The 70,512-nt window shown below is 46.7% G+C and overlaps 2 protein-coding genes across 16 annotated transcripts; both read right to left on the bottom strand.

Annotated features, from left to right (window-relative positions):
* Positions 1-10,022: 10,022 nt before the first annotated feature.
* Positions 10,023-41,106, bottom strand: KIF23 (kinesin family member 23). Of its 8 annotated transcripts, none has more exons than XM_035131233.3 (24): positions 40,855-41,106; positions 30,965-31,034; positions 29,689-29,817; positions 28,771-28,876; positions 27,887-28,023; positions 26,529-26,638; positions 26,242-26,415; positions 25,540-25,581; positions 25,106-25,218; positions 24,188-24,309; positions 23,840-23,942; positions 21,991-22,070; positions 21,766-21,885; positions 21,263-21,422; positions 20,562-20,726; positions 18,775-18,932; positions 17,916-18,089; positions 16,793-16,972; positions 16,142-16,471; positions 13,735-13,965; positions 12,922-13,004; positions 12,049-12,130; positions 11,485-11,555; positions 10,023-10,606 (listed from the first exon to the last, which is right to left on the bottom strand). In XM_035131233.3, exons 1-24 carry the CDS (start codon positions 40,965-40,967, stop codon positions 10,591-10,593), a joined length of 3,069 nt encoding a protein of 1,022 aa, XP_034987124.3. In that variant the 5' UTR covers positions 40,968-41,106; the 3' UTR covers positions 10,023-10,590. The 8 variants fall into 8 exon arrangements, with proteins under 8 accessions (XP_034987124.3, XP_060138552.2, XP_034987127.3 ...); XM_060282569.2 differs by having other exon boundaries at positions 26,242-26,412; XM_035131236.3 differs by lacking the exon at positions 16,142-16,471.
* A 1,510-nt stretch (positions 41,107-42,616) lies between these two features.
* On the bottom strand, positions 42,617-69,524 carry PAQR5 (progestin and adipoQ receptor family member 5). 8 transcript variants are annotated; one of them, XM_035130653.3, is made up of 10 exons: positions 69,035-69,518; positions 62,784-62,980; positions 56,390-56,564; positions 51,090-51,217; positions 49,566-49,771; positions 48,760-48,886; positions 47,313-47,357; positions 45,879-45,975; positions 44,543-44,684; positions 42,617-43,531 (listed from the first exon to the last, which is right to left on the bottom strand). In XM_035130653.3, the coding sequence occupies exons 3-10, from the start codon at positions 56,447-56,449 to the stop codon at positions 43,296-43,298; spliced, it is 1,041 nt and encodes a 346-aa protein (XP_034986544.1). In that variant the 5' UTR covers positions 56,450-56,564; positions 62,784-62,980; positions 69,035-69,518; the 3' UTR covers positions 42,617-43,295. The 8 variants fall into 8 exon arrangements, with proteins under 8 accessions (XP_034986544.1, XP_034986547.1, XP_034986548.1 ...); XM_035130656.3 differs by lacking the exon at positions 62,784-62,980 and having other exon boundaries at positions 69,035-69,524; XM_035130657.3 differs by lacking the exons at positions 62,784-62,980; positions 69,035-69,518 and adding an exon at positions 61,135-61,273.
* Between the last annotated feature and the right edge of the window lie 988 nt (positions 69,525-70,512).

Below are 70,512 nucleotides of genomic sequence, written 5' to 3'. Positions count from 1 at the left end.
CCAGCTTGTTCTCTTGACAGAACTCTATTAGCCTTTGCCCTGCTTCGTTTTGAACTCCAAGGCCAAACTTGCCAGTTGTTCCTTTTATCTCTTGATTCCCTACTTTAGCATTCCAATCCCCTGTAATGAGAAGAACATCCTTCTTTGGTGTCATTTCTAGAAGGTGTTGTAGGTCTTCATAGAATTGGTCAATTTCACTTTCTTCAGCACCGGTAGTTGGTGCATAAACTTGGATTACTGTGATGTTAAAAGGTCTGCCTTGGATTCGTATCGAGATCATTCTGTCATTTTTGAGATTGCATCCCATTACAGCTTTTGCCACTCTTTTGTTGACTATGAGGGCCACTCCATTTCTTCTACAGGATTCTTGCCCACAGTAGTAGATATGATAGTCACCCGAACTGAATTCACCCATTCCCTTCCATTTTAGTTCACTGATGCCCAGGATGTCGATATTTATTCTTGTCATCTCATTTTTGACCACATCCAGCTTACCTCTATTCATGGTTCTTACATTCCAGGTTCCTATGCAATATTTTTCTTTACAGCATCGGACTTTCCTTTCGCTTCCAGGCATATCCGCAACTGAGCGTCCTTTCGGCTTTGGCCCAGCCGCTTCATCAGCTCTGAATCTACTTGTACTTGTCCTCCGCTCTTCCTCAGTAGCATGTTGGACGCCTTCCGACCTGAGGGGCTCATCTTCCAGCGTCATAACTTTTATATGCCTGTTGTCTTTGTCCATGGAGTTTTCTTGGCAGGGATACTGGAGTGGCTTGCCAGTTCCTTCTCCAGGGGAGGACTTGACCAAGTGACAAAGAAGGAGATTCCAACTAAACAAGAGGAAAAACCAGGCACAGGACCTTATCAGTAGTGGTGCCCACCCTGTGCAACGCCCTCCCATCAGATGTTAAGGAGATGAGTAATTATATAACATTTAGGAAACATCTGAAGGCACCCATGTATAGGGAAGCTCTTTAAGGTTTAATGTTTTACAATGCTTTTATATATGCTGGAAGTTGCCCAGAGTGGCTGGGGCAACCCAGTCAGATGGGCAGGGTACTAATTAATTAATTAATTAATTAATATTATTACAACATAATGCATTGGAGGTTCCCACATTACCTAGACAATGTGAGTATGTTTTTGCTTCTGTAAGAAAGGTGTTAATGGATTTTAAATGGCATCTTAAACAACACAAAATAATATTTATAATTTTTTGGAGTTTGTATGTTGCTATTTAGTCGTTTAGTTGTGTCCAACTCTTCATGACCCCGTGGACCAGAGCACGCCAGGCACTCCTGTCTTCCACTGCCTCTCGCAGTTTGGTCAAACTCATGTTCGTAGCTTCGAGAACACTGTCCAACCATCTCATCTTCTGTTGTCCCCTTCTCCTTGTGCCCTCAATCTTTCCCAACATCAGGGTCTTTTCCAGGGAGTCTTCTCTTCTCATGAGGTGCCAAAGTATTGGAGCCTCAGCGTCACGATCTGCCCTCCACGATCTGTTTGTATAGAAAGGGACTATCTATGACAACATGTTATTGGATACTTCTTTGCAACATATGTTTATGCAATGTCTAACGCTTATGAAGCTTTGGGAGAAAGTACTAGATTGTATACAGTGGAACCTCGGTTTATGCCTACCTCCATTTATGAAAACCTCCGAATGACGCGGACCCAAAAGTGTTTACATCCGGGTTCCACGGCGTCTGATGCACAGACACGATCTGCACAGCTTGCGCACACAAAGAAGCATGCCTTCGGCGAGCGAATACCTCAGCGAGCGAACGCCTCCGCGGAACGGATTGCATTCGCAAACTGAGGTACCACTGTAAATATTACTTTGGGGGGAAGCTAATATTGTCAGAGGATAATATTATTTTAAATTATCTACCTACAACATGGCATTTGACAACTGGTAAGCATAAATGTATTATTTGCGTCCTCACTACAGCTAAAAGACTGGTATTGATCCACTGGAAAGATAAATATATGGCCCCCTTTAATCAATGGATAGAAGACATGGCAACTCTAGCAATTTATGAATGGATAGCTTATAGACTGCGTATGGACAAATATATTTGGAAAACATTTATAAAATGCACTGTAAACTATAAATAATTGCATATGTATTAGAACAATAATTTCATTTATATACCATTGTATTAGATATGTATAGAATTACAGTTGTTTGTTTGTTTCCAATGCACTTTTTGCTCCTTTTTAACTGTTTTTCACTTTATTTTGTGTAACTGAAATATTTTAAATAAAACATTATCAATAAAAAAGGAATAACTTTCTGACAGTAAGAGCAGTAGAACAGACTTTCTTAGAAGGTGGTAGACTCTCCACTGGAAGTCTTGAAACAGTGGTTGGATGGCCTTCTGTCTGGGATTCTTTAACATTGCAGGGGGTTGGACCAGATGATCCTCTGGTTTAACAATTCTATAATTCCAAAATTCTATGAGCTGCAGGTTCCAGAGGACCCCACTTCCAAGGAGTCCTGGTCCGGAGCCATGACAAATTACTCGCAATAATTTAACCAGGAGTGAATTTGCCCCCCAAAACAACACCGGTGCAGAAAGAGCCTTGGAAGACAGGCGAGGAAGGCAAAGAAGGCTTTTAACAGGAAATGTGGTGTTCCAATCTCCGTGACTTGCTACCACTTCCTCCCTTGCAAGAACCTAATAAATTCCAAGGCAGCCAACAAACACACCCCTGGCTGGGCAAACATGAAGGACAAAGTGGAGGAGAGTTACTCTGTTATTGGAGAGTGTTTGATTTCAGGCCTTGTCCAATTCTCCCTGCCGCCTCCCCGAAACATGCAATCTTTGTTTTCAAAGCACTTAGCTGCTGTCTGCATGAACAAGAGAACAAAACGGAGGTGTTAGCAAAGTCAATATTTTCACAGGCAGGGACAAAGGTCCAGGGAGCTCTGGTGAATGTAAAGCCTCTTCAAGCATCAGTTTACAGAGCTTAGGCCAAGTTTAGAGTTTTATTCTGGGAAATGACACCCAGCTTTTTGGGTGCAGGGGGTGGCCTCCATTAATTTATATCCTGCCCTTCCTCCCAAAGGGGCGAACGCAGCATGTTGCTCGACTCCCAACTGCAGCCAGCTGGTGCAGCCAGCATGGCCAATGGTCTGTGGCAATGGGAGCTGCAGAGGTTCCCTTTCCTTGAAAGAGGACCGTGATGATGACTTCCAGCAATGGCCTTAGTGAAGACACCCTCATCACTTAAGGAGATGATGCTTGGTTTGAGCCCTTCACCCACCAACAAAAGCAAAATTGATTGGAAAGCTCAACTCTCACCACAATGCTCTTGGAAAGCCTTTCTTGGCTGAGCAAGTTATAAGGGGAGGGGATACCAGGTTGTGTGTAATGGTGTTCTAACTTAAAGTCACTTAGCGGTACCCATCTTCCACTGGTGAAAGGTTTTGCACAAGCAGGGTGTTGTTGCACAAGAGAATGCACAAGCAGGTTGCTGGTAAGTTTGTAGTGTGATAGATGGCTCAATCATTTGTGCAAGGAGCTTCCACTAGCGTGGTTGTTGCACTAGATTCCTTTCTTGCACAACATTCAATCTCACTCAACCGCTAACACAAGAACCCTTACCAGTGTGATGTAGTGATTAGAGTGGCATACTAGGGCGTGGGAGACCAGGGTTCAAATTCTCACTTGGCCCTGAAGCTCACTGGGTGATCTTGGTCCACTCACTTCCTAATCTACCTCACAGGGTTGCTGTGAGGATTATGGTAAATAAGGAGGGGAAGAACCATGAAAGTCAAGTTGAGCTCCATGGAGAAAAGGGTGGGATATTCTTCTTCTTTCTTCTTCTTTGGCAATCACTCGTAGCCGAGTAAGATTGTCTTCCATGAACACAGTTTTAACAATCAGTCCGTAAGTGATTGTGGAGGCCAATTCTGGATCCACACGTCTTTCCACAGTGGGGACATTGGTTTCCAGACGAGAGTTGATCACAGTGTGGATTTGCCAAGCGTGCCTTCCTCTTAGCATGTTTCTCCCTTGCGTCCTGAGTTCAAGCGTCTTCAAAGCCCATGATACCTTTGGTAAAGGCTGTTCTCCAACTGCAGTGCTCGCAGGCCAATGCTTCCCAGTTGTCTGTGTTTATACTACATTTTTAAAAATTTGCCTTGAGACAGTCTTTAAACCTCTTTTGTTGACCACCAGCATTACGCTTTCCATTTTTAATTTTGGAATAGAGTACAGTGGTACCTTGGTTTACAAACACAATTGGTTCCAGAAGGCTGTACTTAACCTGAAGCATACTTAAACTGAAGCGAACTTTCCCATTGAAAGTAATGGAAAGTGGATTAATCCATTCCAGACGGTCCGTGGAGTACTTAACCTGAAGCGAACTTTCCCATTGAAAGTGGATTAATCCGTTCCAGATGGGTCCACGGAGTACTCAACCTGAAACGTACTTAACCCGAAGTATGAGTGTAATTGGTTCTGGAAGTCCATACTTAACCTGAAGCGTACTTAACCTGAAACGAACTTTCCCATTGAAAGTAATGGAAAGTGGATCGATCCATTCCAGATGGGTCCGCGGAGTACTTAAACTGAAAGTACTCAAACCGAAGCATTCTTAAACCGAGGTATGACTGTAGTTGCTTTGGAAGATAAATGCAATGGAAAAATGGGTGGGGGGGGGGATAGAAACAGTCCATGATTTCCAGAAGGGTTTGTCCATTGTAGCAAAAAACAACAAAGTCTTGCACCATCTTGAGGACTAAAGGCTTCAGTATACAAAAGAAGGTTCTGGAGACTTGAGGGATCCACTTTGGAATAGATGCTCATCGTACTGTAAATAAGGCCTTTAAAAAATTGCAGGACACAAGCCTCAAATGCAAAAAGCAAAAAGAAAAGAAAAGATGGTCTTGGTACATAAGCAGAGTGTCCTTCCTATTCCACTATAATATAAAATAGTACCGGTAGTAGTAGTAGTAGTAGTAGTAGTAGTAGTAGTAGTAGTAGTACCCCACATACCTGGTTGCCCTTCTGGGCAGCTTCCAACATATATAAAACATCAAACATTAAAAACTTCCCTGTACTGTAAAGGGCTGCCTTTATATGTCTTTTAAAGGTTGTAGTTACTTATCTCCTTGACATCTGACAGGAGGGCCACTACCGAGAAGGCCCTCTGCCTGGGTTCCCTGTAGCTTCACTTCTCGCAGTGAGGGAGCCACCGGAAGGCCCTCAATCCTGGACCTCAGTGTCTGGGCTGAACGATGGGAGTGGAGAAGCTATGTCAGGTATACAGGGCCAAGGCCATTTAGGGCTTTAACGGCCAGCACCAACACTTTGAATTGTGCTCGGAAATGTACCGCATGCAGAAACTTCCAGGTTCAATCCCCTGAAGTCATTGCTGGTGGCTGCCAAACTCCCTCCTCAGGGACCACACAAATATTAATTATGTTGTCTCTCTCTCTCCCCACCCCCCACCCCCACAGACAGGCAGGGGAATCCCCAACTGAGGCTGTTAGACAGAAAAAGCATCCCAACATGCAAAAATGAATGAGATCCATCAGATCAGCAGCATCAAAAAAAAATTGACACCCTGAAGAAATCTGCTCACCAGGAGAACTCTGCAAGGCACCAGGTAAGTCGCACTTGCTGCCTGATCCTTCCCATAAAGCAGACAGTCTCCTTCTGCCCCGGCCCCGCCTGCCTCTTGTCTCCAGCCCTCCATTTATGTAAATAGCAACTCCGCCATGTTGGCAGAGCCAGTGTTGACATTGTGTTATAAACAGCCATGTCAACAAGATAAAGTTAATTACTTATATTATTTGGGATCCCGTTTGCTTTGGAGGTTGAAATGATTAATAAGCAGAGATTGCCTCGCCTTCAATGGCGTGTTGGGGTTTTAAAAGCAGCTTTTTAACTGCCGTGTGTGTGTGTGTGTGTGCGTGTGTGTACGGAATATTATGCAAAAAAAAAAATCAATACAGCAAGGTCCATGTACTTGTAGCTTTAAGGGGTTTAGGGCGGGGTGGTCCTCTCTGCAGCCCCATATGGAAGACACCCAGAGCAATGACTTCCGTGGTGGGAAAGTATCATGCGTGACTCCGCAGTCTGGGTACCTCTTGGAGAGAGATCACACCGCCACCTTGAAACAGCTTGTTGTGCTTTGACCACATGGACAAAACAATGAATAGTACCTCCTACACAGCTGCTTTTGGCCATTTATGCTCTCAACTATTAATAAGAAGACCCCCCCCCCTCTGCTTTTCCATTGGTTACAAGAATACCCAAGGAGTTCCCAAACTCTGCAGCCTGCCCAGGTGTCCACTTTCCAATTGGGGGGGGGGGCATAATGCAGTAGTTCAGATCAGGACCAGGAAGTGCCAGCAGGCAGGGATGTTAAAGCAATGTAATCGAAGGGAGTGTGGTGAGCCCATGGGGGTTTGGCAAAGGATTTTTGCTGTTGCTTCTGGTATAATTTGGTCAGGCATTGAACCCAAACCCTGATCTGGCCCTTCTGTCACTAGATGCCTTCCCTTACACATAAGGACCCACCTGACAGGCTGCTTATCACTTAGAGACTGTCTCCCATTGAAAAGGCCCACCTGGCTCTTCTGGGCATCTAATGCAACACAGAAGGATTGTTAGAGATCAGGCTGAATCGCCATCATTTCGAGAAGGTCTGGTTCCCATATATCAGCTACTGCAAATACAGGTGGTATCAGCAAAATTATTTAAAAGACATTCTTAAGGTCCCTGAGAATCAGACAGGAAAACTGGAAGCCTCTTTTGCAAAGGAAGCAAATTATGGAAAATTGCAAATTTCCACGCAGCTCCCCTCTAGCCAAGGGAGGTCAGGACATGCAGCCACTTAGCACCATCCCTGCAATACACTACATGCAGAAAACACACACACACACACACTTCATATTCCCCACCCTCCAATGTCAGCAGAAACAACAACAAACAGCTATCCCCATAACCAATGTGCAACATTGTTAGCAGAGTAAATTGTGGGTCTTAATAGGAATCTTTGTTGGGTAAACACTTTTGCTGCTGCTGTTTGCAAGGATGAACAAGACAAAGGAGCAGGCGCCCAGGAGGCTGCTGTGTGATGCAACCAATAGGGGCAGAGGCTGCACTCTGGCCTTCCCAGGTAGGAAGCAGAGAGAATGGCTCTTACTTTATTTGCTGTTTTCTAATTGAGTGGAAGGCACCCTGGCCGGCATTCCTCAAAAAGAAAGAAGAGGAAGGCAGGACAGGTTGAGAGTGGGGGCAGGAGGGTTGCTAAGTACTGACAAGGGTACAGGGAGGTCCATGACAAATGAGAAGGAACCTATTGGATCACGCCAATGACCCATCCAGTCCAGCATCCTGTTCTCAGAGACCACCCAGGTGCCTGTGGGAAACCTTCAAGGAGGACTTGAGCACAAGAGCCCTCTCCTTTCCTGTGGTTCCTAGCAACTGATATTCAGAAGCGCTGGAGGCAGAGCATAGCCACCATTGCTAGTAGCCATCAATAGCACCCCTCCATAAATTTGCCTGATCCATTTTTTAAGCCATCCAAGTTGGTGGTCATCAATGCCTCCTGTGGGAGTGAGTTCCACAGTTTTATGTGTTACATGGAACACTTTCGTTTATTTGGCCTGAATCATTCAAGCTTCACTGGATGTGCTTTTTCCGGGGGGGGGGGGGACGATGCAAGAGTACACATACCCCTAAACATTTTGTGAATCTAAGGTTGGCCTCATTAAGGGGCAGTATTTCAATGAGTAGGGAAATGAAGTACCTCTAAACATTTTTTAAGAAAAAAAGTTAAGTTCTAGTGTTAGGAAAGAGGTAAAAACACCTTTCTCAATCCATTTTCTCCATGCCATGCCTTATTTTATAAACTTCTATCATGTTGCCTCTTACTCATCTTTTTGCTAAACTAACAAGCCCAAAACACTGCAACCTTTCTTCAAAGGGGACTTGATCCCTCCTCTTAATCATCTTGGTTGCCCTTTTCTGAAACTCCGCAGGATCTTTTTTCAGGTGAGGAAACAGACACCAGTCTGCATATGCCAATTCAGCCTTCACCAACTGGCACCCTCCAGATGTTTTGGAGTATACACTTTCCATCAACCCAAGCCAGCTTATTTGAGCTAATGGGAGGTGTAGTCCAAAACGTCTGGAGGGTGCCAGGTTGGTGAAGTCTGTGTGAAGAGTAACAGAGAGCCTTTAGATGCCGAGACCTGAACAGCACCTTGCCTAAACATACATGCGACATACACCACCCAAAGCAGGAAACCAACCTAGCTTTGTTCAATTCATTTTTAGGTGGATGCTGTCCTCTAGTGGAATCTACTAGGCAAGCTCATACGGCCTCTTCTGCTCAATTCATTAGGCGGCATCTCCAACCTACTTTAGGATATTATTATTCAGATGGCAGCAGAGGAACCTAAACTAGGCATGAAGTGAAATATGTTTTTACAATTGCAATAAAAAAATATGCAAATAGCATCAGCAAGGGTTGAGAGGTTAGAGGAAGCAGGAAAGGAAAAACTCATCATTTTTTCCCCTGCCTTGGTCATGGGGTAAATCCCAAGAGCAGCTCTTGCTGGATCCAACAAAAGCCCAGCATCCTGATGCCCCTGGGAAGCCCAAAAGCTGGACCTGAGCACAACAGCACTCTCTTGCATATATTCAGCTTACTGTCACAACACTGATAGTCTTATGCTCCGTGAATTTAATGCCCTTTTAAAGCCATCAGGGTTAGTGACTAGCACCGTATTTTATGGTAGCAAATTCATTTTACGCAAGTGGCAGGAATGCCTGGTTAGTGCCGACTTATGACAGGGCCTTTTCAGTGGTGGCTGGCTTACAACAGCTTCCCAGTTGTGGAATGCCCTCCCCAGTGAGGTGCCCCTGTCTCCATCATTATTCACTTTCAGGAGGAATTTGGAAGCATTCCTGTTCACCTAGGATTTGGGTGGCTGAAGAAGACTACTCCTGGCAAACCCAAGATCACTGAGTGGAAGAATGTTTTTAACTGTAACTGCTTTTAGAATGTCATAACTGTTTTTATTCTCCTTTTCAAACTGTGTATTTGTTTGCTGCCATGGGCTCCTTTCCAGAGGAAGAGTGGGATATGAATTCAATGAGCAAATACAGCACAGTTGCATCTTATGCACAATTGAAAACCAAATGGATAAAATTTTGTAAATTAAATGCATGGAAGGCAGAGAGCTTAAAAGCTCTTTTTGTGTTGGGTTCCCCCTATGTGGAAAGCACTTTTAAGCTGTCTGCCTTGCTTACCGGGCAAGTCCTGCTCGGCACACGGGCTCTAGGATGCTCGCACAAGATCTTGCAGGAACTTGGGTGGCCTCAAGAGCATCCCAGAGGCCACGCATTGAGCAGGACTTACCCAGGAAGCAAGGTAGTGTTTAACAGTCTTACCTGGGGAGGCCAGAACCACTCGGTGCACTAGCCCCAGGAGCATGCTGGTACGGTGGCAGTTATACACCATACCTGGAACAGAACTCCAGCACAAGATGAAATTGTAATGCAATACATAATGTGTGAAGGAAGGGCTACCTTGTGTCTGTCCCCAGTCTCCCGACATTCAGCTTCGCTGGATGAGCCCATTGGGAGTCCAAGCATTATGAAAAATGGAGAACAAAATCTATCTGCTCCACCACCAGTAATTTTTATACACTTCTAGCTTGTACTCGCCTTTTTAAACTAAAACACCCCAGATATTTTAATTATTCCTCATCAGGGAATGTTCATCCCCTTGATTGTATTGGTTGTCCTTTTCTGAACCTTTTCCAGTCCAGCTTTACAAGTTCCTCTGGCAGCTGTGGCCAATCCAGGATATGTCATAGGGAGAACAAAGTCATGCCACATCAAATGCCCCTTCATTTTATCAACACACAGACAAACTTCACCCCAGATGACGGGCTGTGGCCATTTCCCTCTCGATGATGTCAACGGGAGGGGAGAAAGCTTTTTTAAAAGTACTGCCAGATATGTCAGACGTAGACGAGGAAGACCACAGAATGCAAGATGCTGTGAAAATTTATTGGAAAATCCAGCCCTTTAAAATAAACATTCACACACGTGGATATAGTCTCCTTCCTACACAGATGTCTCCTCATTCTGCCCCGTTACAATCATGCATAGCAAACAAAACAAAGAGAGAAGGTAGCCAGCGCCGAGAGCCCCATCCTTCCCACTGCTCAGAATACATTGGCAGAAGGAGGCCTTCTCTGCCGGTTTGCAGGGGCAGGACTGCCATTCTAAACAGGCGTCAAGATCATTCTAAAGTGCATCAGGACAGCTAAATAAATAGCAGCACATTTTTAATACAGTCTCATAAAAATACCCATAAGAAGACAAAAAAGGTGGCAAGGAGCACAGCTGACTGAGCCCTATGCAAGGGAGTCTTATATCCAGTCAAGAGGTAACAGAACAAAACAAGGTTGTCTTCTTCAATGCCACAACAGAAGAGAGCCAAAGGAAAAAAAATGTACTTTTATTATATATTTGGCTCTTTTCTTGCCTAGCATGTGTAGGCCTGCAAATAATCCCTTTGCCAAAGAAGTCCTAGGAGGAATCTCCAACAGGTTCATGGTTTTCTGCGCCTGCAAAGGAAAGAAAGGTTTGTGATCATCCCTCTCACACACCAAAGTTGGAAGGTCATGATCGATGTAGAATTATCAGTGTACAAGCAGAGCCTCTTGCGGTGAGGCAGCCCCCCAAACCTCCTGGTGCCCCGCAGTGACTCCTGCAAGAGGATATTTCCGGCCCTTTGGCTCCCAGGAGCTGCCTTCAGCCCCCAACATCTCCCCCACCCCATCCGACAAAACCTTCAAGAAAAGCTTTCTGCAGTTGAGCCAATTGGTCAGAAGGGGTTGACGCAAGGAACAGCAACTGCCCAAGGCAGGGCAGGATTTGGCACCCCACAGAGGACAAAAAAGGATTCTAGCCTGGGCGGCTGTTAAATATATGTGAGCAACACCCAGCAAGAAAATCCAGAAGCCACTGAGGGTAGGGTGTGCAGAGTATGAGCAGGCCTTGTCCTATGGCCTTCTCTGTAATGCAAACACAGCGCTACCTTACAGGTTTCTCCAGATCCTGATGATAGCTTTTCCCCCCGCTCGGAACTTTCAGTAACTTTTTCTTTCTTTCTTTTTTACCTCTGATGCCCTCTTTCCTGCCTGTTAACATGTCTTGTAAAACTGCCATGTTTTCGTCCCTGAGCTGAAGAGATCACTTCCACAGCTTGGTCGGCACCTATCTGCAAGAGGCCAAACCTCAATAACAAACTCTGCCACCCCTGCCCCCCCCCCAAGCCAGCATCACCCAAGCACAGCTCCTGTTCATCTTCAGGCCCTAAGCAGAAAGCCTGGCTCTGGTTCCAAACCCAGCTTTCTCAAGAACACAAAGCTACAAGCTTAGGGAAGCAGAAAGCCTTGTTCAGTATTTAGGAGTGACGGGTGAGGAGGAGAGAGAAACATACTTGGGCTGAGCGTGGTGCTGGTATCCAGGCCCCAGCTGAGAGCCTGCCTTCATCTCCACTGCGACAGAACACTGGACAGAGAAACACAGAGAGAGACCACATGGGATCAAGAGGCAACTCAGCAGCAGTCTTTGCTGCTGACCCCCACCCTGGGTTATACAAGGCCTAATAATAATAATAATAATAATAATAATAATAATAACAACAACAACAACAACAACACCAACAATCTCTCTCTCACACACACACACACAAAATTGTATATCACTCTATACCTGTAGATCTCAGGGCAGTTCACAACATAAAATCACAAAATACAGGCATAATCCACCCTTCCACAGCACATTTTAAAAGGGCACCAGATGGCAATCAGCCAAAGACCTGGTTAAAGAGGAAATTTTTCGCCTGGCACCTAAAGGTGTATAATGAAGGTGCCAGCCGAACCTCCCCGGGGAGAGCATTCCACAAACAGGGAGCCATTGCAGAAAAGGCCCGTTCTTGCATTGCCACACTCCGGATCTCTCGTGGAGGAGGCACACAAAGAAGGGCCTCCCTGGAACTTACTCTTGTTTCTACATCTGTCCACTCAGACTCTGTACCCTCCTCTGCAGGTGAACGGCTGGAGGGAGACGATCTTCGCTTGCGGCTGGAAGAAGCAAAGGAACATCAGTTGAGGGGAAGCTGAGTCCAGCTGAGCAAGCCACAATAGGGTGCCTGGCTGGTTCACAAGCCAAGGCCTTCAAGGTCCAACTCCCTGTCCAGGGGTTAGGTGAACTAGTCACAGATTAAGGGGGGGGAGCAATACCTGCCCCCCACATCAAGACTGCCATCATTTTCTGAAAACCCTGTTTTTTGTTTGTTTACTGAGTATTTTTATACCTTGATCTGAAATGGATCTTGTTTTAAGGATAGTTCCATGTTTGTATTGCATTTTATGGCTACTCATCTGGAAAAAGAAAATGGTTAGTTTAAAGCAGCCATAGGCAACCTTGGCTCTCCAGAGGTTTTGGAACTACAACTCCCATGATCCCTAACTAACAGGGCCAGTGGTCAGCGATCATAGGAGTTGCAGTTCCAAAACATCTGGAGAGCCAAGGTTGCCTATGCCTGGTTTAAACGATTGCTCATCAAACCTGATTCGAGAAAGTTCTTCCTGCCCTGAAAACTTCAAGTCTGATCAAATCCACTGGGAGATGCACTTCTTGGCCTTCCAGAAGGAACCTGCCTCATATTATTTACTACCGTAGTCTTGGGTACACAGAGTTCTCCAAGTGGCTTACAACATATTTATAAACATAAATACTTTATGTCATGATACTAAGTTACAGCAGTCTCACTGGGCCCTCCTCCTACTCCCAGGAGCAAGAGAAGCCCCATGAATGGACATCTTGGTTCTGTGCGTTTAAGAGGGCAAGAAAACTGGGCTAGAAAACTCACCCTGTTGGAGACTCTTGCTTCAGGGTCTCTATCTCTGTGAACTGGACTGCCTGGCCACCTCCTCTGGTCTTGTAAACATCACCCTATAAGATAGGAACAGTGAAGAAGCTCTTTGCATGGTGAGGGGGGCACCTGAGGTTCCCACTCTTGCATTGTTTTAACTGTGCTCCATTTTTACAGATATATAGATCAGGCCAGACCAGCCTAGGAAGCCCAGCCTGGGTTTGAAGGCAGTGAAAATATAAATTGATGCAGTAGAATCACGTCTTGGGGGCGGGGCGGGCTGCATTCCAGTAAGTGTGTGAATATGCTAAAACCATACGCCTAAACTGTCCCCAAGCAACCATCCCTGCCTTTCTTGCCAAGCTCTGGGATGCTGTCACAAGATCTCGCAGGGCCACCTGAGTTTCCGTGAGATCTCACAAGAGCCTCTCCGAGCCCAGTAAGCAAGTATGAGAGATTAAAAAGCACTTTCCATGCCAGGAAACCCCAGTGCAAAAGGAGCTTTGGAGCTCTCTGCCCTGCATGCAATTAATTTCTGGGATTTCAACCGGCCAGCTTTCAACCGCCCATGGTTGAAATCATGCAAGTTAATGTTGCGCAATATGCGACTGTCATTTGTGTGCATCTCTTCATACGGCCCTCTGCTCTAAATGTGTAGAATTCTAATGGCCCCACGAGAGTTCAGCTGCTTTGCAGCCCAACAAGCCTCAAAGTTTGCTTGGAGGTCTTTGTTAGAAAACAGGCACACACCTGGGAAACCCACTTGGGAAATCTCCCTAGCCTGCCTGCTTGATCGCTGGCCCCCTTTACCTTGATGAGCTTTGTCTCAATCTCCCCGTCGGAAGCCAGCTCCTGGTGGGTCAGCATGTACTTGTCGCACTTGGCCAGGGCCTTCTCGTTGGCAGACGCCACTGTGATGGAGTGGGGGACGTGGGGCTGCATGACTGTCTCGGTCTGGACATTGGAGGCAGGCTTGTGGTCCACCCATCTCTCCCCGGCCGAACGAGAGCGCCTGTGCCGGATGCGAACTGGCGGAGCATTCTAAGTGGGTCCCAAAAGGAAGAGAGAGATTCAGAGGGCATGAGCAGCAAATTTCACCCAAGCTTATCTTCGGAGAGCCAAGTCAACAAAGCAATTCAAAATCTTTAATCACTTTATTCCCATCCCCAACACTTAAGATTTCCCTTCAGTGTCATGCATAAATCTTACAGGTGCAATCCTGGTATTTTGGGGAGGGTGGATGAGATGGAAAAGGAAGAGCAAAGGATAACAGTAGTCTTGAATGTAGAACAAAAGTGTTGAACGTAGGCACATTACCAGGCTGGGGGCAAGGAGGCTGGGGTCAGTCCATGGGGAATACTCTGCACACAAAATCAAGTACGCACACCTGCAAAGATTTCCTAAGTTGGCCGAGCATCAAGCACTGTTGCCTTTTGCCCTGCCGATGGACACTCTGAGATTAAATTCTCCAGAGGTTAAATGCTGTTTCACAGCCACACAGGGAGTGGGGAGAAATGTTGGGACAAGGTAACCTTTGCTCTCAAGCAGGCCTGCTCACCATTATAAGGTCCAACAAGCTGCCCTGGCCACCAGGTTTTCCCAGTCCTTACCCACTTGTGAATCTTCCAGTGCTTTGGACTACAGCTCCCATTAGCATGACTGCTGGACATGTGCTCAGTGGGAGCCACCATAAGCAGCTGTGTAATGTGGCTATAGAGCAACAGGAACCCAGAAGACCAGCTTGGGAAGGGACCATGTAGCTCAAGAGCTTTGGATGCAGAAGGCCCAGGATTGCATCTATGGTATTGGTTGTTGGATGGGTCAAACTAGAAGCGACAGGAAAGGCCCCCCTCATACTAGAGCACATTATGGGCTAGAGGGACAAAAAGCCTGGGCACTTATAATTCCTTTCTTATGAATCCCTTGATGCAGGGGCAGAGGGGAAGGCAAGGGATGGGGGACCTCCGGCCTTCCACATTGTTGGACTACAAGTCCCATCAACTCCAACCTACATAGCCAATGGTCAGGACTGATGGGGCAGGCGGCTCAACCATGGGACAACCCCACATTCCTCACATCCCCACTTTCATGAAAACCTAAGTACAGTAGTAAGATTTCATAGGGGTGAATCCAATGCTTGTCCTACTCAGAGTAGACTCATCAAAGTTATTGGGCATAACTCACTGAAGCTCATTAATGCCAATGGGCCTACTCTGAGTAGTAGCATCGGCTACAGCCCATGAACTTTGCCTTCCATAGTCACCTATGCTTAGCCTACAACAATGCATTGTAGCAGCCTTGTTGCCCTCATTGTCCATTGTCCCATTCCATGGAACTGGCCTGTTAGTTATACTGGTCCACACAGCACCCCAGGGCTCTAGAAGAACCTTTCCCAACCTGGTGCCCCCTAGCCTTCTGGACTACAACTCTCATCAGCACGGCTAACGGGAAAGACAGGCACAGAGTCACATAGTGTGACCCAAACACCACCGCAGCCTGTCAGATGCACTTTCCAAAGTTTTGATTGCCCTTGATTGACGCAGAGAAAGAAAATCAAGAACTCTTGACTGGAGGCAAGTACAGTATAGGTTTTCTGATTTACAGCAGATTTGCATCAGCAGACTGATCTCACTATTTGAAGAAGTTTAAGCAAGCTGACAGTGTGTTTGGCACTGGCTGGCAACAGATTTAAGTGTGTGCTTTAAACAATCCCAACTGAAAGAGATTTCGACTATTTGGAAAGCTACCTCATAGCAATTTAGAGCAAAAAAGATGCAGGTTTTACATGTTGAGAAGTCTAGCATACAACATATTTCAGATCTTTATTATGGAGAGTCAATTAAAAGTAACTACCCAGCCCCAGATGCAGGAAAGCTTACAGCCATGGGACAAGCAGAGTCTGGCTAGAATCCATCTCCTAGAAAGGTTTTGTTTGGGCTCCAAAATTAAGTTCCAAACTGGTCCACAAGCTTAATTCAGGTGGTCCACAGTGTGTCTGTGGTGCAGCTGAAGGTGGGAGGTAGCAAATTTTAACTATTCATGTTGATTTTTAAAATTTTATTTTTACTGCTTCTTTTAATTCTTATATATTGCATTCTCACAATTTTGCTTTTGCTGCGCTCTCCATGGCTTTCAGGGGATGGGGAAAGGCAACCTTTGAGCCACTATGCCAGGCTCACCCCAACGTCAAGCCCCATCTAGGAGGAGCAGCACTAACCCTGCAGCACAGGTCCTCTTCTACCTCTAGAGCCTCTCTACCGCTGGGGACCTCAAGGGCGCCGGTCCAGCACATGCCTCGCCTTCTGTCTGACATGGCACAGTGCCTAGCTTGCTGCAGCTCCTGATGTCTACTCCTGCCTTTGGGCACGCCACTGCCACCACCGCCAGGGTGCTTGCTGCTCTGAGTAGGCGTCCTCTGCTCCCATTCCGAGACGCAGGAGGCCACCGAAATGCTGCTGCAGGAGTTAGAACGCCTGTGCAGCTGTGGCTGGCTTGCAGCAGGCAAGTTGGTGGTGTTAGGGAGCTGAGTGACACAGTGACTAGAAAACTGAAGAGAGGTGCAGTTAGCAAACAAGGAGAGGGAAGAGAGAGTCAGTCAGCCCACAGATTCCGGCACAGGCAGACATCCACCCACCGTTGTCCCCAGATCTACTGGTCTGGATTAAGCAGATTTACAGTGGGTGTGGGGGAAAGAACAAAAGTAGGGAACAGAGGCAGGGGACTTGGCGCACTCGCACTCAAATTCCCATGCTGGACTACAAAATCCCTTAGCCCCAGAAAGCCATCCAGGCTGAACAGTTCAGCTTCTCTGATGCTTCTACCCGACGCACAGATAAACACACATAAGAGACACTTAAAAACAACCTACAGGGACTGGGGGAGGCGACAGGGACCTCTGCAGGGGCTTCTCCCGATCCTTCTCCCGAGAAGGCCGCTCCGGTTTGCTGCCCTTGGGTTCTGTGACGATGGCTTTCAGCTGCTTCAGTTTTTCATCTTTCACCCAGAGCTTGTTCTGCATCTCCAGCTGCTTGGCTGCCACCCGCCGCTCCTGCGAGAGAGAGCCAAGTGGAAGGGCTCCAGACAGGACCACAGGAAGAGAAGATGCTATGTGCCCATGGAAGAGGACATGCTACCCCCCCTCCAGGAGCCTTTCAAGTATTGAGCAGCAGCACAAAGACTGTCTTTCCTGTGGGGTGGACACCACAATCACACAGATGAATGATTCCCTGGGCCCTTGGTGGGGGTAGATAGGATCCCCTTTTGCCTGGACCAGAGAGTTCAAGTCATCAAAGCTTTTTGGGCATACAGACATGCAGACCTCCTCCTATCCCTTGCATACTGTCCCAGTAGAGAAGAGACTGTGGGGTGCCTTTGCAGCCATGGTAGAGAGGAAGAGAACGAATGAACAAAAGTCCTCAACATGCCATGGGCACCCAAAGAAGTACCTTTCTCCTGGTCAGGTTTGAGGGGGGAAACACACACAAACACAAAAACTAGGAACAAAAATCAATATATCTCATGCACATAAATAAGCAGAGGACCACATAGATCAGCAGGGGCTTCCCGAATTAGCCAGGAGTCCAACAGCTCAATTCCTTCTGCATAGGAGGCAGAGCAGAGAACTAGGAGGACTGCATTAACCCTTTCCTGCCAGCTCTCATACAACTGCATGAGTAGCAGGGAATGGCTCAAATGATCTCCAGCACTGCCTCATGGTAAAACAACAGGCAGCAGGGGGTAGCATAGCATCTGCCTTGCGTACAAAAGGTCATGGCTTCCGCCCCTGGCATGTCCAGGTAGGGCTGGGAAAGACTGAAACCCTGGAGAGCTGCTGGCAGTCAGTGTAGACGGTACTTAGTTAGATGGACCGATGGTCTGACTCAATATGAAGTGTCCTAGGAACTTCTGCCTGGAAGCATTTGGACTGTGCCTCAAGCAGCTTGCCTCCAAAACAGTATTTACCCCAGTGTGTGGGCACACACAACACTTACACATTCCTTCTCCCACTTCATTGTTGTCTCCGTCACCATGCCTTGCAACCGTGCTTCAAGGCGGCGCTTGTCGGAAACTTGTCTCTGCAGTTTCTGGCTCTTGTTTTCCAGCTCCTGCTGCAAGTTGCGCTTCTCCTCTTCGTAAATTGTTGTCGTTTTCTCCAAGATGTCAATCTGGGAAGACAAAGTCCACTTTCTGTTCCAAAAACTTCATTTTCACACCCACATGCTTCCATATCCACATACCCACCCTTACATCCAAAATAGAGGGGAGGTTTTGGGCAAAGAAAGAATGTCTACAAATGAATGTCAAAACATGCATAACATGCATAATTTGCAGCTGTCAGGCAGGTGCTAAGAGAACACCCGTTTCAAGACAGCCTCAAAAATGCTTGCCACTGGACAGCAAGTCAAAAAAGCTGTCATACTTGCAACTTCTAGGTTAGCACAGTGCTCAGCAAGTTACAAGAGTTCCACTTGCACTGGGGTTGGGAGAGAAGAACGGGAATCCTTTTGCAGGCCGAGAGCCACTCCATCCTGTGGGCAGCAGGGCTGCAGTCAGTGGTGGGCAGAACCAGAGACTCTTATGCACAGGCCACACTTCAGCCATACAAAAACCAGAGAGCTCTCTCTCTCTCTCTATTCCCCCCCCCGGCATTCTCAAGTTTTAAGGACACATCCCAGCCAGGCAAACACCCTCAAGGAGCAGTTAACAGGGGTGTGTCCTGGGTAGCATCCTATGGGCCAGATGGAGAATGCTGGAGGGCTGCATTTGGCCCCTGGGCCTGAGATTTATGCGCACTAGACTTATGTGAAATAGGCCACATGCTTAAATAACATAAAGGCACAGAACCCAAACCTTGTATTCCAGAGTTTTTGCTTTCTTTTCTAGGCGCTCGATCTCAGTCTTCTGGACTGCTATAAATTTGTCTCTCTCGGCCATTTTAACTTGCGCATAGTTCTCCTTGGAGATGATGCTGGAGTCAAGCTCCTGAAGCATCCCCTTGACAGAATGCACTGCAACAAAAGAAAAAGCAGTCTGTGTTACCAGCTGGATTAGGCCTGGGTCCCATAGGAGCAACGTCATGGGAGGTGTGTTTCTAGGACCAGAGTAAAAGTGTAAGGCTCCCTTACCATTGTTGCCCTTGGAGGATGGATGTTGTTTATATAATCTTGTTATAGATTTATTTGTTTATTTATTTGTGTGTGTGTGCGTGTGCGTTTTATGTGCCACTGTTATATTTTGCCATGTTATTATGAAATGCAGTGTTTGCTTCAAAATGCCCTGTTTTCTTTGTTGTAAAATGCTTTGAAAATGATTTATTTGTGGAAAAGCGGCATGCTAATAAAATGAAGGAATCTCTCCAAGGATATGGAAGCACAGCTGTAAAATCGGAATTACAGTGGTGCCTCGCTTAACGAATGCCCTGCTTAACTAAATTTCCGCTTAACGAAAGGTTTTTTCTAGTGGAGGTTGCCTCGCTAGACGAATTCGTTTTATGAAAAATTCATCTAGCTCATCGCGGTTTCCCATAGGAATGCATTGAAATTCAATTAATGCGTTCCTATGGGCAAAATTTTTTTTTAAAAAAAATTCAATGCATTCCTATGGGATTCGCTAGACGAATTTTTCGTTATAAGAAAAGACCCGTGGAACGAATTAAATTCGTCTAGCGAGGCACCACTGTATGTGGAAATCATCATGCAACAGAAACCAGAAGAGAAGAAAATATCAAAGTGCTTCAGGTGGTAGATACTAGGATAATTCACTACCAGTTGCATCTTCTGATCAGAAAATAAGGCATTCCTGCTTAGAATCTGATGCATTACAACTACAGTCGTACCTTGGTAGTCAAATGTCTTAGTTGTCAAACAAACTGGTTCCCAAATGTCGCAAACCTGGAAGTGAGTGTTCCGGTTTGCGGACTTTTTTTGGAAGCAGCTTTCAATTGGCTGCAGGAAGCTCCTGTAGCCAATCGGAAGCCGCACCTTGGTTTTCAAACCGTTTTGGAAGTCGAACGGACTCCCAGAACTGATTAAATTCAAGAACCAAGGTACGACTGTATAAGCAAGAAGACTACAATGCGTAAATATCCAGTGAAGCTGAGTGTTGGATGATTCGGGAAAGATTAAATAAAGTGTTTCAACACACAGTTAAACTACGGAACTCAGACAGGAGGCAGTGATGGCCACCAACCTATATGACTTTAAAAGAAGATTAGACAAATTCATGGAGGAGGCTATGAATGGAAATAAGCCATGATGGCTATGCTTCTGAATACTAGTTGTTGGAAACCAGGGAAGGGGAGAGTGCTGTTGGCCTCAGATCTTCCTTGAGTGTTTCCCACACTCATCTGGTTGGGCCACTGTGAGAAAAGAATACTGGACCTGGTGAGTAATTGGCCTGATCCAGCAGGCCCTTTCTTGTGTCCATAAGATGAAATTTCTTTAAAATGGAATAGCTGAGGCATGGTGCCCCCCAGCTATTATTGGACTCCAACTCTCTTCAACTCCAGCCAGCGGCCAGGGTGGATAAGAAGTGGACTTCAGCAGCAACAGGAGGGCACCAGGTCAGTTACCTCCAAGGCAGAAGCAGCCCGAGCTGCCTGCATAACTACTTTTGGCCAGGAGAGTCATACGGCTCACCATTTTTGGTGAACTCTTCCGACAGCATCTGCCGGATGCGATGCCGTTTCTCAAGCACTTCGATCAGTCGAGGAAGGGTCTGGTCATCATTGATGTCCAGAAGCTCGCAGGAAGGCATTGGGGGGAAATTCTGCAGCAGCACCTCTGTGATAGACCGCTCCCGATCTGCAAGAGACAATGAAGCAGCTGTTTCAAGAACATGTCTTGGCCAGGGCTCTGCCAAGCTCCCAACAGGAGGAACAGCTGCCAGGATGCTCTGTACAGAGGCTGGATCCCAGGCGCATGGAGGGTTGCTAGAACAGGGCACTCTTAATTCAAATGCACGCCTATCAAGATAACCACAAAAAGACCTTAATGGTTAATACACACACATTCTGGGCCAAACTTCATATTATACAATGGCTGAAGTGCAACAATACCCTGATGCCTCCTGTGAAAAGGGACTGGCTTTGCAGCAGAGGAGGGGGAGAAAAGGGCAGTGGTTTAACCCTTTCCCTTCCAACACACCTCCTGCTCCTCTTACCCAGCTAACATTGAACGTGAGAACCCAGGTCCAGAACACCGTGTTCAGGCAGTTCTGTGTATGTGTGTACAAAGCAGGAAGGGTTAAGACAGGTGAATAAGCTAGAATGAGAAGTCTATGTTGCTGGTTGCTTGATAAATGCCGCTTTGGGAACTCTAAGTAGCCTCTTGTGATTTACCTCCATCAATCGGTCCCCCTCGGATTTCCAGCTGCCGTGAGAGCTCCTCCCGAAAGGCCTGGTTCTTAAACCGTCGACCAGGGATTAAGCCGCAGACTGGCTTCTCAGCAGGCCTCGCTACCTCTACTTCTTGGGTGAGCTCTGCAAATCGCAGGACTTGCTACAAAATAAAGATAAATGGGAGTATGTAGGATCTGGTACTTTACAACACAATTAAACAGGAAATGGATACATTAGTCAAGCCTAATTACACACCAACAGATTTGTGTATGCAAGATCTAAGGATTTCACATTATTTTCTCTCCCTCCCACCCACCCGGTAACATGCAGCGCAAGTTAATTCTGCTCTAAAAGGTAGTTTGACTACAGAGCAGGTTTGTGCTTCATTGTTTGGGTCTATCAGCCTCCTCAGATGTAAAGCTCTTATAAACAAAGGTAGTCCTCCCCTCCATCCCAGTTTCAGCTAGATGAGAGCAAGGAAGCTCAAAGATGATTTAGATTACCAAACTCTCATCGTAGTCTTCAGCCTTTGGGTTCACACAGACTATCATGCGCACTTTGCCTTCTCCATCAAAGTAGTTCTTGAAGAGATGGGTTAGTTTAGAGTCTCGGTAAGGGACCATCTAAAGAAGAAAAAAGTCATTAAGTTCTAAAGAAGAAAAAAGTTATCAGGAAGAAAGACTGCCAGGGGAGAGGGAGACCCACAGAAATGGGGAGCAACCACACACCTTGTTGGTCCCATAAGTTTGGTTCTCCCGCAGAGCTTCAATACAGGTCCTCAACGTCATTAGGGACTGGTTAATATTGCCTGGAGGGGAGAGGGAAAGATGTAGCCCATTATTCACCCCAAACCATGCCTTGGTCACAAGACATGGTTTGAAGAAACAAGGACATTTTTGTACTGTAAATTTCCTGCTCTTGGGAGAGCAGGAAAGGGCACTTTCTATGTATTTTGCCCACCAGGAGGCCCTCTCAGACTGGACTGCAGTGGAGGCTAGCCAGTTTGGGCAAATGTGGAACTGCCCCACAATCTGTCTGTCCTGAACCAGCCCCCGCTGTCTTCTTAAATACACCCAGTTCAGGGGATTGAACTGTCAGCTTCCTCTTCCTGAAACTCAGAAGTGAACCTTTTGTATAGCATTAATCAGCCAATATATCAAAGCCCAGTTTCATTTATTTCAGTCCATTGTTATTGTCCAAGTGTTTCCCCTCAGAGGGTGTGGGATCTCAAGTTCACTGGAAAACCTTTTATCAGCTCCTTCTCCAAGACAGAAAATCTATCACAGGCTGCTATTGTGACAAGCCATTATTCTGGTTAAACTCCATTTAAGAAAGGCATAAGGAAAAACGTCCCTGATGGCCTTAACCTGCCCATCATTGCCACCTGCCAATCATCCAAGAGGACAAAGCAGAATCAGAGGTTAGCAGGGTGGGTCAAATGCTCTGCTCACTCTCCTAAGCACAGTAAGAAAAGCCTGTTTTCTCTGGCAGAGTAAGGAAGACATTTATTGGGGATTTAGAAGCGCTTTCAGTGGGGCTGACACACGCAAGCCTCACTCTAGTTGTTGCTTGGGACATCTGAAGAGAGCCAGCCCACCGGCACTAGAGACAGTGCTCATGGTTTAAAGCCATTGCAGCAGAGGCTGCCGTTTCTCTTCCTGATAAGAGGGTAGGAAACAATCCCCACCCCCTGATTGTGAAAATGACCCAAATCCCTGCTAAAGGAGGGGAACTAGAGAGAAAAGGTGGGGGGAACAGAGACCCTCCATTGTAGTCACAAGGCAGGACCAGTCTGGGCCAAGTTAGCCCCACCTACTCCTACTACTACTACGCCTACTAGTTGGGCTCCTTGATCACTGCAGATGGTGACAGCAGTCACGAAATTAAGACGCCTGCTTCTTGGGAGAAAAGCAATGACAAACCTAGACAGCATCTTAAAAAGCAGAGACATCACCTTGCCGACAAAGGTCCATATAGTTAAAGCTATGGTTTTCCCAGTAGTGATGTATGGAAGTGAGAGCTGAACCATAAAGAAGGCTGATCGCCAAATAATTGATGCTTTTGAATTATGGTGCTGGAGGAGACTCTTGAGAGTCCCATGGACTGCTAGAAGATCAAACCTATCCATTCTTAAGGAAATCAGCCCTGAGTGCTCCCTGGAAGGACAGATCGTGAAGCTGAGGCTCCAATACTTTGGCCACCTCATGAGAAGAGAAGACTCCCTGGAAAAGACCCTGATGTTGGGAAAGATGGAGGGCACTAGAAAGTGACGACAGAGGGTGAGATGGTTGAACAGTGTTCTCAAAGCTACGAACATGAGTTTGACCAAACTGCGGGAGTGCCTGGCATGCTATGGTCCATGGGGTCACAAAGAGTCGGACACGACTGAATGACTAAACAACAACAACAACTCCTGGTGGGAAGGGCAACCCCAAAGGAACTGAAATGCCCTCCTTGTTCTATCAGAGAATAGTTTCCCACCGGGCTTCAATGGAAAGCTTTAATGAATGGGTCTAGATTTTGTTTTCATGCCCGAAAACGGTGGCAAAGCTTGGACAAGGAAGTCACAACCCCTACCTGCTTCCCGTAGTCTGTTCCCTTCTGCTTTCGTTCTGTTTGTTCTCTCACTCCCTGCTAAATCAACCAAAGATAACTGGCTGAAGGTTATCAGCTCTCTGTCCTGCAATAGAAGGGAAGGAGTCGTAGTTTTAATAAAGAAACAACCACAATGAGAGAAAAGAATCTTCCTCCACAAGTTGGAAAGAGCAGTAGCTCTTTCAAGGCCTTGGTTGGGAGACCTGCAACCAGCTCCACATCACATACCTTGGCTATCAGATGGGAGTCATTTAACGGATCTACCTTTGGGGAATGGGTTGGGGGAGAGAAAAGAGAAGCTGTGCTCTCCTTTGCCCCTCTCGATTTTACCTGTAGAACATTATCCCCACTGGCATCAAGTGGCGCCTGGGCCAGTTTTATCAGGAACACACTGTGGGAACGGCTGGATTCACGATTGAGCTGAGTGTTTGCAATACGCCTCTTCTTTTGGCCTGTTTGATAGAAAGCAGGAAAAAGTCCTTTAATCTAGCAGAGACTGAACACATAGCAATCAATAGCATTCCAGGTGTTGCTGCATCGTGGTGTGTACACAGTTCTGGGAGCCATAGCTCAAGGTGGTCCAAGCTAGAAAAACATACAGGAAGAGGAAGCCAAAGGGGGCAAGACTTGGAGCACCCTTTTTCCCCCAGGAGAAAAAGTCAATACTGTATATTTGGGGAGGGATGTTTTGTTTGTGTGAGTGACAGCTTAAGGAGGACATGGGGGATTTATCAAGTTGCAAATGACATGGAAACGATTTTCGCCCTCTCCTGTATCTGGAAGTTGGGGTAAATCAATGAATTTCCATGGCAGTCAATACAGAACAGAAAAAAGGAAGTGCTAGACACAATGTGAGACTTATGGAATATGCATGAACACAAAAACAGGGCAATTAGCTCAAGTGGTTTTTAAAAGGTGTGAGACAAATTCATGGGATAATGCAATCAATGGCAATTAGTTATGCCAACTGTGCTTTCACAAGGACTGGGTATTGTCCCCCACCCTCTGCAACCGATTTTTTTTTTTGGGGGGGGGGGCTTGTCCTGTTGCATTTGTGCCCTGCTGCTTGGGCTTCCTATAGGCACCTGCCTGGCTGCTGTTAGAAGACAAAGAACTGGACATTATGAACCCTCTGTCCTATCAGGGCTCTAACAGACAGGAACAGGAAGCTCTGTGCCAGATGTTTTCCTCTGTGGCAGTCCTCTGCCACAAGGGCAGCTCTTTGGAGGAGCCCAGGGAGTTTCCTACCTCTCCAGAAGACTTCAAAAGCTTCCTCTGTGGATTTGACTTCCACCTCCGTGCATCCTGCAACATACATGTTGTGGTTCTGATCCTCGCGGAGAATTTTGGACTGGGGAAGTCTGTAAGAGTGAGGGTGTCAATGAGAGTCGACCAGCACCAACATACTTACTGCTAGCAAGGGGAAGTCAAAAACTAACCACGCCAAGGTCAGCTACAGCACAAGCTGCCATGCAGGATTAGCTTATTCAGGCAAGAAGGGAAAGAGAGGGAAGGTCAGGGCATTCAGACTTCATATAGGGAGGGAAACACTCAGGTACATGTCAGCTATCAACAACAAGCTGTAGGGAAGAAAAGCCAATGGGAGACATCACACCAGTTTCACTAAGTGCAAAACAGCCAACTGCACATTATCAAGAGGAAAATATAACCTGTGCACATACATAAAGTCAGTACTTCGCACTGGAGTGCCACAGCTGCTCCACCTAGCAAAGAAATTACAAGTGTTACAAGCCCACACCGCCTTTCTCCCACTACACAATCCTTTTCAGAGCATTTTTCCAAGATACGTTGTAACAACATTTCCGCTTTTGGAACGTATGTCTGTGACTTTTAGGTGAAGTTGTGGCAGAATTTGTATGTTTTTGGAACATTCTTAAAAGTCTGTTTTGGGGCTACTTCCTATGTAGGCAAGCCAGCAAACACTAGAGTTTGGAAGACATTTTGTTTGTGGGCAATTCAAACCTCAGAAAAAAGGAGTGTGTTCAGTGATGTTTCCGCATAACCCTGGACCAAAGATGTTGAATAAAAGTTGACGAAGAGAATAGTGCCTACGCCAAGGCTAGGTCTGACCCATCTTGATACTAAAGCTGACTTCTGCAATGCATCTGTAAGCATGACACTGCTTCACAGTAATGTTCACGATTACAGAAACATTTCCTCGATACCACCTCAGCCCAATGTCCTGGAAACAGACACAATCCATTTGTTCCCCAAGGCATAAACCACCAGATCTGGAATCTATTTCCCACTTTACTTTTTGGAATCTGAAACACCAGACCACAATTCTGCCACTTACATTCCACGTAGCTATAATCTGGTTAGCTGTCAGATTCAGAGAGACAGGTTGAAGGAAGTTTACTCACTTTGGTTTGACGGGGTCATAGGGGCCTTCATCCAAAAGGTCATAGATGTAGTTGTTATAGATCTCAATGTAGGAGACAAACACACTGTAAACATTGTCTTCATCAACTTCTTCCACTTTGCAGTTGTTTTGGACATTGATCATATCAGCTATTTCAGGGTCAATTTGCCGCCTGCTTTTAAAATAAAAAAAATAGCACAGCCAATTGAAATTTTGATTTATTCCAACAACGGATCTATGGCAGTCCATGATGGGATGAGGGTGTCCCAGCCGCCCATTGCTACTTACTTGCTAGATGGAGTTTTTGGAGGCTGAAAAGCTTCTCGTTTCTGACGTTCAAGTAAAGCATCGACATCACACTGCACCTCAACCCCATTCTTATCATCCAGCTTGAACACCTGAGGTAAAAGGTTTTCAGAAATAAGGCAAGTCTTTCCAAGAGGAAAGCAGCGACTTTATTTTACTAATAGTGTCACAATTAGGCTATTGGCCAGTGGTCTCTGCTATCTCAGACCAGACCTTCTCAACCTGAGAAGCAGGAAGGACAGCCAACACCACCTGAAGATTTCTACTCAAACTCACATCCTTCAAAATTCACATGCCTGGACCTTAAGATCAGCTGGGGTGGGGAAGGGCAATGCTGATTCAGTCTCTGAAGGACGCCAGGGGGCTATGACCCACCACAGTGGTGGCCCTGCCCCACCCCTTTGGAACACTTCTGTCATACTTTGTCATTCTGTTGGGTCTGCACAGAGGCAGGTATGTGAGATATTGGTAGTTTTATATTTAAATTATGGGTTAAAAGTGGGAAGAGTTGGGAATGGGAAGAGTTGATCTTACTGTATTTTATTTAAATTCTTGTTACAAATCCCAAGCTCATTGATTTGATGTTTATCTGTTACATTTAGGTCCCACTTTTCCTTCAAAGAGCTCAAGGCAGCATACATTGACTCCTCCCTATCCTATGTTACCCTCACAAAAACTTTGTGAGGAAGGTTAGGGTAAGAGATAGCAACTGCCCAGGGTTCCCCAGTGAGCTTCAAGTAGCTGAGGTATTTGAGCCGTGGCTTACCCTGTGCTGGCTCTCATCTTCACATTTATGATGAAGGGCAAGATAGAAATTTAATAATCAAGCCAGTCCAACTAACAATGAAAGTTTCTAACATTCATGATGGGGAGCACTGATTCAGAACTCGTCAGAAAATATGTTGAGATCTACACATTGAACTTTTGCTGTTGATTGTTTCCCCTTCATCTCAGTTTGACCTTTACCAAAAGAAGCACAAACTCTATTAGCTACAGAGTAAGCAGTAAGAGACCCTTTGAACTCCACCCAAGTGGTTTGCAGGGGGCTACCCCAGAAGCGGCTTTGTCATGCTGGCCACATGACCTGGAAGCTGTACGCCAGCTCCCTTGGCCAATAACGCGAGATGAGTGCCGCAACTCCAGAGTCGGTCACGACTGGACCTCATGGTCAGGGGTCCCTTTACTTTTTTACCCTGCCTTTCAAGACTTCTTCTCTACCTACATTGTGTGTCTTTAAATGCAATGCATCCCAACGTGTTCATTCAATGATTTATAAGTTAAGCATTTGGCAATGGCAACAAAACGGTTTACACACCAAGACTTGGTAGGAAGAGACTTACGTATCGTTTGGCCTGCAGAGATCCTATGCTGTTGAAGATCGTGTCTAAGCAGCGAGGAAGCAGGCCACCATCACCAGGAGAACCAGTCATGGTGTAAGTTTTCCCACTCCCAGTGACACCATATGTAAAAAGGAGGCCTAGGAGTCAAAGAGAACATATTTTATAGGCAAATGTCTACCTCATCCTTCTGTTTCACACAAAAAACACTATGGCTTACCACGAATCAAACTGTACCAAAAGTACATACTATCCAAACAATACAACAGAGGCAGGCAGAACAGAGAAACACAAACTTTAAAAAGCTTTCTCTGCCCAGCAGGGTCAAAACAGATGACAATTTCAAATAAAGATTTCCTCAGTCTAGGTGCAGCTATGGAGAAAGCCTTTTAAACTTCACCGACCTCCACAAAATGAAGTATTTTATTCAATTAGGATTGGATGATCTATTAAAGTTGTACTTGGGCTGAAGATACTCCAAACCACATATGCTTTTAATCAGAAGAGAAGAGTTTGGATTTGATATCCCGCTTTATCACTACCTAAATGAGTCTCAAAGCGGCTAACAATCTCCTTTCCCCTCCTCCCCCACAACAAACACTCTGAGATGAGTGAGGCTGAGAGACTTCAGAGAAGTGTGACTAGCCCAAGGTCACCCAGCAGCTGCACGTGGATGAGCGGAGAACCCAGTTCACCAGATTATAAGTCCACTGCTCTTAACCACTACACCATGCTGGCTCTCTAAATAAAGTACAAAATAAAGTAGGTCCTAATCAATATTTGGGCAGTTATAGCAGAACCTGCAGGAGAAAATGAAGCAAGTTTAGAAAAAGAAAGATCAGTGGTTAGATATCAGCTAGAGCATGAAATGTTTTATCCTGTCGTACCATTTTTCCCATGAATCAGATCATCCACTAGAGGTTTGGCAACAACTTCAAACACATGTTTCTGAGTCCCGCCGACATTAAAAACCTCTTTGAATGAATATTGAACCTGAAGAGGAAGAAAACAAGCTGTTAGGAAGCAACAAGCAAGCACTTTGCTGCTGTCTCTAGACCTCAAATTATGTCTTGCTTCTATTAATTTAGAAAAAAAGTATTGATTGCTTACTCAGAAAACTCTAAGCACAGTATGTAATAAAAGCATCACTAAAATGCAGATAAAATCAACAAAACTCTTTGAAAAGCAAGCAAACCTAAAATAACCTTCAATAACACAGAGATAAAAGCAGTAAAATGTTTAAAAATAAATACACATAATTTATATCTAGATAGGCTTGCTGAACTAAAAAAAGGTTTTCAGTAGACATCTAAAAATAGATACTAGGGGCTCCTGCCTAATGTCTGATAGAGGATATCTGACCTTGCTTCAGCATATTAATTCCACATTTTACTCTTAATTTCCCCCAAGATCTTATTAGCTCCCCATCTCAAGCAGTAGTGGAGCAGTCAAGGGAAGCAGTAAGCCTCTGGCTACAGCTGCTGGGGAAAAGTGGTAGACTACTATTGTTCTCAGGCATGGTTTGTGGGCTTCCCAGGGGCATGTGGTTGTACACTGTGGGCTACTGGACTAGGACATCCTTTGGTCTGGTCCAGAAGAGCTCTTTGTTATATCCCATGAAAGGGGCCCTTGTCCTCTCATTACAAATTTTGCCTCTTACAAAGCTTTAATTTGTCCTCCTCTGTAATAACATACAGGAAGAAAGTTCCCTGCGAACGTTAAAGGATAAAGCAGATCCAAACCTAAACTCAACAGAACCTCAGTTTTCAGCTTCTGGTTGCTGGCCACTTTCCAGCAGGCTTTACCTCCTTATACTCCCCATTGCGGAAATTTCGGTATCCATCTGGTGGGTGAACCTGGACTGTCGTGGTATTGATCACTTTTACGCAGCATTCTTGGTCTGGGACACTGAGTGGGCGCAGCCGGCAGTACACCTGAAGAAAAAGTGCTTAGAAATGTCAGCTTGCAGATTCCAAGTCTTAATAAGCCTAGCAGGTGAGATACATGAAACATCCACCACTAGCCCCCATTTTAGGAGGAAAAGAGCCCACCACTAGGTAACCAAAACAGAAGCACCAACACAGAAGGCTGAAGGTATCAGCAGGCTGGCAGTGGGGGGGGGCAGGGGACACCCAAGGTTTGCAGAAATATAAAAGGTGTTTCTGAAAGAACCCTAAAGAGGACCACACAAAAATAGCTTCCAACAGCTTGAAGGACATGTAATGTTGACTGACAGACATCGAACTGACAACCAAATACGAGAAATCAGAAAATGCTGGAAAGAGAAGAGGCAACAGCAAAACCGACTTCCTTGGATCTATCATTAAAATAACTTCTTTCAGTGACCCAATAAATTTGCCCTCAGGGCTGGAAGTGAGGACTTCCCACAGAGACAGACAGAAATCCAAGATTTTTAATGTAGCTGGGAATCAGTCTCTACCACAGGCAAAAAACCTAAAACATATTTCCACTTATTGCTCTCACAAAGGACTGTGTGACAAAACTAGCGAGCATCTTGTAGCATCAGAAAGATCAGCCAAGTTAAAGGTCAGCTGTCATCACAGGCCATTATTCTTTTAGCAAATGTTTATATACCTAAACCAGTCTAACCATTGATGTATTTATGTGAAAGGATCCAAGGTGGGATCTCCCTGACCTAGGAGAACAAAGTTCAAATTCCCACCTGATCAGGAAATGCAATGGGTGACCTTAGGCCAGTCACTGCCTCTCAGCCTACCCTACCCCATATGGTAGACGTGCAGACAATATGGAGAGTGGGAGAACCAAGAATGCCACCTTGAGTATCTTGGAGAAAATGTGGGATAGAAATAAAAGTAAATAAAAGTAGCAAAGCTGTGAAGGGAACCTCTGACTGAGACCCCAATTAATTTTCATAGAAGATAAGGAGTGGGAGGAAGAGAGAATATTCATGGGAAACATGAAGTTGTGCCCTTATTTGCTTACAGACTCTGCCTATGCTTGTCTGCTGTCAGAGCATCTCACCTATTCATCTAGAAAAATACACATCATATGAGGTTTGCCTTTACATCCCATGCCCATCCCCCTACATCAGCCACTTACCCCAACAGGGTCCTTCAAATTGTTGCTGGATCCATTTTTCTGCCCAGGCTTCCTTGGAGTTTTGGTTTTCCTGGAAACAAAACAAAACAAAAAAGAAAGACAGAACAGAACAGTAAGGAAAAATCATGAGGCAAGTCAACCAAGAACCAAGGCACACAGGGGAAAAATAACCTGACTGCTCTGGGATCAGTGTGACAACAATGCAGGAGCGCGATTCAAGTCACCATGTCATCCCCAAGCCATGTGAAATAGTTTTCATTGATAAGAACAGCTAAGGCAGAAAGGCACTGCACTACTAATGCTACTTAAACAAAATACCACATGCAGAGCATTTCAGTTTAGAAGATATGCAATCCCACATACCCCTGCTTCTCCAATATTGTTGCTTTCAGCTAATAGCAATCTAGAATGGACTTCAGGCCAGTCTTAAATGCTCTGCTAGAGTTGAAGTCCATGTTAAAGCTTTGTTCCTCCCCAGCTCCCAGTTTTGTTGCACAGAGGAAAGAAGTCAGACTCTGGAATGTTTCTGCCTTCATATGACACAGATTATGCCTGGAGAGAAGCATCATTTATTTTAAACTAGCATTTCATGGCAGGAACCTGTTGCTTTTAATTATTGTATGATCCTAGTATCACAGTGCTTATCTATCTATCTATCTATCTATCTATCTATCTATCTATCTATCTATCTATCTATCAATGTAGAAGTTTGTTAGGCCGCAACGTTCTCCGAAACAGCTTGCCCGATTGCGTTCAAATTTGGCCACAGCCAAATTTGTTTCCATGCGCTTCTCCGAAACCGCTTGCCCGATCATGTTCAAATTTGGCCACAGCCAAATTTGTTTCTGTCAGAGGGCCTGATATGGCTACTCTAGAGTAACGACTCCAGCATGGTCTTTTAAGGCTTTTATTAGGTAAAGGTAAAGGGACCCCTGACCATTTGGTCCAGTCGTGACCGACTCTGGGGTTGCGCGCTCATCTCGCATTATTGGCCGAGGGAGCCGGCGTACAGCTTCCGGGTCATGTGGCCAGCATGACAAAGCCGCTTCTGGCGAACCAGAGCAGCGCACGGAAACGCCGTTTACCTTCCCGCTGTAGCGGTTCCTATTTATCTACTTGCATTTTGACATGCTTATTAAGTGCTGATTATTTACAGTGTTCAGAGCAGTAAAAATGCATCCTTAAGGTGAGGTGTCAGAACCTCCGAATGGCGATTGGCGCGTTTTCTTCCAGCACCAAAGCTTTGGCAGACCCAACCTCTTCCCCCTACGTTTGCGTCGCAATTCGGGAGTTGGGGGGATTGGCCTCCCCCCCGTGCGTCCAACTTCCTGTCCCACCTGAGGCATGGGCTCCACAACCCTGCCTGAGCCTCGGACACCACTTCCTGACTCTCCGCTGGAGGCAGAGCTCTCCTTACTCTCTCCAGCGCTTGGGGATGGGCTGGAACTTAAGATGGGAGGGACTTCCCTGTATCCCTTGTCCCTCACATCCACCCCCTCCCAGGCTCCTCCCCCCCCTCCCTAGGGGCTCTCTGCTTGCTGGGGACGAGTGAAACCCCAAGAAGTCTGTGGCATCCGAGCCTGTGGGTGTAAAAATTTCCCCCCAATGCGGCGATCTTTCCCCCTCCCCCTGAGAAGACGGGAATCCCAAGAAGTCAGTGGCGTCAGAGCTGGTGGGAGTAAAAATGTTCTGCCAGTCCTCTCCTGCCTCTGACGTCGTCGACCTCGGTGAAACCCACACCTCTTCTTCCGTATCCTCAAATTCCGCTTCCCATCTCCATGGAGAGCTGCTGCCTGCGATCCCTTCCTCCCGCCCCTCCCCCTCTTCCTCCCTTTCCATGTGCCAGGGCTTGGGCCTGCGGGGGAACAGGGCGTGGAACTCTTCTACTAAAAATTCCTCAGGTACTTCCGTGGCTGGTATCCACTCATTGTGGGACGGCGGAGTGTCCTCCCATGCTATCAGGTACTCCAGCCCTCTCACCCCTCTCCTTGAGTCTAAAATCTCAGTTGCCTCATTGAGCTGACGGGCGTTTCCCGTCTCCCCCCCTCCCTCTGGAGGCTGATCGCTGTCCCTGAACCTAGTACTTTCTCTGTACAGCGACAGCAGCGATCTATGAAACACTGGGTGCACTCTCATGTCCTCAGGCAGTGCTAGCCTGAAGGCTACCGGGTTGACCTGTTGCGTGACCGTGAAGGGGCCCAGCCTCCTGGGTGCTAACTTCTTGCATCGCCCCCTGGTGGGAAGACCTTCCGAGGATAACCAAACCTTGTCCCCCACCCTGATGACCTCTCCCGGTCGCCTGTGGCGATCTGCCCCCTTCTTGTACGCTTCCTTGGCCCTCTCCAAGTGTTCTCTGAGCTGCTGGTGCACCGTCTCCAGGTCCTCTGCCCAATCCTCTGCCTGTGGGCCCTCTTCCTCCTCCTCCCCCTCCATCTCCGGGAAAGATCTGAGGTCGCGCCCGTAGTTGGCCTTAAAGGGCGACACCCCTGTGGAGACGTGCACCGCATTGTTGTAGGCAAATTCTGCCAGTGGCAGGCGATCCACCCAGTCCGTTTGCCTCTGGCTGACGTAACATCTCAGGTACTGCTGCAGAATGGCGTTGACCCGCTCCGCCTGTCCTTTGGTCTGCGGGTGCCGAGCCGTAGACAAACTGACCTCCACCTGCAGGAGGTTCATTAGCCGCCTCCAGAACCTGGAAACAAATTGGCGGCCACGATCCGAAATAACTCTTAAAGGCAATCCATGCAGTCTGAATACGTGGTCAACAAACAGTTTGGCCGTCTCTTCTGCCGAGACCGCCCTGGCACACGGTATAAAGTGGCACATTTTGGACATGAGGTCCACCACCACCAACACTGCGGTCTTGCCCCTGGACGACGGCAGGTCTGTGATGAAGTCCATGGACACTACTTCCCACGGCCTGTGCGGTGTGGCTAAGGGCTCCAGCAAACCTGCTGGTGGCGCTCTGACCACCTTTGCTCGCTGGCAGGTGTCACAGCCCCTTACATAATCCCTCACATCCTCCCGCACCCCTGGCCACCAGAAGTGTCTCATAACTAGGTGAGTGGTTTTGTCCCTTCCGAAATGACCCGCCGTTGGGTTGTCGTGCATCTGCTTGAGGACCTTACCTCTCAGCTGTTTGGTGGGCAGGTACAGGGCTCCCCTGTAAAAAAGCAAACCCCTCCTTTCCTCAAAGTCTTTAGCCTGCTCCCTCCCCCCTCGCAGCTCTCTGAAGATGCGGGAGGCAAACTCATCTGCTGCCGTCAGTGCGGTGAGTTCTGCCTCGCTCACCACTGCTGCTCCGCAGGACCATGCTGATGGGGGGAAAATGTGCCTGGGCGCTGGTGGCAACTCCTGCTCCATGTACTCTGGTTTGCGGGAGAGGGCATCCGCCCTGACATTCTGCTCCCCCGGGATGTAGTGGATGGAGAAGTTGAAGTTCGAGAAGAACTCTGCCCACCGTATCTGTCGCTGGTTGAGCACCCTGGCCGTTCTCCAGAACTCCAGGTTCTTGTGGTCTGTGCACACCTGGATGGGGTGCTTGGCGCCCACCAGGAAGTGTCGCCAGTGCTGGAAAGCAGCGTGGATCGCAAGAAGTTCCCTATCAAACACCGTGTAGTTGCGTTCAGGCTGTGTCAGCTTCCTGGAGAAGAAGGCACAAGGTCTCCACTCTCTGTTGGCGTCCAGTTGCAACAGGATCGCTCCCAAAGCCTGGTCCGAAGCATCGGTCTCAATGCGTAGGGGCGCATCCTGCACTACGTGGAACAGGTTCTGGTCGGACGCGAACACCCTTTTGAGGCTTTCGAACGCTGCTTGCGCCTCTGGCGTCCACCTGAACTTCTGCTTGCCTCTCAGGCAGTCCGTGATGGGAGCCGTAACCCGCGAGAAGTTCTTGATGAATTTCCTGTAGAAGTTGGCGAATCCTAGGAGGCGTTGGGCATCTTTGCGCGTCCTGGGGCTGTGCCAGTCCAGGATGGCCTGCACCTTGTCCTTGTCCATCGCCAGCCCCTTGTCTGACAGCTTGTAGCCCAGGAAGTCCACTTCCCTGGTGTGGAACTTGCACTTCTCCAGCTTCACATACAGGTGGTTCTCCTTCAGGCGTTGCAACACCTCCCTGACATCCTTCACATGTTGCACTGGGTCAGCGGAATAGATAAGGATGTCATCCAGGAAGACCAGGCAGTTCTTGAAGAGAAGGGACCCCAGGACGTGGTGCATGAAGGCCTGGAAGCATGCTGAGCCCCCTTGCAACCCGAAGGGCATCACCAGATATTCAAAAGAGCCCAGAGGCGTGAACATCGTGGTTTTCCACTCATCGCCTTCCCGGATCCTGATCAAGTTGTACGCCCCCCTCAGGTCTAGCTTGGTGAAAATCTTGCCCCTGCGTGCCGCTGTCAGGAGATCGTCCACTCTGGGCATGGGGAAAGCCACTGGCTCTGTCACTGAGTTGAGCCGTCTGAAATCCACCACAAGACGGCGCTGTTGCGTGTCTTTCTTGTCCACCCAGAAGACCGGGCTGCCTCCTGCTGCCTTGCTTTCTCTGATGAACCCCCGTTTGAGGTTCTTGTCTATGAACGCACGCAAATCCTCGAGTTCCTGATCTGACATGGCGTACAGCTTGGCTGGGGGTATCGTTGCCCCTGGTACCAGGTTGATCTGGCAGTCAAAAGACCTGTGTGGGGGTAGGTGGTCGGACTCCGCTTCGCTGAAGACCTCCTGCAGGTCCCAGTGCTGCTTGGGTATCGCCTCACCCCCTTTGACATGCATGGTGGCCACCGTGGCTATTGGAGGCCCCTCCCCTGGTTGGTGCTGCATGCAATGTTCCAGACAAAAGTCCGACCCAAACGTGATGCATCTCTGGTGCCAACTTATGGAGGGGTCGTGGCGCGCCAGCCAGCTCATTCCCAAAACGATGGGGGGGTCTGAGATGGTTGTGACGTTGAAAGCCAGTGTCTCTGAGTGCCTTCCCACCGTCATTCTCATGGGGGGGGTTTGATGAGTGATGGCCCCTCCCAGCAACTCTCTGCCGTCAATGGTGGCTACGTGCAGGGGAAAATCCAGCTGCAGAAGCTGGATCTGGTGCTCTTCTGCAAAGTTTCTCGAGAAGTTGGCTGAGGCACCACTGTCAATTAAGGCGAGGACAGTCAGGGGATAGCCATTTGGGAGCGTTAGCGTGACTTCTAGAACCACTCCTGCTCTGGGAGGGGTGGGCTGGCTCTGCTCCTCTCTGTGCGGGTGGGCGGGCTGGGGCTGTTGTCTGCTGACTGTGCCTGGCTGCTGCCCCTTGTCTCCTGCAGCCAGGCTGTCTCGTTTCCCTGCTGTGGTGCTGCTTCAGTGGGGGAAGGTACAACCGTTCCCGCCTTTCCTTGCCACTCTCTGCGATGAGGGCAGTCTCTGACGCGATGCCGGGGGGAGTTGCAGAGAAAGCAATTCCCGCCCCTTCCCTCCTTGCGTCTTGGCGCCGCCGGGGTTTGAAAAGCCCGCGCGCTCTCTCCACCGATCTCCATCGGTTCTGGCTCTGGGCTTGGTCTGGGCGGGTCTGGGGGTGGTCCCTGGGGTGGGGTTTGGTGATGTGGTCTGTCCTGGGAGCGTGGGAACCAAGGTTTTGCTGCGCGCGTCACCTGTTTGTCATACCATCTGGATTCCTGTCTCACCCCCACCGCTAGCGCCGCTTTGCTTAACTCATCCATAGTCCGCGGTCTAGGACCTCTTGCCAGCTCATCCTTAACATCTGCATGCAAACCCAGGTAGAAGGCTGATTTCACTGGCTCACTTTGCAGATCCCACCCCAGTTTGTGCACCAGCATGGTGAATCTCGCCCAGTAGTCCCTCACTGTCGATTTTCCTTGTGTTAAGTTATGAAGCTCCTGTTTAGTGGCCTCCATTTCACTGTCACTAGCGTACATTATTTTTAAAGCTTCTAGAAATAATTTTGCGTTCTTCATGCAAGGATTTTTTTGCGCGATGAGCGGTCTTACCCATTCCCGGGCGGCCCCCGTCAAATGCTCTATGATAAAGGAGACTCTGTGCGCGTCATCTGGGAATTCTGCTGCATGCAATTCCAGCGCATAATTTATTTCTGTCTCGAATCCTAGGTACTCCCTAGGGTCGCCGCTAAACTTGGTGACTAGGCTCTGTCCCCTTCTCACTTGGACTAGCTGCGGCTGGGGCGCCCCCCCACCTCTAGCGGCTTTCTCCTCTTCCAACTTTTTCTGCAGGTCCAATACCATCACCCTTAGCTGTTTCTCAGTCTCCTCTTTTGTCCTCACCTGGTCCACCAGCTTGTTCAGCTCCTCCTGCGCCCCTCGCGCTTCCTCCTGAGCGGCATGCAATTGCTGCTGTGCCTGCGCTGTGAGGTTCCGTAGCTCCTGCTTCGCTGCTTCGGCCTCCAGCCTCCACTGCTCAGCCTCTTGAGCGCTCATCGCTGCACTCCAAAGTAGCCAAAAAAAGATTCGGAGGTTGCTGTCAGAGGGCCTGATATGGCTACTCTAGAGTAACGACTCCAGCATGGTCTTTTAAGGCTTTTATTAAGTGCTGATTATTTACAGTGTTCAGAGCAGTAAAAATGCATCCTTAAGGTGAGGTGCCAGAACCTCCGAATGGCGATTGGCGCGTTTTCTTCCAGCACCAAAGCTTTGGCAGACCCAACCTCTTCCCCCTACGTTTGCGTCGCAATTCGGGAGTTGGGGGGATTGGCCTCCCCCCCGTGCGTCCAACTTCCTGTCCCACCTGAGGCATGGGCTCCACAACCCTGCCTGAGCCTCGGACACCACTTCCTGACTCTCCGCTGGAGGCAGAGCTCTCCTTACTCTCTCCAGCGCTTGGGGATGGGCTGGAACTTAAGATGGGAGGGACTTCCCTGTATCCCTTGTCCCTCACAGTTTCCATGCGCTTAGATTGCCTACATCTCACATCTGTGGCAGGAAAACCAGGTCAAACCCACTGTTTTGGAACGCTGAACTCAGCGGGCTGGGATATAGAGGGCAGAAGAGGTTGCAACACAGCGTCCTCTAGCGGCAGCTACACTGGTACTACAGTGGTGCCTCGCTAGATGAAATTAATTCGTTCCACGGGTCAATTCGTGTAACGAATTTTTCGTCTAGCGAGTCCCAGTTTCCCATAGGAATGCATTGAAACTTAATCAATGTGTTCCTATAGGCTCTGGGGGACTGGCGGCGGCAAGCGACAGGGCTTCGGAGAAGGTCTCCGAAGCCCCGTCCGATGCCGGCTGTGTGTGAGGCGGCTGGGGGAGAAGCTCTCTTCTCCCGCCGCCGCCTCCCGCCTGCCTTCTCCGGTGTGGGGTGCAGCTTCGGAAGCCTCCGATACTGCACCCCATGCCGGCTTTGCGCTGCGAGAAGCGGCGGCGGAGGAAGCTTCTCCTGCCGCCGCTTCTCACGGCGCAAAGTCGGCATGGGGTGCAGTTTCGGAAGCCTCTGAAACTGCACCCCACACCAGAGAAGGCAGGCGGGAGAAGCTTCCTCTGCCGCCGCTTCTCGCAGCGCAAAGCCGGCATGGGGTGCAGTTTCGGAGCAAGACGAAGCGGTGGCCATAAAAAACCTCATCGTCTTGCGAGGCAACCTCCGATCGCAAAACCTATTCGTATAGCGGAAAATTCGTCTTACAGGGCATTCGTCTAGCGAGGCACCACTGTACAGCTAGAAAACCTTGGCCCTCTATCGGAGGCTACACTGGTACTGCAGCTACGGTACTAGGCGAATGGAGGCTCGCCTTTACAGACTAGTCCGAATGGAGGTGGAGACTCGCCCGGGTGTGGGTTGGGGGGAGGAGGGGACGGGATTGGGACAGGGTGGGGGGAATCACAGCGATGAGCCACAGCAACGCGTGGCCTGGCCAGTTAATAAATGATAAAAGTGCATAAAGTTGAAGGTCATTACTGTTGAGGCCAGCAAGGCTGAACCTGATGTAAAGTGCCAACTAAATCCAGTTGGACACAGCAGAGTATGCGCACATACACAGGAAGCTTCTTGGCTGCAAAGCGTTGACAAGTAGAATAGACGCAGGAACTCACTGCCACTAGAAACTGGACTATATACAGCTTTATTTATATACAGCAGTCTCCAGACTATATACAGACTTTGGATCTTTGCAAAAACAACAAACAGTACATAAACCAGCACTTTTCCTATTACTATCTCTCTCTATACAACCTTCTCCAACCACTATCAACCCATGAGTTTGTATTGACCTACTTTTTCTCGGCTGTAAGCCAACTCTTAAGTGTTCAATGTGAGTAGCTGCAGAATTGCATGTACAGTGGTACCTCTACTTACGAATAACTCTACTTACGAATGGAGCTCTGTCCGCCATCTTGGATGTGGTTTAGATAGGATTTTTTCTACTTACTGTACGAATTTTTAGATAGGGTTGCTTTGACTTATGAACTTTTTCTCCCAATGCATTCCTATGGGATTCGACTTACAATTTTTTTCGACTTACAAATGTGTGTTCGGAACGCATTAAATTCGTAAGTAGAGGTACCACTGTAGACACTAAAAACCCAACAAATACTGTACTGTATAAGAATCTAACCTTCTTTTCCTTTGCCATTTGTCACTGTGGAAAAAGCTAGTAACATTTTTTGTAACACAGTTTAGAGATATGCCCCTGATTTTGTTAAGTAGCACGCATAGAATATATAGTTGTTTGTTTAGAGCATTTGTACCCTGCTCTTCAGCCAAAAATGCTCCTACAGCAGCTTACATGGTCAACCGAAAACACAAGAGTCTCTGCCTATAAGCTTACAGTATTAAATACATGTCACAAAAGGAACTGAGGAACAAAGACAGGAGAGGAAATAAAACAAACTCAGGCACCAATTCTTATAAGTCTATTAGCAGCTCCTACTATGGCTAGCTAGAACAGAAACACTTCAGGGCCAGATACAGCCCAGCTTCCAATCTCTCCTGTTAAGACAGCCCGCTACCAAGCAATATAGCAATACAAATACAAGAGAGAGAATCTCTCATATATAATCTACCCTATTTATATAAACTGATATACAGGTTATAAAGAAGGTGGGAGAGATTATATGCATACGCATCTGAGAATTTTTTTCAGTGTTATTTCATTTATGAAGCACTTCTCACAAGGCATCCCAAAGCAATTTTCAATATAATTAAGCAGAACAGTTACATAGGTAATAGTGCTAAAATAACTGCATACGGTATATAAATCAATTCAAATCTAAAACAGATAGCAGCTGGGTATCTCTCTCTCTCTCTCTCTCTCTCTCTCTCTCTCTCTCTCTCTCTCACACACACACACACACACACACACACACGAGATTTTATATACACACAATTTTTAGCCTTTTAAATGTGTTCATTATTTTGTGTTTCAAATTGCTGCTAGCCATCATATCTGTAAATCTCACTGAGACAGTGCTTTAGAAGGCAATTAATTAATTACAATAATAATAGGCAAATATCTATATAATCTTATGTGTGTATATGTTAAAACATCTTAATTTAGACAAGTCTACCCAGATACATAAAACAGTGGTCTGTATTCTAATCTGTTTGTGGCTGCTTTTTAATTTTTTTCAACGTTTTAAATACAGTAGTTGTTTAACTGTTTATACCCATTTTTTGTTTTGTTCTTTTTGTAGATCGTTTCACAAAGTTTGCAATCAAGCAGCATATACATTTTATGACATAAATATAGATACAGAGAGAGAGAGAGAGAGAGAGAGAGAGAGAGAGATAATAAATGCAGATAAGTACAGTATCTCAGACATGAATCTGCACGATATAAGGGCGCTTTTGTTCGAGGAAAATAGGAAGGGAAAGAGCAAGTGAGGGAGAACTTTAAAGGGAGGGCTGGGGGACCCTCTAACTAGGCGCCACTCCACCCCGCCCCGGGTCACTCACGCGGCCGCCTTCATCTCGCCGAGGCAGCCCCGCTCGTCCTTCTTTTTCTCCCTCTCGCAGCCCTTTTGGCGAAGGTTCGTTTTGAACGTTCCCTCCCGCTTCCCAGCATCCATTGCGCGGCCCGCTGTTATTCAAATCCAACCAATCAGAATAGAGCTAGGGAGGGAAGGGGCGGGGACAGGATAGCAGCCCTTCGCCGCCTTCAGTCTTCACTCCTCTGCTCTCACCGCCTCCTTGCTTATTGGCCCGTTTCTTTGTGTGCGTCGTGGCGCGAGTTTTTTACCTCACAAAGCAGCGCGCGGGAAGGGAGGGAGACCAACCGCCCCGTCTCTATGGAAACGGGAAAGCCAAGCGAGCTCAGGCCTTAACGAAGCGGGCTAGGCCCCAGATGTGCAAATCTGGTTATGAACAGTAGGGACTGCTGCCACGATGAAGAAGTCAACTCCCTCCATCTTATATAAACAACATTTCTCCCAATGAAAATAGGGATGTCTCAATGATAACTTTACTTTTTAAAACCCACACATTCCTACTGGTTTGTCTCAGCCACTCTGGGCAGCTTCCAGCATATATAAAAGCATAAAACATACTTCCCTATACAGGATTGCCTTCAGATGGCTTGGGGATCAGATATATAGCTGTCAAGTTCTCCCTTTTTTAAAAAAAGGGAAATGCCCTTATGCTGAATAGGCTTCCTCGCAAGAAAAGGGAAAACTTGACAGCTATGATCAGATAAGGCCCTCCAACATTTCGCCAATGAAAATAGGGGCATCCTAAGGAAAAGCATGGGACGCAGGTGGCGCTGCGGGTTAAACCACAGAGCCTAGGGCTTGCCGAGCGGTTCGAATCCCTGTGACGGGGTGAGCTCCCGTTGTTCAGTCCCAGCTCCTGCCAACCTAGCAGTTCGAAAGCACATCAAAGCATTTCATCACTACAGATGTTAATGCAATGGGTCTGTAGTCATTCAGGCAGGTAATTGCCGTTTTCTTTGGAACTGGGACAATAGTAGCTGCTTTTAAGCATGATGGAACACAAGCCGTTTGCAGGGAGATGTTAAAAATCCTTATCAGGACCCCTGTTAACTTGATCAGCACCATTTTTGACCACTATCCTCAGCACCCCATCTGGGCCAGCCGCTTTACTGGGATTCACTGACTTCAATGCAACTTTCACTTGAAGATTATATAGAATGAGGGGCAGAGAGTTTGAAGGCTGGCAGGCAGGAGCTAAAGTGTTCAATTTTTTAACCTCATAGTGAGCAAAGAAGATGTTCAGCTTCTCTGCCAATGAATCATCAGTGTTAACCATGTTCCTCGTATTGCCCTTGTAGTTGGTTAGGTGCTGCAGTCCTCGCCACACTTGTTCCATGTTGTTATCAGCTAAATAATTTTCCACCTTAAGCTTAAATTCTGCCTGTGAGGTCATTGCCACAAATCCACCAGTCTCATACCTGACATCATATGTAACATCACATGTGACACGGGTATAGAAACAGCTGCACAGGGACAATCAGGAGCTTAAAGTGAGCTCCCAACTTTGCTGATATGGAACCCTCTCAATCAGGCATCCCCAAACTTTGGCCCTCCAGATGTTTCGGACTACAATTCCCATCTTCCTCGACCACTGGTCCTGTTAGCTAGGGATCATGGGAGTTGTAGGCCAAAACATCTGGAGGGCCGCAGTTTGGGGATGCCTGCTCTAAATGTTTCATCTGTACTAGCTTGGTAAAGGATGCTTTAAAATAAAGAGCAAAATCTTTGGGTGCAAGTTGAATGTACCTTTCAAAAGGGCATTTATTCCACAATAACTTTGTTTACTGTTACCAAAAAGTGCTCGTGTGATACCCCAGCAGATGCTATTTACAAAAATATAAACTTCTTAATATATATAATTTCAAAGAAACCTCATATTATTTCATTGCAAGTTTCTGAATTAGAAAGGTATGTACATTAGTATTTTGTGCTAGAAATGTTACATGTGCTTGGCATTTCAAATAAAGCATAAAAAGGCATGGAATTATGTTAAAAGGCCACTGTGGCTGCTTTGGCATGAAAGGTGGCCAACATTTCTATGTTATCAGTGCAAACTGGCACATCAAGTTAAATTGCATTCACTATTTAAATAATAATAATCTGGCACAAACTTAAGTGGCTGAAGTTATTTAGAGTTCTCACAGAGTCCTCAGAATTGCAGCCTGGTATTCTAAATGGTCAATCAGGATCAACAAATGAAAAGCTACATCCAAAATTGGTTAAGTCTTCCAGCTCAAGTTGTAGAAAAACCACAGTACAAAATCATATTCATAATAAAAAAGAATCATTTAAGTCACTTCTCAAATAATATTCACCAAGCCTCATTTGAAGTAGTTTCTAATTTGTGTTGTACTGCTACTGTTAACTGCAATATAATCTCATTTCATTTCATTTCAATTTTAACAGACGTTAGTCCTTGTGCTTGCTTCCTTTCCTGCAGAATTTTGGCATGGAATAGAGCGTCGTTGAGAAAGCAGCAATGATGATAAGATTGACAATGATGGCAGCTGCAAGGGACCCAAAGGTTTGAGAGAAGGATGGAGCCAGCAGCCACTCATGGCGGTTGGCCATGTCAACCAGAAGGGCTTCCATTTGGAAGTGGGTCCCAATGATACCACAGATGTGGAAGAGCTGGTGACTGTGCCCTGTGAGAGATCAAAAGAATACAACACTCAGTATTTCCATAGGGGGAGCACAATCCCTCCTGTGCAGTAAAATCAACAAGGAGTCTTATGGTCCCTCAAAGTTTATTATGGAATAAGCTTTTGTGGGCTACTACAGGCTACTTCATCAGATGCATGCAGTGTTACTGTGAATTGCAGCAGGCCCTCCAAGTATCCCTATTTTTCAGGGACATCCCTGATTTACAGAAGTCATCCCAGTTTCTGATTTGATCCCAGAATGTCCCGCATTTCATTAGGATGTCCCTATTTTCAATGTAGAAATGTTGGAGGGTATGGGGTTGTCCAACCCCCAAACCGTCTGAAGGCAGCCTTGTATAGGGGAGTTGTTTAAATGTTTAATGTTTTATTATGTTGTTATATATGTTGGAAGCCACCCAGAGTGGCTGGGGCAACCCAAAAAGATGTGTGGGGTATAAATGGTAAAAATATCATTATGGAATGTGACATCCCTATTTTCATCAGAGAAATGTTGGAGGGTATGACTTATTCCTGTGACTGCAGCTTGTTTTTACAGTTGTTATTACTGAATTTTAAATTGTTGTAACATGCCCTACTGCCGAAGGGCAGGTAATAGATTTAATAATGCATTGCGCTGCTGCTGGTGGTGGTGGTGGTTGTTCTGTAATAATTAGGATTATTATACAAAGTGTCTTGCTGCCCAACCCTGGGGTTTTGCACTTGCCCATGGATGGGAGATTACAAACCAAGCATCCTAATGACTCTGAAGTGGTTCCTTTGTTTCTCTGAATCCAGAACAAGTTGCCCTCCTCCAACAGGGCAGCTCTCAATTCCTTGCAGCTGTTATTCCTTTTTTAAGGTGTGGCCACAACAGCTGATTAAAACAGCCACATTTATGTTATCAGTTGCCAATATCTGCTGGAATCCACCAAAATTCTGATGCTGCGCAACCCACCCACCCCGTTCATTTCAGCGGGGCCTGCAAGGGGGAGAGCAGCCCCTTGTTGTTCTCACCAATGTAGTCAAAGAGTCCAGGGGCCAGCCGCTCCGGCAAGTGTGTCGCAAAAAGGAAACAGGTGAGCCAGGCAAAGACAGTGTGCTTGAGGTGGATTGGAATAACGCTCTCCGTGCAACTTCTTGCAGCGCATAAGTACAGCTGTGGCATAGAAAGGAAAGCATTTAGATGCTGAAGAAAGGGGGGGGGGAATACATAGAAGATAACCTTTCTCAACCTGGTTTCCTCCAGGCTTTTTGGACTACAGCTCTCTTCAGCCCCTGCTAATACAGCCATAAGGTGCAGTTGCTGATGGGAATTGTAGCCCAAAACATCTGGAGAACACCAAGTTGTGGAAGGGCCAATATAAACTCCTTGTTTAGCCCAGTTATAGCCAACATGGTACCCTCCCTCCAGACACTATAGGAAAGTCGAAGTTCCAGCATAATCACAAATCTATATTTGTCTACTCACAATGTAAACCCCACTGAATTTAATAGGAATTGGGGCACAGCAGCCTGCTTCTTGGGAGGAAAGCAATGACAAACCTAGACAGTATCTTAAAAAGCAGAGACATCACCTTGCCGACAAACCGTATAGTTTTTCCAGTCGTGATGTGTGGAAGTGAGAGCTGGACCATAAATAAGGCTGGTCGCCAAATAATTGATGCTTTTGAATTATGGTGCTGGAGGAGACTCTTGAGAGTCCCATGGACTGCAAGAAGATCAAACCTATCCATTCTGAAGGAAATCAGCCCTGAGTGCTCACTGGAAGGACAGATCCTGAAGCTGAGGCTCCAATACTTTGGCCACCTCATGAGAAGAGAAGACTCCCTGGAAAAGACCCTGATTTTGGGAAAGATTGAGGGCACTAGGAGAAGGGGACGACAGAGGACGAAATGGTTGGACAGTGTTCTCGAAGCTACGAACATGAGTTTGACCAAACTGCGGGAGGCAGTGGAAGACAGGAGTGCCTGGCGTGCTCTGGTCCACGGGGTCATGAAGAGTTGGACACGACTAAACGACTAAGCTTATTGTGGATTTAGTGCTGACTGTTCATGCATGGAAGTCGTTCCCAGCACCCACATAATGTTGTTCTCTCTGAAAGGTCATTCCATACAGTATTTTTATTCTTTTAATCTGGATTTACTGTTTCTGTATGTGTGCTTCTTAACTTGTTTTCTTATCAGATTCTCCATGGAAAGGACAAATTCAGATTAAATGGGAAATAATGAGGAAGTCCCCTTATTCCCAGGAAAGGGTGGCAGCCTAGAACACCTATACAGCAGCCATACATTATTGTATGTTATGAAAAACACAGCAGACTGAGGGAAACTGTTCTTAAAGCCATACATACCCTGTAGAAGAGAGGGATGCTGTCGAACACGTAAGGATGAGCAAAGGCGATTGTGCGAATTGTTTTGCTGAACTTTGGCTGCTCCATTTCATTGAACCTGCATAAATTTTCAAAAAATATACAGTATGTGAATAAGCACAGTGCACAAGTCTGGTTTGCAGAACACAGAGTGTGTAAGGCATGGTGGGTGGGGTCTTGGCTTTGTCTCCCATTCTTATCAAAGCTTTCCATATCCTCACATGACACAGAGGGAATTTCTGCAATTTACTTATACTTAGATGTGTATCCCACCAAGACCTGCATGCTTTGGGGCCAGAATGGCATTGCCTAGGCACAGACCAATCCATACTGTGCACAGACCCAATGACCCCCCCCCCCTCAGGTGGTTAGGAAACCTTAGTTCAACTCAACTGATTCAAGCTTATAGAAGGGAAGAATTAAAGCACAAGAAAATACTTGGAACTCAAATAAATAATTTTAATTCTTGGTGGGCGCGGTTGGTTGTTTTCATTTTACACTGAGCTCTTACAGATGACCCATTTGTTGAGCCTTTGCCCAGATTTCTTTTGTATAAAATTTGTGTGGAGGTTATACAACAACACTGTCAATCTAACGTTAATTCTGATCTTATTGCACAGAAGTTAAATGATCTTGCTGTTATACCACACTTTCTAGTGTGGTCTCCTGACACTTTTCTTAGCCAAAAAAATTATGGTTGTTTTTTTTAATAAAAGAAAAAGTGGGTTTATTGTGCAAGAACCCTACAGCCACTTCAATTGTGCGATTTTGGCATATCACGGAACTTGTGAGCAGTTTCCCAACTGATGAATTGCCCAAACATGTTACATTACAGGATGTATCCAAACCCCACCCCCCACCCCACACTGAGGGTGGTCCAAAAGTCATGTAGCATCAGAAAAATCCTCACTTCACTGTTCTCTTTAATGCAAGCTTGGACATTGCTTTATGAAGCCTGAATTTTGAACCAAGGCCTCTTCGTCCTGATTTAGGTCATCTGTTTGGCAGAATGCATGGAAAACACTGAAGAGAGCGTCACCAGCAGGATGTGGGCAAAGAATGTGAAAATTGAAGTGAAAAGCACATGCCAAGAGGATGTAGCAAAGCCAGCTGACCCTTGGACCAAAAGGAAGCCTTCCAAAATGTATCATTATCAACGTCAAATTTTCCCTTTGCACCTTTAAGCAGCTGCTGATGTTAGCTATCACCACCACCGCTGTGATCACTGGTTAGGCACCCGGGTTAGTATCGGAAGAAGACTGATTTGTTCCCAATTCAAAGTCCGTATTGACATGGGTGACATATTGTCTATTGGCCACCAAGTGTCATCAATTACGTAGGTGGAATCACTGTTTTGGTTGTTAGTGTCTCCTGCCTGCTTTCCAATCTACACCTCAATTGAGAGGCCCATGTTACCTTTCTATGCCGCCACTGTTATAATGGAAATAGGGAAGGCCGAGCCTGTTGGTTACACACAGTAAGTTCACATGAGAAAAACGCTTGGATACAGAAATAAATACTTGGACATGCTTGCCTGACTTCACAGTATAAACGGCATGTATCTTATTGCCAGTCTAGCCTAACTCAGCGCTTTGAATAAGAACATACGTAAGGAGAGTCTGCCAGATCTGGCCAATGACCCACCTTGTCCAGCATCCTGTTCTCACAGCGGCCAACTAGAGGCTCTAGTGGGAAGCCCAGAGGTGGAATCTGAGCACAAGAGCCCTCTCCCCTCCTGCGGTTTCCAGCAACTGGTATTCAGAAGCACTGCTGCCTCCAATTGTGGAGGCATAGTTATTGCAGCTAATAGCCATCAACAGCTTTCTCCGTGAACGTAGGAGCCAACTCCTATAGGCTCCCCACCCCCCATAAAATATTTGAGGGGACCAGGCCCTCAAAAAGTTGATGAACATTGCCATTCAAATGGGGTGTGTGCACCATGTAATGTGATCAGTTATGCAGGGTGGGGCTTACCTTCCCCCCATATTTTGGCACCCCATGCATGAATGGGTCTAATCCCCTTTTAAAGCCATCTAGTTGGCTTTAATGTTCTGATTATGCAGACAATGTCCACAAGTATTGACTTTTTTCTTTTTTTTAAAAAGGTACATTCCCCTTATTTAAAATGATAGAATTGGAGAGTTGGAAGGAACCCAAAGCACCATCTATTCCAACCACCTGCAAATCAGCCTCAGCATTTTGAAAATGACTATATATCAGTGCTTCTCCCTGATCCAATCTTAACAAAGCATCACCTGACTCAGTATGCTCACCACCAGGCCGAGATCTCTCTCCCTCCCTGTGTTTGAATGCTACTTCCATCACCCTCAACCGGGTGTATCAGAGATGTGGTGTGCACACTAGACGATGTGGGGAGAAGCTGATTGTCATTCCCCTGACATGTATGACGTGGATCAGGGAGAGGCAGCATCAAGTCCAGCCCAAAATGTTGAATTTATTCAGGTACCACCCTCCCTCACTACTCGCATATCATAAAATCCCTTGAGGTGGGCGCCCTATATTTATTTCCTTGTGTTGCTCAGGAAATCACCATCTACATAAGGGTTAGCTAACATGACACCTCCGGATGTTGTTGGTCTCCAACTCCCTTCAGCTCTAGCCCATCAGGGTTGATGGGAGGCCAATGCCATCTGGAGGGCACCAGGTTGGCAAAGGTTGCTGGCTCAGGCTGATCGGAATTGTGGTCTGATATTTAGAGTGCTATTGAAATAGAAAACAATATTTTGGGGGGGGGCTGCTTTCTAGTGTGATTGACTCAGTTCCAGAATCAATATTATTCTCCCCAACCCAGGATCGCACATTCCAAACTGCATTCCCATCGCAGAGAGGAAGCCGTCAATACCTGGAATAGCAGGAGAGGCTTGTGCCCACGACTGTGTTGAGCACAGCAGTGGAGACGTAGTAATGGTGGAATGTGCTGCCAATCCATTCTTCGGGGAAAACGTAGGCAGAATAAGCAATGGCGGAGCCTAAAGGGATAAAGCAGACCCCGCAACTTTATCAGACAACCTGCGTTTCCACGGAAACCTCACCGCTTCCCCCCCAATGCTAAACTTGTGTGGTGCATGACAATCATTTTCTAACCAAAATGGGACCACTCACAAACTAAAAAGTCCCAGGTTCAATTCAGCAGCATTTCTAGGAGAGACCCCAGCCTGAAACCTTAGAGAGCTGCTGCCAGTCAGACAGTCCCAAGCTAGATGGACTAAAGGCTTGCCCTCACTTCTTCTTGTCCCGCTGCTTTCCTCCAGGAAAAACCACTCTTTAGAGCTCAATTGAAACAAACAGCAATTTGGGTTTTGTCCAGATTGATGTTTGCTCTGACTTACCACCAAAGAATGGCTTTTCCCTGGGGAGTGAGCGGGGCAAAAAGGAATCCACTCGGCCCCGTGCTTTCTAAGTGTGGACAAACCCGAATTACAGTACTTTGATTCCTTACAAGGTCACTTCCCTGTTCCTATGATTCACAGGCAACCACATCCCCCGCAGCACTCGGCGCCATAGCTGTGGTGCCCTCTGCGGGGGACGACACATTTTCTTGGTGGCAAAACGCTGCGGTTTGCACGTTCGGAAAAATGCAATAATCTCCCTGCTGCAAAAGGAACACACCTCAAGTTAAGGCTCTGATACATTGGATAGCACCCTCACCTAAGCTGTACAGGGTGAGGGCACCGTAATCAAAGAAGTAGCAGATGTGCCTGGCCCTGCTGGACATGGTGCTGAATGTGTGAGCGATGCTGGACGTCAGCGGGTAGATGCAGCAGGTGACCATGTAAGCCAGAAAGGGCCAGGTGTACGAGTCCCTCCAGACATCCAAGGCGTAGATTAAGGCCAAAAGCTTCCATAGGAAGTACCTGGAAGGCAGACAAGCCAATCAGCTAGTGGCAACAGTCTTGCAGCTTACCTTAAGAAGATAAGAGCCGTCTGCTGGCTCAGGCCAATGTCCCATCTAGTCCAGCATCCTGTTCTCCCAATGCTCACCCAGATGCCGGTGGGAAACCAGCAAGCAGGATCTGAGCCCAAGAGCCCTCTCCCCTTCTGCAGTTACCAGCAACTGGCATTCAGAAGCATCGCTGCCAACCATCATGGCTAGCAGCTTCAATAGCCCTGTGATTTTGTCCAATCCTCTTGTAAAGGCATCTAGGTTTGTGGCCATCACTGCCTCCAGTGGGAGAGAGTTCCATAGTTTAATTCTGTGCTGTGTGGGGACAACCTTTCTTTTTTTCCTCTGCCTGAATCTTCCGACATTCAGCTTCATAGGGTGTCCACAAGTTCTAGTGCTATGAAAGAGAGAAAGCAACTTTTCTCCATGCACTTTGTCCATAATTAGGAGGTTTCATCATCCGGAGGGGCCCAGAGAGATGCCACTGCGGGTTACCTTTTAAGAGCTCATCCACATGGGTGTATGTTGTGGGGGTGGAATCTCAGTTAGTTAAATATTTGTACTGATTTACTTGATAGGGGGGCAGCTGCATTCTGTCCTGCGTTTCTAGACACAAGTCCGGGATTTTATAATTCTGTGTCCGAGCAGGGTTTTTTCTTCCGCTGCCTTCCCCAGGAAAACCCATGTTTTGCCACTGAATGGAGCAAAGTTCAGTGGTTCTCCGATTCAGCAGTAAAACATGGGGTCTCTGGGGGAAAGTGGCGAGGGAGGGGGAACCCCCGCTCAGACACTGACCTGGAAATCCCAGAGCTGTGCCTAGCACGGCACAAAAGGAAGTGTGGATGAGTCCTAAGAAATGATAGCTATCTCCAAATATCTGCAGGGCTGTCCCACGGAAGATGGAGCAAGCTTGCTTTCTGCTGCTCCAAAGGGGAGGACCCAAAGCAATGGATTAAAATTACAGAGAATCCAACTACACATTAAGAACTTTCTGGCGGTAAGAGCTGTTTGACAGTGGAGTGGAGCCCCATGGAAGGTGGTGGTTTGTTTTTAAACAAAGGTTAGAGGCTCATCTGTCAGGGATTCTTTAAGCTGTGATTCCTGCACTGCAGGGGGTTGGACTAGATGAACTCCAGGGTCCCTTCCAACTCTACAATCCTATGATTCTATGAGTTTATGAAATGGTACACAGCCTTAAATCAAAAGCCCACAGCTCCTTTGAGGCCATTGTCAAGGAAGGCAGTTCCTTCTTTTATATATTTCAAGTGCACATACAGATAATCCCATACCAGGCAGGCAGAAAATGCGTCCAAATATTCACAGTTTCATTTGTCATTTGGAAAAGGCTGACGATGCAATCTGTTGCGGAACTTCTCGGGTGACGGTACCCAAAAAGAATGCCCTTCTCACGGAAAACCTGCAGGAGGACAGCCAACAAACTGGAGATGAACCAAATTTACTACAACTTGCATCGTTCACAGCCAACCTCGATAGTCCTAAACGGGAGAGGAGGGCTAGGGAGCTCCAGCAACAACGGCAAGGGCACTGTGATGCCTGCTTTGCAAACAGGACCTCAGGAGATTAATTCTGAAACTTTCATGGGTTCTTGAAGGCTGGTTAAAAGCTTTCAAAGAACATAAACTAGGACTGTGCACTCATTCCCAACTTAAGATGCAGCCTGGGCATCCTTTGTCTCAATTTGGATCACAGCTGGTTTGGGTAGAAACACATGAAAATGCAGCATTTCGTAAGAAACAACAGAATAGATCCAGATTGCTGCTTACATTGTGTAACCAGTGCCCTGCATGCAGAGTGAACAGGGCAGTGCAGATCAGTGGTTCCCAAATTCCCCCCCCCCCCCGTCCCATAAACTGTACTCCTACCCTTCTCCACAAAAAGCACTCTTCAGAATAGTGGTTTGCATAACCCTTCAAGGAAGATAACAACACAATAAAAGTCAAAAGAGTAACAATTCATTGCACATTTTTTTCCAAAACCCAGTTAAAACTACTTTAATTTCAACAAAATAAACTTGACCCAGTCATACCAGCTTTTTGAAATCTGATTGTCATTTATACCTCCAGTGCCTCCCCCCCCCCGTCGCCCCCTTGCCTCTTAGCACAACCCGCCTCAGCCCCCCCAGGGGAATCCCAGCATCTGCTAGGGGGCGGTATCACCCTCTTTGGGAACCACCGATGTAAAGAGCCTAGAAAATGCAGGCCAGGTGTTTCAAGCTTGCTGCTGTGGTTTTGCTTTGGAAATGTCCACCAGATGTCTCCACCACCACAATTATGAACACAACTTATAATAAAAGTTCTTTCTGTTTGCTGGACTCAGTGATCGCTCATTAAGACCGTAGTGGTATTCACAGGTAAGTGCTGTAGATTTCCGGGGGGGGGGCACTTAATCCCTGAGAGGGATTCCTTTAGTTCTGTTGAAGAAAACACAGCAAAGAGTCTCCTGGCACATGAAAAGTCTGGCACGTTGTTCACAGCATAAAATTTTGTGGGCCAACATGCAGTTGGGTGGCATTTTCTGGGCTCACATTTTTAATAGCAATCTACTCATCTGTGCTTCCTGAACCAAAATGTAGCTTTCTTCTGAAGTCTCAAGCTATCCAAATGTTACAACAACAAACAACAACAACAACAACATATTATTCTTATTATTATTTATACCCTGCCCATCTGGTTGGGTTTCCCCAGCCACTCTGGGCGGCTTCCAACAGAAAAATGAAATAAAATAATCTATTAAACATTAAAAGCCTCCCTAAGCAGGGCTGCCTTCAGATGTCTTCTAAAAATCTGTAGCTGTTTTTCTCTTTGATATCTGATGGGAGGGCGTTCCACAGGGCGGGCGCCACCACCGAGAAGGCCCTCTGCCTGGTTCCCTGCAACTTGGCTTCTCGCAACGAGGGAACCGCTAGAAAGTCCTCGGTACTGGACCTCAGTGTCCGGGCAGAACAATGGGGGTGGAGACGCTCCTTCAGGTATACTTGACCGAGGCCGTTTAGGGCTTTAAAGGTCAGCACCAACACTTTGAACAATGCAATCCACAAGCCATTAAAATATTTTAAACAGCAAGTATTAGAGGGAAAGTGCATTAGTGAAAATGACTTTGAAAAAAATGCATTGGATCAGGGGAAATACATGCAGAAATCTGCACCATTTTCCACGTAGGCTTTAAAAAGGCAAGTTTGCCAACTTGTGAGGGGAGAGAGACTTTCTGTTCCTCATCAGGCAATGGCGTCCCCCCTGCCTTGCCCCACCTAGCCTTTCCCAGACTATGACTTTAAGAGCAGCAGGAGGAGGAGGAGCAGGAGGAAAGAGTTCAGGGATGTATAAAAATATAAAAATTCCTTCCAGTAGCACCTTTTAGAGACCAACTGAGTTTGTCATTGGTATGAGCTTTCATGTGCATGCACACTTCTTCAGATACCAGGGGTATGTAGTTTTATAAGTTGTGCTTTTTTGTTTCTCAATTTGATCCTTTTACATGGTTTTGTATGTTTTGTGGTATTTTTTTGCATTGTGATTTGCTGTTACTTTTATTGATTATAGATAGGTAATTCTTTACTGTGTTTGAACTGTTTAATTATTATTTGCTGATGTTTAATTTTACTGTTTACTGTTAGATTCTGATGGATTGTTGAATGTTGCTTTGTTTGATATAAGTTGTTTATTTTAAAGTTATGGTGACTTTTATGTTGGATTAGATTGTTACTAGTAATGTTTGATGTTTTCCTAAGTTTTTAAGTTTTGCAAGCCACCCAGAGTGGCTTGGGCAACTCAGCCTGATGGGCAGGGTATAAATAATTTATGGTATATTATCATCATCATCATCATCATTCAAAAATGAGATAATATCAACTTAAAATTGAAAAGGACAGATGTGTCCATTCCTCTCCAGACCCTACTTTCAGTTACAAAGGAGCCACCCAGGTCTGTAGGCATGCTGTGTGCCCTCATGAGACCCTCAGAAGAAGAAAGGCGTTGTTTATAAAGCCACGGCAAATGCAAATCTGAGTGGCAGCTAGTACTCTGCAGAACAGAAATGGAGAATACAGTCATACCTCGAGTTAAGTACGCTTCAGGTTGAGTACTTTCAGGTTAAGTACTCCGTGGACCCGGAAGTGTTTACTTCTGGGTTCCGCCGTGCGCACATGTACAGAAGCGATCTGCGTGCTTCGCACATGTGCAGAAACGCTCTATTGGCGCTTCACGCACACGCGCTATTGCCACTCGGGTTAAGTACTTTTCGGGGTGAGAATGGCACCCAGGAACCAATTAAGTACTTAACCCGAGGTACCACTGTAAATGTTAATTTTTTCATCTACAATACTGCCTTATTTATTTTATAGTACAGTACATTGATTATTGCCTTCATTTTATGGATCAATGGTCTCGTTAGACAGTAAAATTCATGATAAATTGCTGTTCAAGGGGTGCTTTTCATCGTCTGGAACAGATTAATCCACTTTCCATTACTTTCAATGGGAAAGTTTGCTTCAGGTTAAGTATGCTTCAGGTTAAGTACGGACTTCCGGAACCAATTACGTAAGTACTTAACCTGAGGTACCACTGTACAGAATTCAGTCTGTATGGGTGTGAGACTCTCCTGCCTAGCAACCCCCGATGAATAAGCAAAGCAAGTTCAATAGGCTAGCTAGACTAACACCTCAAGAGGTCTTTTCTGTCACGAGCAAGCCGCTCCCAGGATTAGCTGGGACCTAAGGCCTACAGTGCCAACTTCGCTTCATGCTGGAACTTGCTTGGGTGGACTGCAGTGACTTTCATGTCAGCCTCCAAAAGTCCTGGGAGGTTGAAATTCTTCCAAGAGTTACCGCTCATTGATCTTAATATTCACGTAGTCATGGGAAGAGCAGTATCTCAGTCATGGAGCATCTGCCTCACGTGCAGAAGGGCCCCAAGTTCAATCTTCATCAGCTCCAGGTAGGGCTGGGGGAGACTCCTGCCTGGAACACTGGAGAGCTGCTGCCAGTCAGTGCAGACAATATTGAGCCAAATAGACACAATGGTCTGATTCCATGCAAGGCAGCTTCCTATGTCCAAACCAGGGTTCCTTCTGGCCTGGAACAGCCTGCTCTGGCATATGTGCCAACATTTCTCTGATGAAACAAGGGACATCCTAAATTAATAATAATTAAAAATTTATTATTATTATTATTACAGCATTATTATTATGATTATACTCCACCCATCTGACTGGGTTGCCCTAGCCACTCTGGGTGACTTCCAACATATATAAAAACACAATAAAACATTAAACATTTTTTAAAAACTTCCCTAAACAGGGCTGCCTTCAGATGTCTTCTAAAGGCTGCACAGTTCCCGAACGGCTTAGTTGTTGAACAAATCGGCTGCCAGACACCGCAAACTCAGAAGTAAGTGTTGCGGTTTGCGAACGCTTTTAGGAAGCCGAACGTCCGACGCGGCTTCTGTGGCTTCTACTTGAGCAGGGGTAGGCAACCTAAGGCCTGGGGGCCAGATGCGGCCCAATCGCCTCCTCAATCCGGCCTGCGGACAGTCTGCGAATCAGTGTGTTTTTACATGAATAGAATGTGTCCTTTTATTTAAAATGCATCTCGGGGTTATTTGTGGGGCCTGCCTGGTGTTTTTACATGAGTAGAATGTGTGCTTTTATTAAAAATGCATCTCTGGGTTATTTGTGGGGCATAGGAATTCGTTCATTTCCCCCCCCCCCAAAAAAAAATAGTCTGGCCCACCACATGGTCTGAGGGACGGTGGACCGGCCCACGGCTGAAAAAGGTTGCTGCCTCCTGCGCCTGAGTGAAGCACCTGCAGCCAATTGGAAGCCATGCCTTCGTTTTCGAATGGTTTCAGGAGTCGAACAGACTCCCGGGATGGATTAAGTTTGAGAACCAAAGTACCACTGTATAGTTACTTATCTCCTTGGCTCGGGGGTCGCATAACTCCATATTCTCCGACATTTTCCCAATGGAAATAGAGGCATCCTAAGAAAAACCAGGGCATTCCAGGATCAAATCAGGAACCGGGATGGCTTCTGTAAATCTGGGGCTGTCCCTGTAAAAAGGCACACTTGGAGGGCCTGCTCCGGCAGTATTTGGGCCAGGTTCCTGGGCAGAGGTCCAGCCCAGTCTTCCTGCCGCCCACCTTCCTTCAAGTGAGGGCTGTGACCTTCAGTGAGCACAGCATGTGTTCAGACATGATGGTCAGAAGGTGCCCCTCCTCTCACGACTGGCCCAAGACTGTTGAGGTCGCCTTGCCCCATAGGAGCCCACTCAACTAAGCAGCTTGAAGCGGAACACATAGTTCTTTCCCCCATCATTTAATCTCCACAACTACCCTGTGGTGTAGGCGGCTTGGGCAACACGGTCAGATGGGCAGGGTACAAATAATAACATTATAATTATTATTTATCACACTCAATTCTAATAAAAAAAACCCTATCATAATAATAATTAGACTGGCAGTGATTGGCCCGAGGTCACACACCCAGCAAACTTCAGGGCCAAGCGAGGGGTTTCGAACCCAGCATGGCATTCGCCTTGCACGAGACCCATGTTGCAAAGACCCCCTTTACTCACTTTGGGAACCTGGTCAGTGTTGAGCAGCCGAGGAAGCTTCAAACTCAGGGTGGTATTCATGGTCACGAGCTGATCTGGGCGGAGAGTGTTCCTCGGGAAGAACTTTCCCGCTTGAGGGACAGGCAGATTGGATTAAGTCTTCATCGGCGCCTCCGTTCAGACTTGCCACAGGTACCTGGGGCGTTTTTTAAGGAAAGAAACAGCGCATGAGGGTTGCTATGGGAATGAAAATGATCCAGGGGTGGGCCTCAGCAAGTGTACAGGAACCCACGAGGGTCGGGATTGGTGCCCCCCCAAAAGTCACTGCCCCAGGCAGAAAACTCAAGTGGCAGCAGCCCCACTACTTAAAGAGGGGGTTCAAGCTACTGGGTAGCTCTCCCCAACTAGCACATTGCAATGTGTTCCAAACACGATCTGCACGCAGCCCCAGAGGCTCCCAGAGAATTTCTAGACTCCATATTTTGACCCTCTGCAAACATGGCAGCTTCTCCTCAGGCTTAGATTCAGGGAGTGGAGCTCCATGAACACTCACAGTCTGAAGGCATGGCTTTACACAGAAGGAAAGGTACAAACACATGCTTTCATGTCACAGAATTCTGTTTGTATATACAATATAAAAAAAAATTATGAACCTCAAGTCAACCTACGTAACAGAATCCAGTTACAGACATGGCCTATAGTGTACCAGGTCCAGAGTTAGGTCAGGTCACAGCAAATTATTTTATTATCTCAGAAGAGTCGTTGCCAGTTCGTCTGTGGGGTTATTAAAGACCTGCACAGGTTGCCGATTCAATCTGCGAAACTGGCACTTTTAATACCCATTTCCACATCCGTAAGAACTTGAACTTGTAGTGTGGCGTCACCTACACTTTGGAACTTCCTGCCTACTGCTGTCAGGACTTCACTGTATAGCCCCTCCAAAATGAGGCGTTTGGGATTGTGAGAGCCTGAGAATCCCCCAAATCCTTATTTACAAAGGAAAACAATAAAACCACCCTTTCTCAAACCAGTCTTCCTTCACTTCTCACCACTCTCCTGTTGCGAGAGGCGTTCAGATGGGGCTATATATCCTGACATCACTGAGCCTCTTTAGAGATACAAATACGTGCCCTCAGTCACAGTACAGATGTCGGAGAATTCTGACAAAAATGGAAAAGGGGGCTGAAGTTACATAATTTCACCGCAGCAGACGGACTAATGTAGTTTTTTGGGTAGAAGATGAACTGCAGCAGAATGGAAACAGCGCCGGGTGCACGAGATGCAGAAACAATCAAATCAAAACACCCGGTGCAAAATGCATTTCCCACCCACCGCTCCTTAGATTGATTTTTAGAGAAGAGCCAGAAAAACTGGGTTTAAAAGGCTATTCAGAATGAGGGCGGGAAGAACTGCCCTTGCTCTGTGCTGGCCTTCTCGGTAGTGGCGCCCTCCCATCAGATGTCAAAGAGAAAAACAACCACCAGACTTTTAGAAGATATCTGAAGGCAGCCCTGTTTAGGGAGGCTTTTAATGTTTAATAAATTACTGTGTTTTCTTTTTCTGTTGGAAGCCACCCAGAGTGGCTGGGGAAACCCAGCCAGATGGGCGGGGTATAAATAATACATTATTATTATTATTATTATTATTATTATTATTATTATTATTATTATTATTATTGGTATTTTATTGCCAACAGGATTCCTGATCGTCTGGGATCATCTCAAGAGGAAGCCCATCTTTAAAGAAGAAAATGACATCAAAGCTGTATGTTGAAGGCTGGGTGGTGACTCCCAAGAACTAGTTGCAAAAAGCATGTGGAAAATCTATCCCCCCCCCCATCCCTTCTTTTTGCCTGCCCAAAATTTCCATAAGTGAAAACCTAGCTCAGCCTTCTTACCTACCCTGAATTTCTGTAGCACATGAGCTGCGATTTGCTGTAGAAATGGATTCCTCTTGCTCTAGCTCACTGCCTGGCAAGCTACTACCCCAGGATGCTAAGGAGCAATACGAGTCACTCTTCTCTCTCACATACAGCGACCAAAACGCAGCCTGGATGAGCCCTTGAAGTCTGCATTGAACTCTCCTTAGGCAATGAGAAATTCCTTGCAGAAGTGGACTATTTAAAAAGGGAGGTGTTGATTCACTGCAGAAAGAATCCACAAAATGCATAACTTGGCCACACCTTTTCTCAGCCTGCTATTATCCTTCAGCTCTTTTATTTCTTTTAACCCACTTCCTTCCTCTTCTCCCGCCCCCATTTTCTATAATGGCCGCCTGCACCCATTTACCCCACCTCTCTTCTTGTAAGTGTGACCAGTCAAGAATTTCCTGAGTAACCTGAGCCTGAGCAGATGCCAGTATTTTGGCAGCCAAGTTCGAGGTGCATCTCAATCCCACCTCAGGCCAGGAAAGTAGGTCAGCATTAATATTTATTTCATTTAAAAATCGCTGACTTAAAAACAACCAACCACTTCAAAGCAATTGCACGATAACAGCAAATTCTATTCATTTTAGTACAGTAATACCTTGATTTTTGAACAGCTTAGTTCTCGAACGTTTTGGCTTCCGAATGTCGCAAACCCAGAAGTGACTGCTCCGGTTTGCAAACTATTTTTGGTAGCTGAATGTCTGACGGGGCTTCCGATTGGCTGCAGGGGCTTCCTGCAGCCAATCAGAAGCCGTGCTTTGGCTTCCAAACGTTTTGGAAGTCAAACGGACTTCCGGAATGGATTCCGTTCGACTTCCAAGGTACGACAGTATTTCGTACAAGTTATATACTGCTTGATTGTAAAATAAGAAAAGAGAAATAAATCCTGAAAGCGGCTTACAAAAAAGATGCAATAAAATTATCGCTAAGAAATGGAAGAGTTAAACTAAAAACAGATTAAAACTCACATCGACTTTCTAAACATCTGGGTCAGCTTGTCTGAACAAAAGCGTTTTTAGCAGGACAGCGAAGGCACTAACCTGATATCAACAGGCAGGGAGTTGCAAAGTGTAGGTGCTGCAGCAAATACTAAGTTCTTACAAATGCGGAACAGAGCTAGTTCCACCAGTGGTCAAGTGGGTGTAAGGTGATCTCACAGGTAAACTGGTCCAAAGTTGTTAAGGGCTGATATCCTAATAGCAACACCTTGAACTTGGACTGTTGAAATGATTTTATATATAACAATTTTAAGACCAAGACCAAGAGAGAGGGTTTTCTTTATTTAAAAAATCCACTTAAATGGTTCATTGAAAGAGGAACATCTTTACCAGGTGCAAAAAGGACAGTAAAAATGGACCCTGTTGGATATATGCCAGGAGAGAGGCCCAAAAGGTAAGGAGCCACCACAGACTAGGCTTCCTGGTGAGATAGTCCCTGTTAAGAGAGTCTCTCCTGCAGAGCAAAGTGATCAGATGGATATACAAGGGGATTGCGTTCTGGACCCCCCCCCCCATAAGCAGAAATCGCGTAAGTGGAGAGCACCCTCTCTGCCGATCCCTCTCCAATTCGTAACCAAAAATACCCCAGGAGGCTGGAGGATGCATGGGAAAGCAGCTATTAGGCGGGGTGGCTGAGCAGCCTAAACAAAGCTGCGCTGCACCTCGGGTCTCTTCAGGGCTTGCTCTGCCCTCACTGATGTCTCCACCCCCATCGTTCTGCCCAGACACTGAGGTCCAGTGCCGAGGGCCTTCTGGCAGTTCCCTCGCTGCGAGAAGCCAAGTTACAGGGAACCAGGCAGAGAGCCTTCTCCGTAGTGGCACCCGCCCTCCTGTCAGATGTCAAGGAAATAAACAACTATCTGGTTTTTAGAAGACATCTGAAGGTAGCCCTGTTTAGGGAAGGTTTTAATGTTTAATAGATTATTGTATTTTAATGTTGTGTTGGAAGCTGCCCAGAGTGGCTAGGGAAACCCAGCCAGATGGGTGGGGTAAATTTATTATTACATGTATTATTATTATTATTATTATTATTATTATTATTATTATTATTATTATTGGAAGGGTCTCCTTGCAAGCCACGAGGACTCTCCAGCTCTCTCCTGCCATTCCCAGGTTTGAATTGAATTATCTATCTATTCCCCAGCGCCCTGCATATACACGGTCGCACATGAATCAATCACCCGTAAGGGGGTGGGACGCCTGTATAAGGAGTGAGACAAGCCCCCTATCACACAGACAGGAGACTGCAACTGAAATGTGGCAGCACCTAGGCCAGGCATAGGCAACCTTGGCTCTCCAGATGTTTTGGAACTACAACTCCCATGATCCCTGACCACTGGCCCTGTTAGCTAGGGATCATGGGAGTTGTAGTTCCAAAACATCTGGAGAGCTAAGGTTGCCTATGCCTGACCTAGGCTTTGGAACTCCCTGCCTATTGATATCAGGCCTTCACTGTCCTCTCTTCAATAGCTGCTAAAAAACGTTCTTGTTTAGCCCACACAATGTTTTCAGCCTTTTGTTATTTTAACTTTCTGAAAGTTTTAAATCCTTAATGTTATTTTTTCTTGTGGATATTGTCTTGCTTTATCTTTCTCTCTCTTTTTTAGCTTTTTTTATTTTAACAATCCAGTGATGTATAAATTTCATGAAATAAATTAACTCCTTTCCCGGCCTAACTCCTTCCTGGCCAGGCAACAGAGGTCTGGAGCAAGGCCACCACCGCTCCTTAAATTTTCTGCCCCACCCCAACTCTGGCAAAAGTCTGGATCTTTGCACCGCGATGGGCTCCTGTCCCCTTCCCCAATAAATTGCAGGAGCTTCTACCTGGCACAGCCACATACCTTCCCTGCCGCATTTGGCAAGAGACATCCCTGCAGGTCATTGTGTTCATGTTTGGCTTGGGACCGTGCAGCTGCCCCCTCCCGGCTTATCTCAACATGGCAGCGTACGCCCCGTCTCCAAGAGAGTGTGTGAATCTTGCAAAACACACAGCAACACAAAGCCCCACCCGACTGCTGAAGCACACCGCCTTCCCCACCCCTTCTGGATGCTAAATATTTCCGCCAGGTCGTTCAGGACACAGGATCGCTTGCCTGCCTGCCTGCCTGCCTGCCTGCCCTGCAAGGATAAACCAAGGATTCAGGCATCCATCCCCCCCACCCCAACCAGAGGAGAATGTTATGCACCTGCAAGGAGGTTCAACATTTCTGGGTAAATAATGGAGCTGTTAATGAGTAACTTTTTACGACTTCCCCCATGTGGCACCAAAGATGAGATTGTTCAAGCGGAGAACCAGCCTTGGACCAAACCCTGCTGTGCACACCCTCAAAGGCAGCCTTCCCCAACCTGGTGCCCTTCCAGATGTTCTGGACTCCCATCAGCTCCAGCAAGGACAGCTGCACTCCCACCAATGCCAAACAACGTCAAACAGCTGTGCCAAGGTGGGGAAGGCTGCTTAAAATGGTTTGCAAAGCAGGGGAAAAAGCAGTCGCAATCTCACACAACTCCCTGTGATTCCAAAGAGGCTGGTGCAGAAGAACATCATCTAGGTTGACTGCTGGTAGGGATTCGATTCAGTTTGCATGTAAAGACAAAGTTCCCCAATTTGCAAAACGATATCAGAATAGAAACCCCGCACTCCTTCAAAATTCACAGCTCTCCAAATTTTGTAGCACAGTTCTCCCTATATATGCAACCATATACTTGCTTGGGTAAAGCATGCATAAAGATGCATATAATGGGGGGAACAGAGGAATGCATCACATTGAGGAGAAATTTCTTTGCAAAAAATATGCTTTTCAGGGGGTTGGACTAAATGACCCTCGGGATCCCAGTATACCTGAAGGAGTGTCTTCACCCCCATCATTCAGTCTGGACACTTAGGTCCAGGTCGAAGGGCCTTTTGGAGGTTCCCTCACTGTGAGAAGTGAGATTGCAGGGAACCAGGCAGAGGGCCTTCTCGGTAGTGGCGCCCACCTTGTGGAACGGCCTCCCATCAGATGTCCAGGAAATAAACAACGATCTGACTTTTAGAAGACATCTGAAGGCAGCCCTGTTTAGGGAAGTTTTTAAAGTTTGGTGTTTTATCACTTTCTTCTTATTATTAATAATAATAATATTCTGCTAGGAGCCACGCAGAGTGGCTGGGGAAACCCAGCCAGATGGGTGGGGTATAAATAATATTATCATCATTATTATTCCAACTCTACATTCCTACAGTCTGTGATTTTACGGGATATATAAATAAGGCTGACAATGAAAGGTAACTTCCTTACCACCCTCGCAGGGGCAGGGTTGGACGAAATGCACCTTTGAGTCCCTTCCAGTTCCTCAATTTTATGAGGAAAAAGAACAACCTCATGGCATTTTAAGCTAAACCCCCCCCCCTCAATTAAACACAGTCGGAAACAAGAATGTTTCCGAGGCCTGCCTGAAAGCTGATCGAGGCCACTGCCAGGCACCTGCCCAAATCCACCAGGTTACGTCTTACTTGACGATGCTGTGTGCCGTTGTGCAAATCCAGCTCTGCAAATCCAGCAGCCCCTTAGATCTTCTCTTGAGTTATGCTGCAAGCCACCAGATGGGCTCCCAAACGCCGCTGAAAACACTGTACTCCTGGGCGATCTGAGTCACTCCTGGCAAGGCTCCCTGAGATGCGCTCCCCTCCAGCAGCAGTTTGCAGAGAGTCTGGTTAAGGAGTTTAAACATTGTTGGTTACAAATGCCTCCCTGAATGGCAGGAGAGAGGAAGGGCAGGGAGGAAAGAAAGAAACCAGGAAGAGCTCTGGGGCAACTTCTCAGGGCGCGGCTGCTTCGAGGTGGTTCAAGGACAGAACTATGTATACCTCGCAGCCTTCTGCTGGCGCTGCCAGGGTTAAGCCCCTCCAGGTAAAGCTGTCCACTCCGGTTTCTCAGTTTTTGCAATCTCAAGCTGAGTTCTTCCCTTTCCACACCAGTCTGTCATTTTTTCTTAAGCCCTCTTGTAAAGGCACCAGCATTTCCCTTCTACCGTCTCCTAATGTCCACATTTTGGCAAAGCAATTTCCCAAAATATATTGCATTCAGGTATGCTATCTTTATGATATATATGCAATCCCCCCCAAAATTTGTTTTATTGTTTTCACTTATTTATACGAGAAGCAAAGATCAATATTCAACAATCCTTCCCGCCCCCAGCAGAAGCACCAAATGTCTATTTAATTACATTTCACTTTTATGCCATTTTGGTTTTTGTACAAAGATATCATCCCATAATCTGCCATGTGTTCTTGGAGGCCTATCACCATTTTCCACTGATGCTGCCCACGTAGCGTACATGCATTTTTATGAACATTATCCTCGAAGATGCACTGTTCTGCTCACATGGCTTGGCTGGAAAACCGCCTTGCAAAATTCAGAGAAGTGGCTGTGTTTTGCTTCATGTATTGTTTCAGAAAGGTTCGCTGTACAAGGCAAACTGCTGTGAATTTCTCCCTCCATCCATGCTCGGATGCAAAAAAAAAAACCTGGTGCCTTCCAGATGTTTTGAACAGCAGCTCCATCAGCTGACTAGGACTGATGGCGTTGCAAATCCAAAACATCTGGCGGGCGCCTGTTTGGGGAAGGCCGCTTTATGGAGACATACTTTCCCAGCCAGCTCGCGTTGCTCAGAACTGCTGTCCCTTCTGCCAAGTTACACAGTCTAACCCCGTTTTCATAATGCAGGTTTTCATAATGCAGGTTATTTAGCAATATCCCCTCGCTCTCTCGGGGATATTATTCAACAGGCAGAAGGAGCCAGGAAAACAACAGGCCAGAGATGAGTTGCTCTCGGCTGCCCCGTAAACAGTTTGTTCCTTCCTGGATTAACCAAGTCTTAGTAGACCCATAGGATTCTGGTTGCATCAGAACTTTCTGCAACTGCAAGGGTTTGCAAAACCTTAAAAAGAGTCCTTGCCTAGGTTTGACCTTAAGTGATTTCCCCAAGCAACTGTCAATGAGTATCATAGAATTGTAGAGCTGAGAGGGACCCAAAGGGTCATAATCCAGACCCCTAGGAATTACAAGGATTACAGAAGAACAGATCAGTTCTATCCAGACTGGCATCCTAATTCCCACAGACTGGATCTGGTGTGGACTGGCCAGCCACCAGCAGCCTTACCAGATAATGTTTGGGGTGTAGTAAAAACATGGGTATCTTATCTCTTGTTGAGAAAAAGGAATGTACTTTTTGTATATTGCATCTTACCTCCAAGGTGATATACATAGGTCTCTTCCTCCCCAACAGCCCTGTGAGGTAGGTGAGGCTGAGATGCAGTGACCAGCTGCAAAGGTCACCCAGGGAACTTCATGGCCAAGTGGGGGATTTGAACCCAGGTCTCCAAGCTCCTAGTCTTCATTTAATCCCCACAACAACCCTCTGAGGTAGGTTTGCTTGATAGTGTGACTGCCCCAAGATCACCTAGTGAGAATCATGGCCGGGTGGGGATTTGAACCTGAGGCTCCCTGGCATGGCTCAACAGAACAGGATCTGCTTCTCTGGCCCAAGGTCCCTCTGGAAGGGGCTGAGGACCAGCGCTTAGAGCATCTGCTTTTGCTTGCAGAAAGTCCCAGGCTCCATTCCCCATGGCATCTCCAAGTAGGGCTGGGAATGTCCCCAATCTTAAATCCTGAACAGCCGCTGCCAGTCAGTGCAGACAATACTGAGCTAGATGAGCCAAAGGTCTAACTCAATACATGGAAGTCCCTATGAAATTTCATTGTTTGAAGGGGATTCGCCCTGGCTAGATCGAGACACATCAAAGAGGCATGTCAGTTAAATGCATTGTAAATTCATACAGGGAAATCCAGTTGGGAAAGATGGGACTCCACAGCACCATCTGGTGTCACAGTGTTATACTGCAAATACAATGCATATAAAACACTTTTTCTTTACCAATCTAGCTGAGTCCTAAGTGCAGCTTTCCCCAGAAACAGGGGAGAGGTGGCATTACACCAATTATGCCCACCTGGTTCCTGCCTTGCAGGGGGTTGGAATAGATGACCCCCAGGGTCCCTTCCAACTCTACAATTCTGTGATTCTATGACCACTTTAATCAACACAACTGGCACTGTCACAATATTACCCATTCCACATTTCTAAGGACTTGATCTTTTAGAGTGGTGGAACTTTGGAACTCCCTGCCTATTGATATCAGGCAGGCGCCTTCAATTGGACTCTTCCCCACCCACCCACCCCTGCTAAAAATGTTTTGTTTAGCTCAGTCTGTCCAGATGTTTCAAAAGTTGAGGAGAGTTTTGATCTGTTTTTAGTCTATTGTTATTTTAACTTTTCGAAAGTCCTCTTTGGAATTAAGGAGCTACTTGGAAGCCACAGAGGCAGCCCCGCTCCCTGACCAGCCTTCAGATACTGCAGCAACTGGCCTGGCTAGTCTAAGGAAGTGGAAATTTACAGATGCTGTGAAAAGACAGCTCAATATTTATTTTTTAACCATTCCGCAAGTTGCAAAACAAGAACAGCACGAAATTAACATGCAGTGAAAACAAGACGGACAGCCCAATTAAAGCACCGCAGACTGAAACTTTTTCCAAAAAGAAAGAAAAAAGGCTACTTTTGTTCCTGTCCTCTTTGCCCAGGCAACACCAATGATTAAGCATGCCAAAGGAATGAGGAACTGCATTTCCACTAGCCAGAGATAGGGAGCCTCAGGCTGGAACCCTCAGCCTCTGTTCCGGACACCCAAGGGACTCGGGGCTGGTTCACACCTTCACGCTTGTCCCTTGAGGACTGCCTGCTTGGGGCGACTTACGTGATTTAAGAATCCACCACCACCAAGAATATTCTCAGGCTCATTCAGTCGAGTCCGTTCACACACTTAGGGTCGAGCCATCATCAAACAGTGGCCTGCATGTCTGAACCTGCCCTTATCACCACTGCAAGGGGATGGACTAGATGACCCTTGGGTCCCTCCCACCTCCACAATTCTATGATTCTAAGGTGACTCACAGCAGGGTTTTGAGAGACTCTGGAGCAGCCTTCACCAACCTGGTATCCTGTGGATGTTTAGGACTACAATTCCCATCAGCCCCCCCAATTGTAGTCCAAAACAGGGCACCAGGTGAGGGACGGCTGTGCTGATGCTGAGGCGCCTCTCCTTTTCATTCTCCTCTGTCTCTTTCTCTTGTCTGCTGTTGCTGACTCTCTTTCTCCTCTCCCCGCAAACAGTCTGCTACACGCTCTTTCCTGTTTAGCCTCTCTTGTCCTTGATTATTTATAGAGAACCTACAACATGCCTGCCACTTTAAACAATACCAGAGCACAGGTCTCTGCTCCCAAGGAGCTTACAATCTCAAATCTGGCTTGGTGGTGGACACAGAGCACAGCCATCGTGGCTAGAAGCCATCAATAGCCCTTTGGCTCTATGAATTTGTCCAGTTCTCTTTTAAAGCCATCTAGGCTGGCAGCCAACACTGCCTCCAGTGGGAGAGAGTTTCATAGTTCCACTATCCGCTGCGTGAAGAAGTCCTTCCTGTAATCTGCCCTGAATCTTCCAACACTCAGCTTTGCGTGATGTCTGCGAGTCCTAGTGTTAGGAGAGAGGGAGGGAAACTTTCCTGTCTCAGCTTTATCAATACTGTATCATGCATTATGTTAAAAACTTCTATCATGTCGCCTCTTCTCTAAATTAAAAAACCCCAAACGCTGCAAACATTCTTCATTGGGGAGTCACCCCCTCCCCTCGATCATTTTGGTTGCGCTTTTCTGAACCTTCCCCAACTCCGCAATATCCTTTTTCAGCTGAGGTGACTGGTATGCCAATTGTTGTTGTGCCATAGATTTGTATAACTGCAGTATGATACGGGCTAGCCCCAATTTACAGAAGGGTTCTTCCTATAGTAGTAGTAGTAGTAATAATGATAATGATAATGATAATAATAATTATATACTGCCCCCTCCATCGTAAGATTTCAGGGTGGTTCCCTGAATAAAATACAGGATGAAACAAGTAAATAATTAAAACAAAACAGCAAAACAATAACTCCCCCTCCTTCCCACAGACACATTCAAAAGCCTGTAGAATATTAATCAGCCAAAAGCTTGGTTGAAGAGGAACATTTTTGCCTGGCACCTAAAGTATGGTGTTATAGATTGGTAGAGGGGGTCCCCCTAAACCATAGGAATACATAAATGCTAAGATTTTGATTGTGGGATACGGATTAAAACACAAATTGCAGAGCTGTGCCGGACAGTAGATTCCTGGGCTGGCTTATGCAAACCAGCCTGGCCAAGCTAGGTCCCTTAAGGCAGGGGTGCCCAAAGTTTTTTTCCAAAGAGGGCCAGATTTGATGAAGTGAACCTGCGTGAGAGCCAACCAAAGTTGTTGAGCTTTTTTTAGGATTGATTAAACCACCTAGCGGGCCGGATTACACCCCCAAAACGGGCTTTGGACATGGCTGCCTTAAGAGAACAACAGGGGCCCACTGAGCGGTACTGCAAGAGAACTCCCCCCCCTGCCCTGAGGTGTGAAGAGAGATAGGGGTTTAAAGGGTTGCCAAGATGATGGTGTGTGTTTTGGGCAGAGGTTTTCTGGGAGGAGGAAGGAGGAAGGAGAGGGGGGGATCCATCTTGGAGAGAGGCAGCCTGAAGGTTTACCTGCGCTGCTGCCTCTGGACTTCCTCCATGCAGACTGAAGTTGTAAATAGGTGAACAAACCCTCTTTCTTAAAGCACAACAGTCTCCAAAGGGACACGGACCCTGTGCCTGGGACGCCATGGGCTTTTGCCACCGCTTGGCCGAGAGAGGCACCCAACTTTTGTAACAATCTAATGAAGGCACCAGGTGAATCGTCAGTATAGCAGAAGAGGGGAACAGGTGCCTTCGACAGGTGAAACAGGAACTTCAGCAGGTGTGGTATATATGGGTGTTGTTAAGAGGGCATCAAGACCCAGGTCTTACTCCCTGGGCTTCATGTCTCCTACCCCTTTTTGTAAACTGGACAGACCGCAAAACATCGGTGACCCCAGTCACTGACTCACCACCTTCATTTCCCCAGAAGCATCTATACATATAGCAGGCACGTCCAACAGGTAGATCGTGATCTACCAGTAGATCACTGGACATCTGTGGTAGATCACTGGCTCACCTCAAAGAAGCTCAACAACTTTGGCTCCCCTAAGAAAAGCTCAACATTATTGCCCTGCAGCCCCCCAAAAACAGGGCTTTCCTCCTCCCTAAAAGCTCAATAAAAGCTCAACAACTTTGACCTGAACCTCAAAAAGGGGGGTAGATCACTGCCAATCTTTAACTCCGTGAGTAGATCACAGTCTCTTGGGAGTTGGCCACCCCTGCATAAATTCACATTCCTGGATTTGTGCTCTGAGTTCTTTAAGCACTTTGCAATGCCTCAGGGGTGCCAACTTGAATAAAATATTTGGGGGGGCAGCCCTGCATAAATGATCACAAGACACAGTGTATGCACACCATTTGAATGGCAATGGCCATCAACTTTGGAGGAGGCTGCCCCCGTCAAATATTTTATTGGGGTGAGGGTGAAGGAACCTCAATTCCTAGGAGCTGGCTCCTGTGCAATGCTTCCAGTGCAGTATCTGCAGGAAGGCAAGTGCAGACTATCACTTCCTCCTCACCGCTGCATCTGGTGACCCTAAGTAGACCCCCTACCGAACCCCCACAAATCTAGGGTTAGGAGGAACGAGATTGGGAGGTCATAATCCCAGTTTAGAAATTTAAGAGTCCAGTACTTACCTCTGCCAGCCAAGCTCTGTCAAAGGCATGGAGAGAGAGAGAGAGGTGAGGCTGCTTCTGTTGCTGCTGCTACCGCTGCTCCTTCTCTGGCTTCCAGCTTCAGAGGGATGCTCTCGTGGGATGGAAAGGAAAGTCAGTCCCCACGTCTTAGCCTAGACAGGGGAGGGAGGCTTGGCAGCAGCTGGGGCATCTCCACAGGTTGAAGAATGTGACCAGATCTTTCCAGAAGCCACTCCTTTCTTCTGGTTGCATTTGCAATTAAAGGAAAGAGACAGCTTTTGGGGTTGGGTTGGTTTTTAAAAAAAAGCGTGCTGGGGTTTCCCCACCCCAAATGCTCCTTCCGTTAAAGAGTCCCCAGGCCAGCAAATTAGCCAAAGCTTGCAGCGGTAGGACTTGCATTCAGGGCGTAAACAAGCGAAAGCAAGTCTTTCCAGTTCAGAGCTGAAAACCAGTTGGTTTGGCCTCACAAGAAGTGGGGAGATGGGATGTCTCATGCTAAGCTGCAAAAGCAGAGGGTTTGCTCCTGGTTATGGTTGTGGCTTGTTTGGTTTTTTTTTAAAAAAAGTCAGAGCTACCTAAACGTATTTCAAGGATCCTCCCACCTCACTCACCACAAATAGAAACTGGGGCATTAATCCAACCATTTCTTCTCAGAAGCAAGTCCTATTGAACTGAATGAGGCTTACTCCCAAGTAAGTGGGCTTAGGATAGCAGCAGAACCCATAATAATAATAATAATAATAATAATAATAATAATAATAATAATTTATTATTTATACCCTGCCCATCTGGCTGGGTTTCCCCAGCCACTCTGGGCGGCTTCCAACTGAATATTAAAAACAGTACAGCATCAGACATTAGAAATTTCCCTAAACAGGGCCGCCTTCAGTTGTCTTTTAATAGTAAAATAGTTGCTTATTGCCTTGACATCTGCTGGGAGGGCGTTCCACAGGGCGGGTGCCACTACCGAGAAGGCCCTCTGTCTGGTTCCCTGTAACCTCGCTTCTCGCAATGAGGCAACCGCCAGGAAGGCCCTCGGTGCTGGATCTTTACATATGAGGTGGGAAAGCTCAGGAATGGGAGCTGACTGTGGCCCTCCAAACCTCTTTACCTGGTCCCCGGGGCCCTTCCCAGGGCACACCCAGGCCTTTTTGCACTCATGCTTCTGTCCTGCCTGAACTGAAGATGGAGAGTTGTGTATGCACTGGAAGCCTCTGGCTTTTTAGCTGAACAAAGTTCTGAGTCGCACCTCTTGCTTCTGGCTCTAGACATCACTGGAGTGCGGCTCTCAGTAGGCTGCTCGGGCTGGAAAATATCTCCCCCCAACCCCCGCCTTGCATATGATGCCATAAATCACTGCTCACCTCACAACAGTATCCTCCAGCTGCAAAGGGAGTCCTTTCCTGTTGCTGCTACTGTCGCTGCACCCCAAAGAGTGGTGTAGAAAAGAGAATCTGGACATACCCCCCTCTCCATGC

Source organism: Zootoca vivipara, chromosome 13, assembly GCF_965207765.1.
Source record: "Zootoca vivipara chromosome 13, rZooViv2.hap1.1, whole genome shotgun sequence".
Taxonomy (NCBI): domain Eukaryota; kingdom Metazoa; phylum Chordata; class Lepidosauria; order Squamata; family Lacertidae; genus Zootoca; species Zootoca vivipara.
Note: the sequence above shows the minus strand (reverse complement) of the source record. Positions and strands in the feature narration are given on the sequence as shown.

What these genes read in the sequence shown, in the direction of transcription:
- KIF23 (XM_035131233.3), bottom strand. Translation starts at nt 40,967, where the DNA reads ATGGATGCTGGGAAGCGGGAGGGAACGTTCAAAACGAACCTTCGCCAA. An exon ending in CTCTGCAGGCCAAACGATAC is followed by an intron (nt 26,639 to 27,886) that starts GTAAGTCTCTTC and finishes CTTTTACCTCAG; the next exon opens with GTGTTCAAGCTGGATGATAA. An exon ending in GGAAGAGTTCACCAAAAATG is followed by an intron (nt 18,933 to 20,561) that starts GTGAGCCGTATG and finishes CTTTTGTTGCAG; the next exon opens with TGCATTCTGTCAAGGGGATG.
- PAQR5 (XM_035130656.3), bottom strand. Translation starts at nt 56,449, where the DNA reads ATGAATACCACCCTGAGTTTGAAGCTTCCTCGGCTGCTCAACACTGAC. An exon ending in AACAGTGGCGGCATAGAAAG is followed by an intron (nt 45,976 to 47,312) that starts GTAACATGGGCC and finishes AAATTTATGCAG; the next exon opens with GTTCAATGAAATGGAGCAGC. An exon ending in TGGACTCTTTGACTACATTG is followed by an intron (nt 43,532 to 44,542) that starts GTGAGAACAACA and finishes GATCTCTCACAG; the next exon opens with GGCACAGTCACCAGCTCTTC.